General features: G+C 45.4%; 4 protein-coding genes, 1 non-coding gene and 1 pseudogene across 5 annotated transcripts; 3 read left to right on the top strand and 3 right to left on the bottom strand.

Annotated features, from left to right (window-relative positions):
- The first annotated feature begins 9549 nt into the window (after window positions 1–9549).
- LOC4325450 (cyclin-L1-1-like) lies at window positions 9550–15887 on the top strand. Its single transcript, NM_001401835.1, has 8 exons — window positions 9550–10059; window positions 12434–12515; window positions 12606–12746; window positions 12932–13098; window positions 14643–14904; window positions 14983–15358; window positions 15443–15484; window positions 15562–15887. The coding sequence occupies exons 1-8, from the start codon at window positions 9908–9910 to the stop codon at window positions 15621–15623; spliced, it is 1284 nt and encodes a 427-aa protein (NP_001388764.1). The 5' UTR covers window positions 9550–9907; the 3' UTR covers window positions 15624–15887.
- A 22527-nt stretch (window positions 15888–38414) lies between these two features.
- On the bottom strand, window positions 38415–38521 carry LOC112937669 (small nucleolar RNA R71). Its single transcript, XR_003240332.1, has one exon. It is a non-coding gene; the product is annotated as a small nucleolar RNA R71 (small nucleolar RNA).
- Window positions 38522–50379: 11858 nt separating this feature from the next.
- On the top strand, window positions 50380–52293 carry LOC4325449 (desmethyl-deoxy-podophyllotoxin synthase). Its single transcript, XM_015787209.3, has 2 exons — window positions 50380–51403; window positions 51474–52293. The coding sequence occupies exons 1-2, from the start codon at window positions 50426–50428 to the stop codon at window positions 52110–52112; spliced, it is 1617 nt and encodes a 538-aa protein (XP_015642695.2). The 5' UTR covers window positions 50380–50425; the 3' UTR covers window positions 52113–52293.
- A 6237-nt stretch (window positions 52294–58530) lies between these two features.
- Window positions 58531–60994, bottom strand: LOC107280847 (glutathione S-transferase T3-like; annotated as a pseudogene).
- Window positions 60756–65335, top strand: LOC4325448 (probable sucrose-phosphatase 1). The gene is made up of 9 exons (NM_001401834.1): window positions 60756–60871; window positions 62086–62154; window positions 62248–62547; window positions 62659–62760; window positions 62869–63063; window positions 63160–63447; window positions 63655–63841; window positions 64748–64794; window positions 64912–65335. Exons 2-9 carry the CDS (start codon window positions 62095–62097, stop codon window positions 65002–65004), a joined length of 1272 nt encoding a protein of 423 aa, NP_001388763.1. The 5' UTR covers window positions 60756–60871; window positions 62086–62094; the 3' UTR covers window positions 65005–65335.
- Window positions 65336–70742: 5407 nt separating this feature from the next.
- On the bottom strand, window positions 70743–71472 carry LOC107278589 (uncharacterized). Its single transcript, XM_015765405.3, has one exon. It carries the CDS (start codon window positions 71318–71320, stop codon window positions 70964–70966), a length of 357 nt encoding a protein of 118 aa, XP_015620891.1. The 5' UTR covers window positions 71321–71472; the 3' UTR covers window positions 70743–70963.
- Window positions 71473–71755: the final 283 nt, after the last annotated feature.

Genomic DNA, 71755 nt, shown 5'->3' with positions numbered 1-71755 from the left:
TCGCAGCGGTTGCCAATCAGATAGTGCCTCCAGATTTTCAAAGCATGAACCACTGCTGCCAATTCCAGGTCATGAGTTGGATAATTCCCTTCGTGTGGACGCAACTGCCGCGAGGCATACGCAACCACTCTGCCCTCTTGCATTAGGACACATCCAAGTCCGTGACGGGATGCATCGCAATAGACTTGGAAGTCTTTCATCTGGTCGGGCAGAATCAAAACTGGTGCGGATACTAATTTCTTCTTGAGCTCCTCAAAACTCTTATCGCACTCAGCTGTCCATTTAAACTTCTCATCTTTCTTAAGCAACTGAGTCATGGGTCGGGCGATCCTGGAGAAGTTTTCGATGAATCGGCGGTAATAACCTGCCAGTCCTAGAAAACTTCGAATCTGCGACACGGTCTTCGGTGGGATCCATTTGGTAACTGACTCTACGTTCGATGGATCAACTGCCACACCCTGAGCTGTAATGACATGGCCCAGAAATTTGACTTCCGTCAACCAGAAGTCACACTTGCTGAACTTGGCGTATAGCTGGTGCTCCTTCAACTTCTCGAGTACCAGACGGAGATGTTGCTCATGTTCTTCTTCGGACTTTGAATAGATAAGTATGTCGTCGATGAATACCACAACAAACTTGTCCAGAAATTCCATGAACACTTTGTTCATCAGATTCATGAAGAATGCGGGTGCGTTGGTAAGTCCGAAAGACATAACCGTGCACTCATATAGCCCGTACCGAGTGGTGAAGGCCGTCTTTGGAATATCCTCTTCCCGAATTCTCAACTGGTGGTAGCCTGATCGCAGGTCTATCTTAGAAAACACTTTAGCTCCTTTCAGTTGATCAAACAAATCATCGATTCGCGGCAAAGGATATTTGTTCTTGATTGTGACCTCGTTGAGTGCGCGATAATCAACGCACATCCTCTTCGTCTTATCCTTTTTCTCCACAAAAATGACCGGAGCACCCCAAGGTGAAGTACTTGGTCGAATGTACCCTTTCTGCAGCTGCTCATCAACCTGCTTCTTGACCTCTGCTAGTTCGTTGGCCGCCATTCTGTACGGTCTCTTGTAAATTGGAGCGGTTCCCGGTGCCAAGTCAATCCGGAATTCAATCTCTCTCTTGGGTGGCATGGTAGTAAGGTCTTCGGGGAACACTTCTGGATACTCGCAGACTATGGGTATATCTTCCAATTTCCTCAAATTCTTCTTCACGGTGTCCACTGGGATTTCCGCCTCAATCTGATTCAAAGAGACCCCTTGCTTTGGTGAGTCTGGTGATTTGTACACTGCTGTTTCTCCCTTCTCGTTGGTCAAGGTGACTGTGCGATTCGCACAATCGATGACTCCCTTAAACTTGGTCAGCCAATCCATCCCAAGAATGACATCTAGGTCTTTGGATTCGAGAAGAATGAGGTTGGCTAGAAATGGTGATCTTTGGATTTCTATTAGCACTGAAGGGCTAAAACTGACTGAGGTTGAGCTATTTCCCGAGGTATGAACCCTCATTGGTGTGCTAAGCTCTTCTTTCCTTAACCCATGCATCCCGACAAACTTCTTTGAAATGAACGAATGTGTTGCACCAGAATCAAAAAGTATTGTTGCAGGGATTGAGTTAACAGGAAACGTACCCAGTACGACCTCTGGTGCTGCTTGTGCCTCCTCCGCAGATGCGTGGTTGACACGAGCCTGGATAAACCTTGGCCCGGCACGCCTAGGCTTCGGGCATTTGTCAGCGAAGTGGCCAAGCTCGCCACAGTTGAAGCAGGACCCTGGTTTTGCTCCAGTCTCCCTCTTGGCTTGCGCGGACGGGCCTGACTGTGCCGGTGCCGTTGGTGGGCGTGGAGCTGCACCGCGGTTGGGCTGACCTCCATGGTGGTTCTGACTGCCACTGGCGCCCTGGGGAAAGTTGCTAGGGTTGAACGGGCGGTACTGGCGGACGATCATGGTGGTAGGTCCACCCTGCTGCCCGGGAGCGAAGCGCGGCCTCTGGTGACTTCCCTGAGGTGCCCTGAACTGAGCGGCCTTCCTCTTCCTGTCCATCTTGTTGCGTTGATCATCCTGACGGATTGCCTTGTCCACCAGCCTTTCGAAATCGGCGTAATCTCCAGATATCAACTGGTTGGTTAGCTCATCATCCAGACCTGCTAGGAATTTTTCCTGCTTCTCGGCGTCAGTGCGGACATCCTCCGGTGCATATCGCGCGAGGTGATTGAACTCATGGAGATACTCCGTCACAGTTCTGTTGCCCTAATGGAGTGCCCGGAATTCCCTCTTCTTTTGTGCCACGACCCCATCTGCCACCTGCGCCTTCCTGAAGCTACGACAGAACTCTTCCCAAGTGACTTCAGTGCCTGGCGGGCGGGTGGCCATGTGATTGTCCCACCAAGCTGACGCAGGACCTTGAAGCTGGTGTGTGGCGAAAGCAACCTTCTCCTGATCATTGCACTGCAGGAGATTCAGCTTCTTCTCTATGGCATGGAGCCAGTCATTCGCCTCCATAGGGTTGGTGGTGCTGGAGAAGGTGGGTGGCCTGACACGTAGAAACTCTAGCAACTTGGACTGAGGGGGAGGGGGACCAAACTACTGATGCTGCTGTTCGGCGTGCTGCAGCATCCGCTGGTGCATCTGCTGGTGTTGCTGCTGCATCTGCTGCATCATGGCTGCCATCATCTAAGTCTGATGTGCCATCACTTGGGCTAGCGTCGGATTCTCGGGAAGTGGTGGCGGACCATTGCCGGAATTGCTGTTGGGATGCACACCCTCAGTGCGCTCTTCGCCGTTGCTGCCCTCACCTGTTGCGCGGCTACCATTCCTGGTGTAGACCATCTGGAGGAAAAGCAGACGGGGGAAAAGAAGAAAAATAGAGGCTCAAAAACTAAGCTTTATTATATAGGAATTTAAACTGTAATTGTTCTGATCTGAATTAAAACACTTAAAAAGCAAGCAAAAATCCTTATTAAGACAGCCATATCATAGGCACATGATATCGACCGTCGACTGACCCACAAGCAAGCAACCTAAATACACAAACTAACAAACAAATGCTAGACAGACGATAAACTAATGGAAAATGAGCCTAATGCTCGGAACGGCTCCTACGGTCGGTGGAGTCGAAGGCGTCGTCCTGCTCGTCACCAGGTCCCTCTGAGCGACTCCTGGAGCCTGGCAGATAAGTCTCGCCGCTGCCCAGCTCTGAGCCACTGGATCTACTGCTGCTGAGATCGCAGCTGCCACTGGGAGTAGCAGACAACCAACCTCCGTTGCCACTGGCTGGACCCCTAGCGGCTGATGCTGGAGCGAAGGAGAGAGCAGACGCGGGAGCTGACACGTGAACGGGAGCTAGAGCTGGTACTGGAGCTGCAGGAACTACCGGAGCTGCGAGCGGAACTGGAGGTGCTGCGGGAGCTGCTGATGGAGGTGGGTTCTTGGGCGCAAGCTGGATGCGCACGGGTGCAGTCGTGGTCTTGTGGGGCGTAGTGCGGATCCGGACTCCTCCTGGCGCGGGAAGACCCTTTAACTGAGCATTATCCCTCTTCAGGCGCGCTATCTCGTCCTTCAGAGCGACGATCCTCATGAGCTTCCCATCATTCAAGGCCTTGGACGCCTTGTGCAAGTCTGAGTGCATCCTATCCAATCCCCTCATCACAGCACACATGTGACCAAAGGTAGTGTCGTTCTCGCCGGCTGTCGGACGGAAAGTACTGACATCATCACCGCTGGCTCGACGAGGGTGAAATCGGTACGCCGTGTCGTGGAAGATGTAGTTGTGGCGCTCCCGTAGTCTGGCCATCATCAGGTATGCTGCCTCCTGACAGGCGTGATCTGCTGTGCCTCCGGATGCCTCAACCACCATATTAGCTAGGCAGGTACCCACGTAGCCGTGAACCTCCAGGCGAACACGGTGAGGAAGCTCGCCACTGAGCGGTGGAACAGTCGTGTACTCTGGCGCGTTGGGGTAGCCCACCACCAGCGTCATACGTGCCAACTCTGCCACAAAGTCAATCATGCCTTCTCCGCGGTGGTTGGGTGGGTGGCCGGCCATCTAGAGAAGACAAAGGAGTAGGATCAATGCATGCTCAAATCCAAATTTAAATAAAGCAATAAAAGACTCAAATAAGAGAATCGAATAAGAGCAAAATTTTATGCATAGATCGTTTTGCATGAGAGCGAATAAATAAGACAGACTCACATAACGATAAAATATTGGGGAAATTAGATACATACTAATAATAACAGTAAGAGCATAAATACCTTGCAACCCATGTTCCTGAGCTAGGACCTAATGCATTTCACCCATTAAATCCCAACTGACTGACGAATAAATCTCAATAGTTTTACAAAAACCCTGGACTGACTTGTTTTGACAAATCTCACTTAAACGAGCGACCAAGATTTTTCCCCTTGAACCACAAGAACAGATCCCAATTTTTCCGGAACAAATCCAATTGCAAAGAACATATGCAATGAAAAGGATTCAGAGGGCTCTTAGGTTTTTCCATTTGGCTTGTCCTACGGTCAAGGTCGGCTCTGATACCAACTTGTCACGCCCAGAAATTCCCGAATAGAATTCCAAGCAGAATGTGCATTAAAATCCCCGTCCAGGACCGGCCGGGGTACACAAACGACAATGTTGACATTCAGATCCACGTCTTACAAACATCATAAAAGTCTTACATAAATGCAGCGGAAGGAAAGAAAGACAACAGGAGCTAAGCCTTGACTAGAACTGCAGCGGGAACACCACTCCACAGGCATCCTCGACGGCACGGACGAAGCCTACTCCTCAGAGAAACCTCCATCTGACACATACTCGTACTCTGGGGTTGGGAAAAATAGAGCAAAACTGAGTACTACCCACTGTACTCAGCAAGTCATACCGGAATAGGGGTATGATGTAGAGAATTATAAAAGAAGAGCTAGAGTGGTTCATTTGCATAAAGCGAGCATTTATAAACAGAAGTTGACAGATTTAAACAGTTGTAATAATTAATTAATATTAACTATCCACTGTCCAACGCTATCCCACGTTGCAACAGGCCCAACCATCCACCTAAACTATCCAAATTCAAAAGATTACACTAGGGTGAGACTAATCACGGTGAATCTGGTTGACCGCCCATAACCGCGGGCACGGCTATTCGAATAGTTTTACTCTGATCAGAGGTGTACAACTGTATCCACAAGACACAGCCCCACGACACGTTTCCGTGCGCCGACATGCCACCACAACATACCGGAAAGAGGCCGTGACAAGACCCTTCGCATAACCCCCTCTAACCAAGCACACCACACCTCAGGTTTCACCCCCACTCCTCGCAAGGCAGCGGGCAGTCCCCTCTCGTGCCTAGGTGAATCCGCAAGCCGCATAGGCCGTCGCAGGTCCCATCCAAACTCCATCACGCCCACCCTTGCCTGGATGCGTCGGCTAGAGGAAAGCTACGTTACAAGCCAAGCCGTTGCTTACGCTGGCTTGTGGTAAGTACGATAAGTTCTTCCAGGGCATCCCGCGAACCGGTCCTTAACTGCCATGGGTGCGACCAGCAAAACCATGCACCCACAGCCCACCATGTGATTTATTTTAATTAACCAACACCAAAGCGGTGGCACTAATCCAACAATACCATTAGAACCAACAGTCTAAACATTAATAAGATTTTCCCCATTGTGCACTAGTTGAACTAAGCATGGCTAAGCAATCCCTAGTCCAATCTCTAGTCATGTTATAACCCTAAGCTGACGAAGGGACATGGTACAACAATAGCATGGCTATGACAATAGGTAAACATCCCATAGTAACATTATAAAACAATGCAATATTTGAAAGAAAACAATAGAGCATTTGCAATATAGGATCAACATGTTCAAGTGACAAGCATGACTTGCCTTGCTCTGCTGCTGGAGGAACCTCGGCGACTATTTCGAAGTACACCGGAGCGTCGGAGGAACCGGAATCTAGCGACATACAAGGCAAACATTGCAAACAGGCTATAAGACTACTGAAACAGGGAACAAAACCATTTTTAATGGATTCTACACATTTTTCTTGATTTACTGAGACTTGAATGGGCTTAAACGGAGCTCGGATGAATTAGTTATGAATTTTAGAAGATTCACTATGTTTATTTCTATAAAAAAAAAACCTGAAATCATTTATTGCGCAATAAATCCCAGGGCTGACGTCAGCACGGGGGGGGGGGAAGAGGCGCGGCGCCGACATGCGGGGCCCACCGGTCAGCGGCTCGGGAGAGGGAGGAAAGGGGCGCCGGCACGCGGGGCCCACCGGTCAGCGACTCAAGGGGGAGTGCGGTTCACCGCGGACCGGGACCACGCGGGTGGTCCACCGCCGGTCCACGGGACCGACGGCCCAGATCGCCCTCGGGGTCGATCGGACGGGCGGCAGCGACCCGGCTCGGCTTGGCTCAAGGCCGGCCTACCGGTCGCGGCGATGGCGACGGCGCGCGCGCGCGAACACGTTGCCGGCGACGGCATCCGGCGGCGGAGGCGACGGCGCAAAGGCGACACGAAGGCGGCGGCACTAAGCGGCGGCTAGGAAGGAGAGGGAGGGGAATGGATGGGAGAGGAAACCTCACCGAAGGTGGTCGGCGCGGAGGAAGACGACGGCGAACGGCGACAGCAAGCCACGGGAGGACGACGGCAACCGGCGGACGGGTTTCGGGGTGCCCTAAGGAAGGAAGAGAGAGAGATTAGAGAGAGGGAGATGAACCACGGCGACCGGCATTCATGGCCGAAGGCGGCGGTAGCGGTTGAACTCACCGGAGCGCGAGGGGGTGCGAATTCTGGCGACGAAACTCGACGGGGAAGGAGCGGCCGGGGTAGAGTTTAGCCTCGCGAACCCGACGGCGGCGACGGCGCGGCGCGGCGGCGACCCTAGCGGCGGCTAGCGGCGGCCGGAGTAGCGGAAACGGCGGCGGCAGGTGGTTGCACGGCGCGGGAGCGATGGGAGGCTCGGGAGAGTTCGGCGAAATGGGGAAAAAGAGAGAGGGGGTGGCGTCGGAGCTTAAATAGGGAGAGGGGGAGTCGGACGTGGCCGGGAGAGGCGAGATTTCGCCGGCCAACGTGGAGAGTGGGGGAGGAGAGAGAGGCGGGATTCGAAAATCGAATCCCGGCCATCTCGGGCGCGGGCGCGGACGGGAGAGAGAGGGGAGTGGGCGCGGGGAACGCGGCGCACGCGCGGGCGTGGCCGACGTGGCCCGGAGGAGGCGGAGACGTGGGCGCGGCGGCGCGGCGGGAGGTTGGGGGAGGACCCGACAGGTGGGCTCCACCTGTCGGCGACCCCGGGAGAGGAGGGCGGCGGGGCGGCCTGGCTGGGCCTCGGCCTGCGGCTGGCCCAGCAGGGAGGAGGGGGAGAAAAGGAGAGAAAAGGAAGGGAAAAAGAAAAAGAAAAAGGAGAAAAGGATTTTCCCTGGAATTAAAATATTGCTTGCTCAATTTTAATTGGTTAAAATTATTTCTAGGGCTCTGAAAATTCCACTAAAAATCCTGTTAGTGAATTTCGACATGTAGAACTCAAGAAAAATTCCACATGCCAATTTCGATTATTATTTGCATTGATTTAATAGGGTTTACTTTTGCTTTGCACCGGTATTTTCTTAGGGTCTCTTATTAATTCACTTTTAGGCTTAGGAGGAGAACTTCAGGGTGTGACAGTGGCTCAACAAGCTAGTCTTTAGGGGGAGGGGGGAGGGGAGGGTGGAAGAGGGGGGAAATCGTCATGCTTAGAGGGATGACTATGAAAGGCGGTAAACATAGGCAGGTCAGCGAGACGATGGTACTGGAGCTGTAGAGATGAAGGAGGGTGGTGGGCCACTGGTAGCAGGGGCAAGGCAAGGAGAGTAGTTAGGAGGCCGGTAGTGGTGGATTCGATGGCTCCCGCTACTGGAGAGAGGAAGACAACGAGCGAGGGCATCTAATTGCTGCCGGCTTGAGAAGGAGGGCGTGGCGAATAAGGCCCACCGAGGCAAGGGGGTCGCTGGCACCATTGGCGACTTCTAGCCAAGCGCGAGGTCGAGCAGTGGACGGGCATGCTGATGGAACTAGGACTCTAGGAGCGAGGAGGGGGGAGAGGTGGGGTTAGAGTTAGAGTACTATACAAATCTCAAAGCAATCGGATGGTGCAAAATTTATAAGATTTTCTTGGAGTGTTTTTGTGTGAAATGCAAATAAATTATCCCTTTTTTAAGTAGGATAACCAATTGATTATCCATGGATTCCATGGATGATCTATACTACTATTAAAAGATAGTATTGGTGGTGGTGAGTCTGCCACCAGCACCATCACTTACATGTGGCCCATGATATTAGGATTTTGGGCAGTCGTTTATATTATGTAGACTGCAGATCTTTAATTTTCTAAGCATGATATTTTTGTTTGTTTCTTTTAGATGAAAGGTTGTGTTTCAACCAATTAAAAATATAGTTTTTTTTAACCAGGACTTAATATTGCTATTTTCAATACTGTTGCAACGCACAGGCATTTGGCTAGTATAGTAATAAATATATAAAAAGGCATTAAAATGTTGTTTTAAGAGTAATATTGGAGACAAACAAAAAAGGGTTTGTTGGAACTATGCCACCCTATATTTGCAAAATTTGAGATATACCACCCGTATCTCCGACATGTAGGACCCACATGAGTCAATGACATGTGGACCAGGGTGGCATATCACAAATTTCGCAAAATTTGTGTGGCATGGTTCAAATTGTCCCAACAAAAAATGTGTAACATAGACCAAAAGAGACTCCATGTATTATAACATCATAGGAGATGCAAAGATACTCTATACATTATAATATCGTAAGATCAAAGTACTCTATATATTATAACATCGTAAGAGATGCAAATAGACGAGCACATCACATTGACTACTCTAATATATGCATGATCATATTGACAAGAATTGGTAAGCAGAGTTGTCAAGGGATGTCATCCCGACGTCAACACGATGGCCTACTACTAGAGAGGAGGAAGAAATAGATCTAGCCTATTGCTTGTTTTCAATTTTTGATGGTTCAACTCAACGTATTAGATGTTTCACTAGTTAGGTAAAAAATGTTGCAGTGATTTTTTTTGGTATTCTTTTTGCCGAAATCATTCGGATCTACTGATGTTTCAGTGGTCCAAAACCGATGTGTCATATGTTGTACCAAAATGTTTCAAGTGTAAGTTGATTGTGTTTCATCGTTTAGATTGTTGATGTTCAAAAGTTGAGACATTTTTGTTCGAGGAATGAAACCTTTTTTTTCTAAAATGATAAAACATGCGGAACACTTTGCAACATTTTACGTCTGATCTGTAGTCGCCACCGTAAATTATAAATTAGGTTAAAAAGTGAGCTACTCCTATAAATTAGTTCAGGAATTACTCTCATATATACATAGCCCTCTAATATTGGTCGGATGGAATGTTAGATTTTCTTTTACCTCACCGCCTCACCGGTAAACGAGTCACCGGCTATCCTGGCCGGGCACCCCGGTCTAAAAGGCCCAATCCCATATGTGGAACACCGAACGTCCCTTTGGACGGACCAGATTGCTCCGACCTCACCGTCTCTCTTCTTTCTCCCCAATCCCTATAGCTCTCGCTTCGTCAAATTCTCCGGCGTTTCCAGTTCAAAAATAAAAAATAAAAAATCTCCGGCGCAAATCCTCCTCTCCGCCGCCGCCGCCTCCACCTCCACCGCTCGCCCCCTCGCCGCGCCTCCACTCCTCACACCACGCTCCTCCTGACCTCCTCCCTCGCGCTTCTCCGGCGGCGCCTCGCTCCTCTGCGCGGACCGTTGCCCCTGGCCGAGCGCGGCGCGGCGCGGGCCGCCCGCGGGGGGATCGGGCTCGGGTAGAGGCGGGCGACCTGGCGGGGGAAGTAAGGGGTCGCGCGTGGCGGGGAGATGATCTACACGGCGATAGACACGTTCTACCTGACGGACGAGCAGCTGCGGGACTCGCCGTCGAGGAAGGATGGGATCGACGAGGCCACCGAGACCGCCCTCCGCGTCTACGGCTGCGACCTCATCCAGGAGAGCGGCATCCTCCTCAAGCTGTATCCTTCTGCCCCTCCTCCCAGATCCCCCCACCTTTTCCCGCCTTGTTCTTATGCCCAAGTCAAATCGTTAGGGGTCTCTCAAGCATGCTAGGGTTTCCAGCGGTTCAGTGATTACCATCCATGTTTACTAGCGCTCGCTGAATCGCAATTGATAGGGTTATTTGGTTTGCTTAGTTTTAGTTCGAACGTTGTGCTTTGGATTAGGGTTTTGGTTTTGTCAGATTAGAGATGCTTCTCTTTTATATTATCCAGCTAAACTAATGAAAATGTCAATGTTTTCTCTTTCTTTTCGGAGTCTTATGTTTTTTTTTCAATGTAGACCAATACATCATTTATTCAGTTTGATGTTCTCAAGAAGATTAACATTATATAAGGTTACACGCATCACTGAATCTTGATAATTTTGATTCCAATGAAAAAAAATGCAAATAAATGTGTTATGTTTCTTTGTTTATGATATAGGAGAAAATGAGGATCTCTTGGGCTTACTTAAGGTGATAAGTTGTTCCAGGACGGTTGATAGTTGCCATTGCATTTTGTTTGTAGAATTTTGTCTTTTCATGCCATTCAGGTCATCTGTTTTTAACAAAGTTCACAAGCTTGAAATCTGTAAATTTTTGTTGGGCAAGGAATCAGGATGATATGGGTATTAATCAGTGTGCTACTCACATATATTAGGTTATGCACTGTTGCATGGTTTTTTCTGTTTAATGAAATATGATGGAAACAGTTGTCGGTTGCTGGGCTGAATGAAGTGGTACTTGTAGTAAATGGTGCTCGCTACACCATCTTATCTTCTGCCTTGCAGAGGTAAAATAAATTGGATGGAATTGATAGTTGATGTAAAATACATAAAATTTGTCTTCTCAAGCCATTCAGGTTATCAGATTTTCACAAAATGCACAAGTTTGAAATGTGTAAATTTTTATTGGGTCAGGACTCAGGATTATGTGGGTATGGATCAGTGTGCTACCCACATGTTTTAGGTATGCATTGCCTCATGATTTTTGCTGGTTAATGGAATATGATGGAAGCAGTAGGAGTTGGTTGCTAGGGTGAACGAAGTGGTACTTAACTTGTAGTAAATGGTGTTTGCAACGCCATCTTATCTTCTGCCTTGCAGAGGAAAAACAATTCGGATGGAAGAGAGAGTTGTTGCATATATTAGGCTACTTTATAAATTATATACTATAAGTAAAAACCTTTTTCTCATACTGACCTATTTAGGAGAGGGAACAAATCTATAAGTCAAATAGTGGATGGATCACATGCGTGTCCATGTTTTTACATCGATTACAAATTTGAATATTCTCATATCTGAGGTTGAATTTAGATATCATCATTGTTTTAACATGAAATGATCCAAAATGCCAGAACATGAAATGTGCATCCTATGGAGTATTTGGGAAGCACTGAAAGTACACTCTGTGGAGTGGCAAAAATGTTTTTCACTCTGTTTTGTTAGACATGCCACATATATCTTCATTGCATTTTCTAGTTAAAATAGAAAAGAGCATAATACAACATATCCAATGGAAAACATTAAACCATATTTGCATCTGTCAAATCTAGATGAGTGGCTTATGAATTGGGTAGCACAACAAAGAAACAACAGTTGTGGTCAAGCCACCATATTTGCATCCATTCTATTTCAGATGTCAAATAATTTAGTTAGTCAGATGTCCAACCAAACTAGGGGTATCAATCGGATACGAATTATCTGTAGACTACACAATTCTTTAGGTTAAAATATGGTTTATTATTTCCATCGGTTAAATAGTTTTTCCCTCTATTTGATTGTGTATATGTGTTCTACATTTCCAAATAATGTTATCTGAGCCGTTTGTATTCAATAAACAATATACATATTTTATTGTAGTTTGCCTAACAGTTTTTTCTTTTTATGTTTTTTCCCTGTTCACTCAATTTAATATAATTATTAGTTATGTTTTCTAAGAGGTTAAACGTCCTTAATATCATACTGCTACATAAATTACATGGATATTGAAAATCCAACTGAATTACTTATGTGTTTGTTTCATATTTTTATTCATCACAACAATCAGTTTTCCTTTTTAGTCCGTGTGAGCGTATTTGAATATCTTTTGTTATGTGCTTAAAACATGAGCATGAATGTGTAAAGACCTTACTCGATTCTTATTAGATCTGTTGACATCCCTACCCCATACCGTATTTCATGTTGCCACAATTGATGTAGCAAATCTTCAAAGATATCTAGTTGGGAGATAGTGATTTTCATAATTTTCTATGTAGCTTGAATTTAGCTAGGCCCCATTCTTGCAACTTTTATTTTCTTTTCTTTTTTAAAAGTATAATATTTGCATGTGGTGGATTCCTTGACGCACCAAAGACCACAAGCAGTGATGGCCACAGCACAAGTATTGTTTCATCGTTTTTACTGCAAGAAATCATTTGTTCGGTTTAGCGTTAAGGTAAGCAAATCTTTTGTCTCAGTTACTCTGATCAAACCAGTCTTTGATTTTATGAGTTGAACCAATGAATATCTCTGTTTATGCTTGCAGAGAGTTGCTGCAAGCTGTGTTTGGCTGGCAGGGAAGTTGGAGGAGAGTCCAAGGAGATCAAAGCATATAATCATTGTCTTCCATAGAATGGAATGTAGGAGAGAGAACGTACCAATAGAACACTTAGATGTGTTTTCAAAGGTTTATCTGTTTCTTTACTCTCTGTTTATTTTAAATATTTTTTGAACCTTTGTGCACTTCAAATCTTGATGTCTCTAGTTCTTGCTCTCTTGCTGCTAGAGCTGTAATACCTATGCTTTTTTTTAGAAAATATGTAACTTTTATAAAGAATTATGCTAATTGAAAGCTGTAACTATTTGTTGCAGAAATACTCAGACTTGAAGCATGATCTGGTAAGGACAGAACGCCATCTGCTGAAAGAGATGGGGTTTATTTGCCATGTAGAGCATCCTCATAAGTTCATATCTAACTACCTTGCAACACTTGAAGCCCCCGAACTGACGCAAGAGGCATGGAACCTTGCCAACGATAGGTACTTCATTTGAACTAAACTTACCTTATTGTAGTTAGATATTCTTATTGAATTTTATGCAGTTCAATTATATCTTACTCTTAAGTCTTAACTAGTTTTTTATAGTCCTTGGGAGGTATTTCTAGTTGTAGACTATTAAGGCTGTGTTCGGCAGCTTGTGTTCCCAACCCCTCTCCCTCGTTTTCTGCGCACACGCTTTTCAAACTACTAAATGGTGTGTTTTTTTGCAAAAAAAATTCTATAGGAAAGTTGCTTAAAAAAATCCATTTATTAAGTTAATTTTAGCTAATACTTTTTTAATTATGCGATAATAAGCTGTTACGTTTTCCATGCCGGAGGGATAGACTCCCAACTGGCACAAACGAACACAGCCTAATTGTACCTGTTATCTTATAATACCTCCCAAGGACCAAAAATAATAATATATTCTACCTTATTGGTGAAATTTTGTTTTAGTTTAGAATTATTGGTTCTCTTAAAAGATTTTTCCAGCATTGCTCTTGACTTTTCTCTTATAGTACTTTGTTTGTCTCGCAGATCCTTACCATTTCTAATTAACTATTGAAAAGCTTGACTAAGTGATACCTTTTATTTTCTGTAGTCATCTGTCTGTATCATGTCATATATGTACATGAATCCTTAATATTCTGATCAGTGTAAATTATGAATGAGTTGCCTGTAGTTTCAGAATGTACCAATTTGCTAATTGCAACAGCAAAAATCAAATAGGGGCTAAAATGCTAAATGAACTGTATTCTGGACATATAGTTCTCCCTTATGCTATCATATGTATAGAGTTGTAGATAGTGCTCTGGTACAGAATGATAACAGTTAACAAATAACAAATCTTCCCATGACAGTGATAAGATCCAGTTAACCTAGTGCAGGTTTGTAGTTTCAGCAATATGAATGCAGCATTGTTAAAGGTGCCCTTAGACCAAAACAAGCCTTCAATAATAATCGCATTAGCTTTTGGATTTTGAAAACTTAGTCACATATGCTGGCCCAAATTACAAGGAGTATGATTATGCTGTAGAACTTGTGGATGAACTTGATGGCCAATACAATATTTTTTTATAAAAAATATGAGTATGTTACCAAAATGTTGTTAGCTGATGATCAGCCTTACACTTCATTGGAAGATTATCATGTATGTTGTATGAAAATCTCATTTATATCTCTTAGCTTCAGTAAGATAAGTGGAAGAGAAGAAAAGAAAGCAAGGGAAATGTAACGTGTTAGCACTCTTGGTCTAATGCAACCAGAATTTATTGTGCCTTTACCGAGATGACTTTTATTTTTTTTTTCATGTAATAGTATATTTAGATGACCAACCTATTTGCCAAGATGATGCCTGTCAGCCATCTCATAAGGAATGCATGTGTCAAAATATTTTAAAACTTCAAGTCTGATCAGTCAGGATTTAGTGTACCATAAAATAGATTTATTATCAAGGCTTACTGCTTTTGCCTTGAGCTTTTTCAATCATACTGAGAGTTGAGTTCAATTTGCACTTCTAATTCAATGCGTATTTTGCATAACAGCTTGCGGACAACTCTATGTGTAAGATTCAAGAGTGAAGTTGTAGCATGTGGAGTTGTGTATGCTGCAGCAAGGAGGCATGGCGTGCCCCTCCCTGAAGATCCTCCCTGGTGGAATGTGTTTGATGCTGATGAGGCAGGAATTCAGGAAGTTTGCAGAGTTCTTGCTCATCTCTACAGCCTCCCCAAGTCACAATATATACAAGTGTATAAGGACAATGATTCCTTCACGCATAGGAGGACTTCTGATACAAATGCTTCAAAGGTTAAAAAGAATGATTGGACTCGCTAAGTTTAATTTAAAAAATTGTTACCGATGTCATTTTTTTGTACTCACGTGCAGGAAAGTCCTGCAACGACTGTTGCAAGCGATAAGGGTACCCCTGTACCGTCAAGTTCTAGCCAGGAAAAGGATGCACTGATTAAGGCAGGGTCAGATAAGGTGAAAGAAAAAGGTGACGATGATGGGAAGACGTTACCTTCTGAACCCAATGGTAAAGAAGGCCCTGCAGTGAATTTGAAGAGTGAGAAGTCAGAATCCAATGTTGATCGCTCTCGGGAAAGAGAAAGAGATAGATCAAGAGGGCGGGACCGTGATAGCAGGGGCCGGGACTCTGATCGTGATAGCAAGGGCAGGGACTCCGATCGGGAGAGGGAGCGTGATAGAGAAGCAGACAGGGATAGGCAGCGGAGACACCATTCTAAGGACAGAAGTTCAGGTATTGCCATTGATTTTTCTGCTTTGGCTCTTTTTATAAGCATGTTACGTTTTCCTGATGTTGCATGATGCCCCTCCAATGCAGGATACTCTGACAAAGAGAAGTCAAGGCACCGCTCATCAAGAGGTATGCTAGCACATTAGCGGCCCTCCAGTGGACCATATATAGTTTTCTTATCTGCTTCATTTTGGCTACCTTTTCAGATCGTGGTGATCACTACAGTTCGCACTCATCTCGTGACAAAGATCGGCACAGGCGGCAGTAATCTAGCAGAGCTCGAAAACATGTAAACTGATGAAGTACACGTTGCACTATCGTGGTAAAATTGCCATTGCAACTGGGCTCCGGGGTGTTTGTTATGATTGTTAAACTCTTTTTTTATTTGCAACAGAAAAAGAATTCTTCTTTTGTGGTGAGTATCAGACTTCATAGACTTAGCTTTGTATGACGCGTGGGTCTGGGCATGAATCACTTGTTATGGGAGAAACTTATTCTTGCTATGCAAATCTATATATCAGTTGATTCTATACTATGGCCACCCAGATTTTACATAGAAGTTGCCTAACCCTTCGATCCTCATCCATGTCGTGAGTTGGATTAGCATAGGGATTAACACTTGGATTAGTGCTTGGTGCCCTCAGTTCCCTGCCTCTCCTTGTGGCCCAAATTGTTGGATCACCCACTACCTCCAGGTGTCTGCCCTGCCAGCGCCTCCTTCCACTGCTCCTCCCCCTTTGTGGCCCAAATTGTTGGCCCGCTCACTACCTCTAGGCGGATACCCTGCCTTGCCACCGCTCCTCCCCCTGATGCACTGCTATGTTGTCGATATCCTTAGCTAGGCGCTCCCCCCCCCCAACCCCCACCCACCCAAATGGTCCAAATTGTCAGGCTGCTAACCGCTGTTGTGGTCATCCTGTGTCCGGTCCCGTTACCGGCCCTCAAATTCGCATGGTGTCACTGTCGCCAAGCGCAGCAGCCCTCAATCCGCCTGCACTGTTAGAGATCGCTGTCTCAACGATTGCATGAAGTAGGGCTTTATCTGTGGGAGGATCCTACTTGCGCTATCGTGTCCTTGGGGGGACTCGATATCATCATCTCTAACAACGCTAGCAGATCCTCTCCGCTAGTGCCACCTAACCCTATGAACCGCACTCATGCCACTGCCTCCGCCGCTGTCACCTGTAGCCTCCATGCCACCACCAATTGAAGGACAAGTGCCATTCTGAAGATTATACTAAAAGCAGTAAGACAAGAGCTTGGGATAGTGTCCAGGAAGACGACAGATAGGTACACTCTTGCCAATTATTGCAGATAACTCAGGCTTTTACTTTGTACAAATCAGAAGAGAAGAAAACATTTTCTTTAATGCACTGTTGGGAGATTTTGTATCATCATCCAAAGGGGAATGATAGGTTGTCCCAGAAAAAGCAGAAGGCTCATGTCGATCCTTTGGAGAGACCATCTGCATGCACAAACTCAAAACTCTAGTGAATTTCATTACAACCCCGACATTAATACCTCTGATCCTTTGGTGAGACCATCTGGGAAGAAGCTGGAAAAGGCAAAATGCGCGCGAGGTAATACTTCTTCATGCTCAAGTGAGAGTAGTCCTGTAGTTATTGCATTAAATAACATATGGTTAGAGAAAATGTAGATGAGTGCACAATCTAGGGAGAAAAGAAATGACCGGTTGGCTGAAGTTATTTCACAAGAGAAAGAAAGGTTGAAAGTAGAGAAACGAAAGTTAGATTTAGAAACCCATGAAAGAGAAGAAAGAATTATGAACATGGATCTTAGTGCTAGATGGGCCAAGAAAAGCATATTACTTGTGTTTGCAGCAGGAGATCATATCGTGTCATATGGATTGAGTTCATGATGTATGGATATATATGTACGGATAAGGTATACCCTCTACCCTTGGATGTACGCTATATGGCAATATGGTACATCTGCGCGTGTACGGACGTTCTCTGTATACGCGAAGGAAATTTATCACGAAGTCCACCAATGGAAAGGTTCCTACCCGTATAGGACTAGGTCGTCACTGTATCGTGCAGGGTCCGATGTCTCCGAGTCCTACTTGGAGACCACCTGACCTGAGATATAAAAGGGACCCCCCGGGAGGACCTAACGCATCGAATCTCATAGCCAATACAACGACCACAGCCTACGAAGCCAGAGCCTACAGGAGCCAAGTCGCCAGGTGATCTAGTCGAATCAACTCGACTACGATCTCATCGGTATCATCAAGTTCTATTATTCCCTTTGTAATTTGTGGTTCTCTCCATATAATCCCATATCAACTGGATTAGGGCTATTACCTATTAAGGGGCCTGAACCAGTATAATCTTTGTCTCTTGTTTCCTTGATGTCGTATTACGTAGATCATCGTACCAACGTACCTCAATACCCTCTATATCCGGTCTACGGGTACCCACCGTCGACAGTGGCGCGCCAGGTAGGGGGCCTTGGTGCTCAAGGTTCTACTATTATGACATCAAGCTTCGTCAACAATAGCGTCAACAATGGAGTCAAGCAAAAATCTACTGTATGATCGGCAACGATCTATACAAGAAGGCGCCAAACGGGTTACTTCACAAATGTGTCTCGTCCAACGACGGCAAACACCTCCTCCTCGACATACACGAAGGGGTCTGTGGGTCACATGCCGCCGGTCGTACATTGGTCAGAAAAGCCTTTCGACAAGGATTTTTCTAGCCAACTGCCCTCAAAGACGCTTGCGACATGGTACAACGGTGTGAAGCTTGTCAATTTCATAGCAAACACACAAAGCTTCCAGCGCAAGCACTGCAAACCATCCCTCTCACTTGGCCGTTCTCGTGCTGGGGCTCAACATACTTGGTCCATTCCCACGAGGACAGGCCGGCTACAAATTCCTGTTCGTGGCGATCGACAAATTCACCAAATGGATTGAGGCAATACCCACGGGGGAAATCAAGGCCGACAATGCCATCAAATTCATTAAAAGGATATTTTGTAGATATGGATTGCCTCACCGCATCATAACGGATAACGGCTCCCAGTTCATTAGCGCCGATTTCCAAGATTACTGCATCGGACTGGAAGTCAAGATCTGCTTCGCCTCGGTTTCTCACCCTCAGAGCAACGGACAGTTCGAGAGGACAAACGGCATAGTACTACAAGGGATCAAGACCCGTGTCTACGACAGGCTCATGTCACATGACAAGAAGTGGGTCGAAGAACTCCCCTCGGTACTCTGGGCCGTGCGCACCACACCGACAACGTCCAACAAGGAGACACCCTTCTTTCTCGTGTACAGCTGAGAAGCCATGGTCCCGACCGAGTTACGACATCAGAGTACACGAGTACAGAAGTACTCCGACGAGGATCAGGAGGAACAGCGAAACGACGATGTGAACCTACTCGAGGAACATCGAGAACGGGTTGTCGTTAGGGCAGCTAGCTACCAACAGGCCCTCCGCCGGTATCACGAGAAGCGCATCCGAGCACGCATACTTTCGATCGGCGACTACGTCCTCTGGCGAGTTCAAAGCCAAGCAGGGTGAAACAAACTCTCACCCAAATGGGAAGGACCGTACACGATCACACAAGTCTTGCGGCCAGGCGCATTCAAGATTGCAGACGGCGATGGTCGCGAGTTAGCAAATTCTTGGAACATTGACCAATTGCGTAAATTCTATGTATAAGTCAATAGTATCCATACTTGTAAGACATCTTACAACTTCAATAAAGCCTGTTTCAAGGTACAGATTTCAATCAAAGTGTCCCTTCCCGATGATTCCTTACCCAGATGACACCTAGCGTTGAAACCTATCCTCATGTTCCTTTACGCCGTCCTGACAAGGCCTCCGAGGAACCTAAGGGAACTTCGGCTGAGGACGCCCAGAGCTGATAATGCCTTGTCGAATCCTTTAGAGACGAAAGACCATGTAAGATCTGGTCATGTAAGAGTTCTCGCCGTGCGTATTAACCAAGCCGTGTAATTGGAAATGGATTTTCCAACTTTACGGCTGGGGGCTAGGATTAGTGCTTATGCAACTAAGGCAAGTCGGTCCAAGAGCCTTATCTTCCGAGAAAAATTCTCCGACGATAAGGCTGGGGGCTAGGGAGAGTGTATGACTCAAGTGACTGATCGAAGTCACGAAGTGAGAAGACACTCGTACACACCGCATCCAGAGTAAGAAAAGCTTAGTTAGATAGATTTCCTTTCTACTTCACAAGTATTTCTTACAGTCTGCAAAAAATTCCGAAATATATTACACTTTTCCTAAGATGCTTGTCACAGATATAAAAAGAGTACCAGGAAGGCCAACGCCAATCCATTGACTGGAAGACTTTCTCCGCCAGCGGCGCCATCAACTTCGCTAGGTTGTCTATCTCCGCGGGAGTCCTCCGAGAATGAGAAAACCCTTCGTGGAGGAACTCGAGGTACAACTGCGGACGATGATCTCGTATACACACCAGCACGTGCCCTCCGGCATACCGGCTCGATCGACGGCACTCCTGCTTCAGGGCCTCGTCGATACGCTTGCCGATGCCTTCGAGCTGAGCACAGGCTCCGTTTAGCCACGAGATATATCCGGCCGCTGACTCCTCGGGATCCCCGCGAGGTACTCGGAGTTCCCTGCAGACGACGGCCATGACTGTGCAACAACTCCTGAGGTACGAGTTGAACCACACCTTGCGACCTCTGAGTGCCTCCACAGCCCGGTCCTTTTTCACTTCCAACATAGTCCTCTCAAGTTCGGCGACCTCGAACTTCGTCCTCCAGTATTGGATGTGACGGTCGCGATCAGCAAGCGCACTCTCGAGGTCTGCTCGACAAGCAAACAACTAAGTTAAGCTGTTCTCCTCTTTTGAGAGCACGGCAAGTTAAGCTAATCCAGATAGAAGAGCAAAGGAGATGGAAACAAAAAGAACCAACCTAAAGGAGTCGTCGTCATGCATGTCTCCACGGGCAGATTCTGGTCTATGTCGTCTTGCGGCACATACGGCTCAAGCGCAAGTGCCGGAATGATTACAGGCAACTCAGGCTGCCCGCGTTGCTGGACATCCTCGACATCGACATCTCTACAAACAACAACAAAGTACTCGGAATCAAAATGCCAAAGAAAACTAAGGTGATAACTGCACACACCAAGGCAGTTGGAACCAACAAATTGTTTTACAATGCATGATTGATTAAGGAGTACAGGCGAACCGAAGTCCTACTCTTCAAAAAGTGGGAGAATAGACTCTCCTAGATCACTGACTTCTTCCATCACGTCCTTACGCGCGTCGTTAGCCGTCCCCTGATCCAAAATCCTTTGGAGATCGAGCTCAAGGTGCGCCAACCTTATGCACGCGAGGACATGGCACGTCCCGATGTAGATCCCGTTGGACGTCTCCTCTCTGATCTTGGTCGCATGCTTGGAGGGGATCGCCTCCATCACCGTCGCCAGTTCCGCGAGCGAAGTCGTCAGCGAGAACTCGTCGGGATTCACCGGGATGGTGGTCGTGACACCGCACTCCCCGGCGAGCTGGTGCAGACCGGTGTAGGTAACCCACAGCGAGCCACGGATCTCCGACAGGTTGTTCTCGAGCTCCGACATACGGTGCTCAAGCCCCTGCCGTTACCGTTCGTTGCCGGCCACCAGCTCCCTCATTTTCTGGAGGTCCTCGCGAACCTCCGTCAGATCACGCGTCAGCCTGTCGGCGCGTTCGTTCGCCGACGATGCCGCCGCCGCCCTCGCCTCCGCAATCTCGTGACTTATGCCGCGAGCACCAGCCTCGAGGATGCGTCCCATCTTGACTTGGAGCTCCTCCCAGGTGAGGACGACAGCAGGCGGGTCTCGAGCGGGCACAAGATCGCTGGCTGGGCCGCTGGACGTCACCTCGCGGCTCCTGGGCACAACCACGACATCGGTCGAGGCCACTGCAGGAGACGCGCTTGAGTTCCCTCTAGACCCATCTTGCGTAGCCTTCGCCCGTGCTGCCCTACAAAAGATTGCCATGGTGGTCATCATAACAGTATGCCAGAATCCGATCAAGGCAAGGGCCTCAAATTTTGTCCAGTTACTTCTCGCCGAGTGTCACCGGCCTCTGTCGTCGTGGAGGCGGGGGAGACGCATCCGAGGCCTAGGTAAACCGAGTACGATGTGAGAGCGACATCTTCCGACTACACAATCGATAACCAAAGAGGCTTACCGATGGGGTGGGCGTCTTCCGGCGGTTGCCGAGCACGGAGGAAAACTTCCTCCCTTTCCTCAGAACATTGCCACCACTGGTCGTGGCAGCAGCAGCGGCAAGGGCCCCGTCGGACGCCTCCTGGGCAATGCCCTCTTTCAACGAAGCTACCGCCTACTGGTCCACGAGCGGCCCGATGATGTCAGCCAGGAGGAGAGCCTGCACAACATGAAGTCACAATACGATCTAAGAGTTAAAAGGTAAAGGGTCATCGATTACACTCACGTTGATTGCGTCTTCGCGCTCAGCCGCCCCTTTCTCGCAAAGAGGGGTGGGGACGTTGCTCGCCGTCGTGGGGCCACTGACCATCACCTGGCCAACACGATGCTCCACGGTTGCGCTATTCAAACCTGTAGATCGAGAACCAAATTTCGATAAGTCAGGAGGAATGCGCATGAAAGGAGAGGAACCCAGAATACAAGAAAAATACCCCGAGGAGAAACCCGGGTCGCGTCCTCTGGCCCAGAGTAGTCAAAGGCTGGATGGGCTCGAGCCTGGAGCGGCTGGATCCGTCTACCAATGAAGTCGGCAGCGACTTCATACCTCGACAACCCTCGTACTCGGAGGTCATCGATGATATCGATGAAAGACTGGAGGAATGGGGTCAAGGCGGGTTTGGCGGTCCAAGACGGAATCTTGTCTGGTTGCTCCTCAGGAACAATGAAGACTGGATCCGAATCTTCTATCTGAAGATAGAACCACCTCGCCCGCCATTTGCTATGAGAAGAGGGGCACTGGAAAGGGATGTATCGCGACTTCAGGCCATCCCGAAGTCGAAAACCAGCATACCCGGATACCTTTTTAGGTTCCATCCAGTGCAACTCGTAGTAAAAACGGAAGAGGTCAAGAAACGGCTCTACCCCAATGTAGGCCTCACAGAGATGAGAAAAAATGCTAAGGAAGGCTATGGAGTTGGGGTTCAGATGGAGCAGAGAAAGGCCGTAGAAGTTCAAGACAAGAAGGAAAAACTCAGATGGCGGAGGAAGAAAACCACAGAGAATATAGTCCTCAACCGCAACCATGCGGCCCAAGACGGGTTCAGGTTCAGTACCTCCTAGTTCCCTCTCCATGGTCCCACGACTGGGGAGAGCGCCCTCCTCCTGCAACTTCTTCAAGGACGCACTGGTGGAAGTGGACTTGTCGAGGTCCATCGCCGCTGGAGATCGCCGGAGAAGAAACCGAGGCGAGCGAGTTAGGGTTTGCATGGAAGCGGAGAAGACGAAGAGCGTTTGGAGGCTAAAAAGTTTTTCGCAACAGCCGGACTCTAAAATGGATTCCCAAAACCCCCTTAAATAGGCGCACTATCGACGGTGCGAATTCCAAGGAAAGGAGAGAGATGGCCGCCGGAAATTTCTGGGTCCGTTGCACGAGGCGGTTTTTGGACTTCAATTTAAATTCACTTATAACCGTTGAACTTCGGATGGTGTTGTCGACCACTCCTTGTCTCTACGGTTCTCATACTGAGATCGACCAGTTGAGAACGACAGCAACTTCGACATCAGAAGTCGCGATCGGTTACATGAGTTCATTTAAGCAGAAGTCGGGGGCTACTGTCAGGGTTACGGATAAGGTATACCCTCTACCCTTGGATGTACACTATACGACAATATGGTACATCTGCGCGTGTACGGACGTTCTCTGTATACGCTAAGAAAATTCATCACGAAGTCCACCAATGGAAAGGTTCCTACCCGTATAGGACTGGGTCATCACTGTATCGTGCAGGGTCCGATGTCTCCGAGTCCTACTTGGAGACCACCTGACCTGCGATATAAAAGAGACCCCCCGGGAGGACCTAACACATCGAATCTCATAGCCAATACAACGACCACAGCCTACAAAGCCGGAGCCTACAGGAGCCAAGTCGTCGGGTGATCTAGTTGAATCAACTCGACTACGATCTCATCGGTATCATCGAGTTCTATTATTCCCTTTGTAATTTTTGGATCTCTCCATATAATCCCATATCAACTGGATTAGGGCTATTACCTATTAAGGGGCCTGAACCAGTATAATCTTTGTCTCTTGTTTCCTTGATGTTGTATTACGTAGATCATCGTACCAGCGTACGCCAATACCCTCTATATCTGGTCTACGGGTACCCACCGTTGACAATATACTATTTTTACTATTTCTTAATAGGTTGTGAACTTTTATGTTGTATGCCGTGTAGGCTTTGATGAATTATGTACTGTTGCTTGTAAAAACTTTATGGGTTGTGAACTTTTATGGTGTATGCTGTGTAGGCTTTGATGAATTATGTACTGTTGCTTGTAAGAACTTTATGGGTTCTGAACTTTTATGTTGTATGCCATGTAGGCTTTGATGTATTATGTACTGGTTATTGTTAGAACTTAATGGTTTGTGACCTTTATGTTATATGCAAGAATGCTATGATTAATTGTGAGCACATACAGGTTGCATACATAATTAGGATTGCATACATAATTGAGGTTGCATACATTATTGATGTATTGCTTACATAAATGAGGTTGCATATATAATTGGAGTTGCCTACTACATAACTGGGAGGTTGCATACTACACTAGTTCCTACAATGAAATTGCCATAGATGCTCAACTAGATCTTCTTGAAGCTGAGAGTGAGTCTGTCTATTTCTAACGTTATGATGGTTCTGAATAAAGTCCCACAGCTCAGCTATAGGGGTATGCAAAGGTGTGACTCGCTCTCCCTCATCATCATAGTTGTAGTCAAAACCTTCTTTATCCCTCTCATCTTCTACTATCATATTGTGCAAAATAATACATGCTGTCATGATTTCACTTAATGTGTCTGCATACCAAAATCTAGCTGGCCCACACACAATTGCAAAATGAGCGTGCAAATCTCCAAATGCACGCTCAACATCTTTGCGAGCTCCTTCCTGTTGTTGGGCAAAGTGTTTCTTCTTATTCCCTTGCGGTTCTAATATTGTCTTCACAAAAGTGGCCCATGAGGGATAAATACGATCTGCAAGGCAATAACCCATTGTGTAGTTGTGGCCATTGATGTCACGACCGGAAATAACCCAACGGGCGTTCCTTACGTGCGTGCATTATTCCTTGTCCCAGGAGGCAAGGTACACCAAAAGTTGATACAATTCAGAGTTTAACAAGTGGAAGCGTAATTAATTAATTTATTACATGGGCGGCGAAGACCCAGCACACAAGAAGACAAACGAAAAACAGCGGAAAACTAGGGCGACGACCACAGGCGGTTGACGGCAGGCACGAGCTAGACACCAAAGCCTTCATCTTCCAGGAACTCCTCTTCTGAGTTTGGGAAAAATTGAGCAAGACTGAGTACAACCACCGTACTCAACAAGTCACCCACAAGTGCAGAATAAATGCAAGGGAGTACAAGGGGGTTATAATATATAGGGTTAGGGTTTGCAGTAAATAGCATTAATAGACACTTAGTTGCTCAAAGCTATTTTGTAAACACGATTCTAGAGCTATATAATATTATTAATCAATGCCGTGAACCCACACGAGCCTGCCTTAACCCAAGGCCTACGATGATTCAGACCAAACTGGCAACCCGACCCTGGGTCCCAGCTCGTCCCAAGCCAACCCAGGCCAACCATTCCACATTTTAGTTGTTAAGCAGGTTTTAAGAATTAAAACACTAACTTGGGTACATTGCTCGGCTTGCCCATAACCGAGGGCGCGGCTATTCGAATAGGTTATACTCTGATCAGAGGTGTACATCTTTACCCACAAGACACATCTTCCTCACGTGTAACCACGTGCCACATACCACCACGGTATACGGACGGAAGACGTGACATAGTTTCCAACATATCCTAGCCATAGACAAGAGTACCGACCCAACCCCACCTACGGCCGGAACCCCTGGGACAGGTAGGCAAGACTGAGCCCCTAGCAGCAGGACACTGGCCCTGTGCCATGACATCTCGACTACCGGGCCACAGCTCGTGTAGCCTTCATTTGTCCTAGAGATGTCCATCGACCCCCGACTTCGTCCATCTCCATCCGTGTACTTTTGTTTATAACCAGACTGAGCCACAAACTAAGCCTTACCCACTAGACATGTGGAAGTACGGTAGTGCTTTGCAACAGAGGCCCGAAGACCTGTCCTTATATGGCCGAGGTGCTACTATCAAAACCATGCACCCCGAGCCCAGCCTAAAACCATTTTGAGGGTTTTGAATAGAGGGGAGGTGTGAATCCAATTCCACAATGATCCAACAATTCCATAGTGTCCAGGTGATATGAATATCCCAAAGTCTAGAGTTGTAAAACCACCTAATGTTACCTAATTAAGCGGCGAAGCATCTACCTAAAATCATACTAGTGGTACCTTGAGTAGAGTGTCCACTAGTTGGGGTTTTGTTTATTCTAGGGTAAACAAGGAAATAATAACAATAACAATAATAAGGTCATAACAAAGGTAAATAGGCATGGCTAGATAAAACAGTGATAACGCGGGAATTTAAATAAAGCGATAATGCAATAATTTAAATCAAAATAATTTTATAAACTGGGATTCAATATGTTCAAGGATGATGTGACTTACCTTGCTCGCTTTCCCAAACGTCGGCTTCAACCTCCACGAAGAGCGGATCTTCCGAAGCTGCAGCGTCTACACGACCAACGGAAAAGAAAAGGCTTTTACTCTAATAAACTCCATATAACCAGCAAGAACAAAGCACAAAAATGGGTTCTTGACTTCTTAAGGAAAAATTAGAGACTTGAACGGTCCAATTCCGAGTTCAAATGGCCAAGTTATGGCCTTTTGAAGTTTATATGCTCTTTAAATGAATATTTGCGAATTTCTTCATTTAAAATTTAATTTAAAAAGGGTTTATTGCGTCAGCCGAGGGGAGGGGGCGCGCGGACCGGGTCCACGGGAGTGGGGCCCACGCGGCAGCCTCACGGTCCACGGTGGACCGGGTGCACCCGGGCTCACACCGGCCGGCGCCGTGGGTCCCACACGTCAGCCGCACCCGAGGACGCGGGCGGCTGACGGCCGGGCCCCACGCGGCGGCCACTCGGCGCGGCCGGCGGGAGGCGGCGCCCGCGCCCCTATGGTCGCCGGCGGCGGCCATAGGCACGGCGGAGCGGCGGTCGAGAGAGGGGAAGGGAAGGGGGAAAAGAGGCGGCGGTCCACGGCTCACCCTAGGTTGACGGCGGCGACGGAGGAGGCGGCCGGAGCGGAGGGAGGCGGCCGCGCGGCTCGGGTCGACGGGGTCGACAGCGTTCCGGCAGTCGGCGACCGAAACGGAGAGGTGGACGAGGTTGGCGAGGATGCGGCGAACCCGAAGGAGGCGGCGCCGAGGTGGGAGGTGGTCCGGGGCGACGACGGCGGCGGACCGGAGCTCGGCGGCGACGGTGGAGAGAGAGAGCGACGTCGCGAGCTCGAATCCGGCGAGGAGGAAGGGCGGCGAGAGGCGGAAACGGACGGAGGAGGTGCGGGGAGGGTTTAAATAGGGTTGGAAGGGGGAGAGAGCGGCCGGCGGGGAAGGAATAGGTGCGGGAGGTCCGGCCACCATCAATGGCGCCGGCGAGATTTGCGGGGGCAAATCCGCCTGTTTGAACGCGAGAGAGAGGGGAAAAAATGGGGGGAAAGGGAGAGGGGATCACGGGGAGTGATTTCCCCCACTTTATTGCACGCGGGGACGGCGGGAGGCGGCGGGATTCGCGGCGGCGGCGGCGCTAAGGCGCGGGGGAGGCGGCGGGAGCAGCGGGAGGAAGGGGATGACGGGTGGGCCCCACCCGTCAGCAAGGGTGGCGGGCGGGCCCGCCCGTCAGCGGCGCGCGCGCGGGGAGAGGCCGAGTGGGCCGTGGGGAGAGGAGAGAGAGGGGGAGGTAGATGGGCCGGGCCGGCCCAAGGGAGGGAAGGGGGACTTTTAGGGTTTTTCTTTTTATAAAATAATTTTAACTTTGTTTATTTCTTAATAATTTTTATTTGTGCTCTGAAAATTCCACTAAAATTTATTTACGCATTTTAGGCTTTTAGGAAATTTACAAAAATCCTCTAAGCCTTATTTGACTTTTAACTTTGCACATTTTAATTGTTGGAGGCTTTCACACGGATTTTAATTATTCTAGGCATAATCTAGAGGATGTATTTTAGAGTCATTTTGGGACGTGACAATTGATTTCATATTTCTCTTGTGGAGCCTATCCTTCAGCTAGCCTTGCAAAGAGAGGGGAACGATGAAGAACATTAATATCATTGTGAGATCATGGCAAACCGAAGAATGCATGCGGAATCCAAAGATCTTTTGAAGCAACAACTTCCAAAACTATAGTTCGTTTGCTTAATTTTCCTTTATACATGCCTTTCCATGCTGAAGGGCAATTTTTCCACTCCCAATGCATGCAATCTATGGATCCAAGCATTCCAGGAAAACTTCTCTGCTCTCCAAGTGCAAGTAATCTAGAAGTGTCAGCACTAGTTGGATAACGCAAGTACTCGTCTCCGAAAATCTCAACAATAGCTCTCACAAACCTTTTCAGACTCTCTATAGTGGTACTATTTGCAATTTGCAGATATTCATCTTGAGTGTCGGCTACGACTCCATTGGTTATCATTCTAAGTGTAGCGGTAATCTTTTGCAATGGTGATAGACCCAAAGCACTAGCATCATTTCCTTTTTTGGGCTACCACATCATTAACTATATGCGCAAGAAAAGAGGACGACTCATTCCAAACCTACGCAACAAAATGTGAATTAATATAAGTGGAGAACAAAACAATATCAACCAAAATATGTAAATTAATTGCAAGCCTTCTCCAGAATAAGACTAGGTCATATGTAGGATGCTCCAATAAGTAGTTGTGGTGCAACCTATCATGGCCGGCTCGACGATTACGACGAATAACCTGACGATCAGGAACAAAATCACCTCGCCATGGAGCATTCGACTGCTCATATTCATCTTGCGCGACTATTGTTGCAGCAACGATGATTTCATCACTGGATGAAGATGATTCATCCAATAGAACATGTCTCAAAATGAAGATCATTGAGTGATGGAAGAACAACGCACAATAATGTGGATGGAGCAAAAAGATATGAGTACCTACTTTACATTATGTTCATGTTATACTGAATAGACGGCTAGCTTATCTGGGAGATGCTTTGGTGTGGGTATAATGTTTGCTTATGCAATTACTCTATGTGTGGAGATTATGGGTACCCCATACCTACATGGCATAGTTATCCGACTGGCTATAGGGGATAACTTATATCTATGGAATATGTAACAGATCATGACTTGGGTATTACGTTTCCCTGTATATTATGGAACGGCCTAAAGTCCTGGTTTGATAAGATTGTAAAGTAGATTTAGGAAACCGATACCGTATTGGTTAAGGTTTCTATCTTGTAACCCTGCCCCCCAACCTATATAAGGAGGGCAGGGAGCCCCTCTAGGGGCATGATGAGACAACCTGATCGTCAGATCAATACATACTCGGCGGATTCAAATCCCCAAACAGGAGTAGGGTATTACCTCTCATTGAGAGGGCCTGAACCTGTCTAAATCCTTTGTCTCCACATCCATCCACTTTTAGGTCTCGTGCGCTACCCCGTTTTATTATTGCCGAATTCATGTTTCGACAGTTGGCGCGCCAGGTAGGGGGTGCGTCGAATTACCTGTCGAAAAGTGCGATGGAATCAACTTCAGAAGAAACCCCGAGATCAATCTCATCAATTTCGATGGCTCAAATCTTCAATCGGGTCTACCGTTGCAATTTAATCTCTATTAGATTAATTTTTAATCATTGTTTGATTTCCTGATATTTTGACGAATTTCATATACTGGATGAGATCGAAACACGGCCATCATCGTCGCCTACTTGGGTGCCCTTGCCGTGTCCGAGTGCTCCTCTCTTCCTTTCCTTGCAGATGGACGTGTTGCAGGAGTGGCACAGGCCGCCAGGATTCGATTCCTGTTTGCATGTATGATGGTTGATGGGCTCCGCCGGCTACCTCCGATGATGGCATCATGCCGAAAGAACATCGAGTTAGCTGTTAGTTGCCGGGGCTTATACATGTTGCATGGCACGTCGCCGGCTATCACTCATGATCCAGCCTCACTGCTCGACTTGAGTTTTTCGTTTCAATTTGTTATCAATATATATTAGATTGATTTCTAATCTCAGATTAATTTCTTACTATTTTTTGTTGTTGTTCGCATATAACTACGCGGCACTATTGAGGCGATTGATGCTGGTCATGGACTCGAGGCGTCTCAGCTTTCCGGTCGATCGGCCGCGAGTCCACTCCGCCGGCTTGTCCTCGCCACCGCCATTGCTGATTGCAACAACGACTTCACCACCGGCCTGCCTCCGTCGCCGCCGACTGGTGTTCCCGTCTGCATGGCTGGCCTATTATGCCGCCGCTGTTGGGCGTCTACGACTTCACCGCCGGCTTGCCTCCGTCGCCGCTGAGTGGTGCCTCCGCCTACACGGCTGGCCTATTAAGCCGCCGCTGTTGGGCGTCCACGACTTCACCACCGGCTTGCATCCGTCGCCGCCGAGTGGTGCCTCCGCCTACACGGCTGGCCTATTATGCCGCCGCTGTTGGGCGTCTACGACTTCACCGCCGGTCTGCCTCCGTCGCCGCCGATTGGTGCCTCCGCCTACACGGCTGGCCTATTATGCCGCCGCTGTTGGGCGTCTACGACTTCACCGCCGGCCTGCCTCCGTCGCCGCCGACTGGTGCCTCCGCCTACACGGCTGGCCTATTATGCCGCCGCTGTTGGGCGTCTACGACTTCACCGCCGGCCTGCCTCCGTCGCCGCCGAGTGGTGCCTCCGCCTACACGGCTGGCCTATTATGCCGCCGCTGTTGGGCGTCTACGACTTCACCGCCGGCCTGCCTCCGTCGCCGCCGAGTGGTGCCTCCGCCTACACGGCTGGCCTATTATGCCGCCGCTGTTGGGCGTCTACGACTTCACCGCCGGCCTGCCTCCGTCGCCGCCGACTGGTGCCTCCGCCTACACGGCTGGCCTATTATGCCGCCGCTGTTGGGCGTCTACGACTTCACCGCCGGCTTGCCTCCGTCGCCGCCGAGTGGTGCCTCCGCCTACACGGCTGGCCTATTATGCCGCCGCTGTTGGGCGTCTACGACTTCACCGCCGGCCTGCCTCCGTCGCCGCCGAGTGGTGCCTCCGCCTACACGGCTGGCCTATTATGCCGCCGCTGTTGGGCGTCTACGACTTCACCGCCGGCCTGCCTCCGTCGCCGCCGAGTGGTGCCTCCGCCTACACGGCTGGCCTATTATGCCGCCGTTGTTGGATGTCTACGTCCTCACCGTTGGCTCACCTTCGTTGCCGTCGACTGGTGTTTCCGCTTACACGGCTGGCCTATTATGCCGCCATTAGTGGGCATCTTCGCTTTCACCGTCGACCGCCTTCGTCGCCGCCGACTGGTGTCTTCATTGTTATTGATGGACGACTTTGTTCCCACATTGGCCACTTCTGCCATCACCAAGGGGAATATTACAAAGCTAAGTCATCATTTATTTTATTCTTTATATGATATTTTTCCTTTTCCTCTGCCTCACTACACCAATTGGTCTTCCATTGAGTAGTGAGTCGGGGGCTACAGATGTTATATCATATTTTTCATAATATTTATCTTGATTGCTTGCGACATAATCTGAGTACAAAAGTACCTATCGAGTTATGGAGTTCTATCTTCCTATGCTTTCCGTTTGGTTTGCCAATGGATGGTTGCCTTTGGGCCGATTCCTAGCACCCGGGGGCTCGTTGGATGGACCGAGTAACGCAAGGTGCTAAGTATTATTCGGAATAAATCAAAAGCATAGAGATGAGATAAATTTATTTTCTGCTCTTAATAATTGCAAAAGTACCCGAGTAGTAAATTCTGATCCGTGAAACTTTGTTCCATTAATGACGAACTCATGTCACTCATATGCATGTTTGGGAAGTGCCTAGGCCGACTCCCGGTGCTTGATGGTTATGACTAGTCGGACAGAGTGTTTAAACGTACAGAGTCATCTGCTCGGGGAAATCAAAATTGACAAGAGGAGAAATACATATTTATAAATATTTTAAAATACTTGATTTTTTCTCGAGTATTATATTTATATCAGATACTACTCATCCTATATGTTTGTTCTGCAGGATCCAGATCCAGATATGCATAAAAGGGATTCATGGCTTTAAGCTTATCTCTTACGCTCCAGGAATGGATCAGTCAGAACATCACCGACCGGCTTGCCTTCGCCGCCGCCGACTGGTGTTTCCGCCTGCACGGCTGGCCTTTATGCCGCCGTTGTTGGGCGTCTACGTCTTCACCGACCGGCTTGCCTTCGCCGCTGCCGACTGGTGTTTCCGCCTGCACGGCTGGCCTTTATGCCGCCATTGTTGGGCGTCTACGTCTTCACCGACCGGCTTGCCTTCGCCGCCGCCGACTGGTGTTTCCGCCTGCACGGCTGGCCTTTATGCCGCCGTTGTTGGGCGACTACGTCTTCACCGACCGGCTTGCCTTCGCCGCCGCCGACTGGTGTTTCCGCCTGCACGGCTGGCCTTTATGCCGCCGTTGTTGGGCGTCTACGTCTTCACCGACCGGCCGCCTCGTCCGCCGCCGACTGGTGCTTCCGCCTGCACGGCTGGCCTATTATGCCGCCGTTGTTGGGCGTCTACGTCTTCACCGACCGGCTTGCCTTCGCCGCCGCCGACTGGTGTTTCCGCCTGCACGGCTGGCCTTTATGCTGCCGTTGTTGGGCGTCTACGTCTTCACCGACCGGCTTGCCTTCGCCGCTGCCGACTGGTGTTTCCGCCTGCACGGCTGGCCTTTATGCCGCACTTGTTGGGCGTCTACGTCTTCACCGACCGGCTTGCCTTCGCCGCCGCCGACTGGTGTTTCCGCCTGCACGGCTGGCCTTTATGCCGCCGTTGTTGGGCGTCTACGTCTTCACCGACCGGCCGCCTCGTCCGCCGCCGACTGGTGCTTCCGCCTGCACGTCTGGCCTATTATGCCGCCGTTGTTGGGCGTCTACGTCGTCACCGACCGGCCACCTCGACCGCCGCCGACTGGTGTTTCCGCCTGCACGGCTGGCCTATTATGCTGCCGTTGTTGGGCGTCTACGTCTTCACCGACCGGCTTGCCTTCGCCGCTGCCGACTGGTGTTTCCGCCTGCACGGCTGGCCTTTATGCCGCCGTTGTTGGGCGTCTACGTCTTCACCGACCGGCTTGCCTTCGCCGCCGCCGACTGGTGTTTCCGCCTGCACGGCTGGCCTTTATGCCGCCGTTGTTGGGCGTCTACGTCTTCACCGACCGGCCGCCTCGTCCGCCGCTGACTGGTGCTTCCGCCTGCACGGCTGGCCTATTATGCCGCCGTTGTTGGGCGTCTACGTCTTCACCGACCGGCTTGCCTTCGCCGCCGCCGACTGGTGTTTCCGCCTGCACGGCTGGCCTTTATGCCGCCGTTGTTGGGCGTCTACGTCTTCACCGACCGGCTTGCCTTCGCCGCTGCCGACTGGTGTTTCCGCCTGCACGGCTGGCCTTTATGCCGCAATTGTTGGGCGTCTACGTCTTCACCGACCGGCTTGCCTTCGCCGCCGCCGACTGGTGTTTCCGCCTGCACGGCTGGCCTTTATGCCGCCGTTGTTGGGCGTCTACGTCTTCACCGACCGGCCGCCTCGTCCGCCGCCGACTGGTGCTTCCGCCTGCACGTCTGGCCTATTATGCCGCCGTTGTTGGGCGTCTACGTCGTCACCGACCGGCCACCTCGACCGCCGCCGACTGGTGTTTCCGCCTGCACGGCTGGCCTATTATTCTGCCGTTGTTGGGCGTCTACGTCTTCACCGACCGGCTTGCCTTCGCCGCCGCCGACTGGTGTTTCCGCCTGCACGGCTGGCCTTTATGCCGCCGTTGTTGGGCGTCTACGTCTTCACCGACCGGCTTGCCTTCGCCGCCGCCGACTGGTGTTTCCGCCTGCATGGCTGGCCTTTATGCCGCCGTTGTTGGGCGTCTACGTCTTCACCGACCGGCCGCCTCGACCGCCGCTGACTGGTGTCACCGCCTGCACGGCTGGCCTGTTATAACGCCAACTGATGCTATCTTCTTCACGGCTGGCTACATCGCTGTCACTACTAATAGGCATCAGTATCTTCAACACAAGCTGCCTACGTTTGCCATGGCTGCCGACTGGTTTCTTCACTTCCATGGCTGCATGATTCTGCCAGTGTTGATTGGCCTATTATGCAGCTGTTGTTGGGCATCTACATCTTCATCGCCGGTCGTCTCGTCTGCTGCTGACTAGTGCCCTTACCTCTACGTCTGGTTTATACAGCTACCACTACTGATGGACATCATCATCTTCCGTCGCCGACTGATTATGCTGCCGCCGATTGGTGCTTTTATCTTCACAACTACGCGTCTTCACTACCGGTTTGCTTCTGTTGCCGCCGACTTGTGTTCACTTCATTACGGCAATACAACTTTGTCATCATGGTGGAGCGACTTCATCTTTATTATCTTCGGCACCGGCAAACTCTATTGCTGCTACTTCGCAAGTTTTACTACTTCACCAACCACGACGTCTTTGTGAACCTCGACATCTCGGCATGCAATGCCATGATATTTTACTACAACAAGTGACTCTCCAATATTCAAGATTTCTACTTGGACACCTTCAACACATATCTTCAATCAAGCAATGACTACTCGACGACAAGAAGCTATAATTCTCGACTCTATGTTCAGTTGTTTCTCAACTAACCAAAGAGTCGGGGGCTACACAAATATAAGGCTCAAAATTTGACAAATTTTATGTCAAGCTGAAGAAATCAATTAATCAGCCAATGAGTCAACTCCAGGAGTCATTATCTTCATCTTTGCTTCGGAACAGACATTCTACTTCAACAACTTCAAATATTTCGGTTTAGACGAGTTGGGCAACAACATCAACTCTCCTCCAATTATTTGTCTTCACGGTTGGCCTACTACGCAACTGCCGATAGAGGATCTCATCGTTATCATCGGCTGCTACATCGCTATTGACTGGATCACCGACATCGTCATCTTCATCAACATCTTGTTAAGCCTCTTCAACATAGCCTACTCTGCTGCCGTTGATGGGAAACTTCGTCATCATAGTCGGCTATCTCTGTTGCCGCTAATCATCATTACCGTCGGATGCGTTTGTCGCCGCCGATTATTTTCTTCATCTTCATGATTGGTGGATTTCGCCATCACCGTTGATGCGCGTCTACGTCTTCATCGTCGGTTTGCTTTTGTCACCACCGACTGTTCTTTTGTTGTTGTTGTTGGGCGCCTACATCTTCACTGCTAGCTGACCTGACTGTTGCCGACTGGTTTCTCCGCCTCCATGGTTATGCAACTTCATTACCTTTGATTGGTGTCACTGTTTTTACTACCACTGACATCTTCCGTTACTTCTGATGAGCAATTTCGTCTTCATGTTGGTCATTTCATCTCCATGCCGACTGCGTCAGCTATTGCCAATAGACAATTTTGACTATGACAGAAGGACAAGCTATATGCTCAGGGGCTCATCAACTCAAGCGTGAGGATTATATCTCCAATTTGGACTTGTTCCGGATACATTCCACATGGATTCATAGTCATGAGTCTATTTTCTATGCTCAAAGACTGGACCAATTATTATTCCCCGTAAGGGCTATCAACCGAATACTTGCGCCAGTCGGGATTCAATTATTATATATATTTTGGAGTATCTCATAAGGGATAATCACTCAGATCAGAAGCTATTCATATGAGCTACACCTGGTCTATATCACCCGGAAGATTTATTACTCGAGAGCATGTTACATGCGTCATCCTTTAAAGGGTGTCGAAGGCATATTTTTTGGTCTAGGCCTAATATGTCTGCAGCCCATATTTTCAGGTGTGGCCTGTCACGTTCTTTTAGGGACTTAGGCACTTTTCGCTTAGGCCAAAGTGCGCGTGATCAAGTGCCCAATACCTTAAAATCCTTTTATACCGCAGTTACTCAACTTTTTAGGAGTTGGTACAATGCATCTTAAAAGGTGTCAAACAGTAAAGCTTTATATAGCTGGCCCGCTGACTTTTTTATATATAAGTCAAGGTGCTGTTTGGGTTTTTAAGCAATTGATTAGATACAATATCATTGCTTTTCGCCACGTAAGTGTGCATTTTTATTGACCAATATTATGGCTTAGGCTGATTATATATTGTGGTCATTTTTCAGGCGGTTGGTAAATCCTTTATGAGTTTATTTACTTGGATTTTATACCACATATGCCATATATTTCCGGGTGTGGTGAAACCATGTGTCTTTTAGGGACTTAAGCACATCTGTTAAAGCAGTGTGCGCATGGCGTATGCCCAATACTTTGGAAATTTCTTTATTCACAATATATAAGCTTCTTTATAGCTGTTTTGCTATGTGAATTTTCAATGATGTAACCAACTTTAGGTTACACTCATCATATTTTACAAAGCAGTCGGTATATCACTCGGATCATGTTATTCAGGGATTCACACCGCATATGCTACATATTAATATCAGGTCGCTTGGTTGACTATAATTATTAAAACCACTCGGTTGGTTGGATTATTTATTCCTTGACTATATGCTTGGTTTGTTCAATTAACCACATAGTCGGGGGCTACACCTATTAGGTGCATCTAGTCGATGCACCTGACTTTATTTTTCAGCCCTCCACAGTCTTCGTATTTGGTAAAAGTACTTCGGAGACCATGGCGAAGATGATTGAAGCACTCAGCTTTGGAGTAATCTAGTTCGAGAGAAGATTATCTTTTCGACTGTGAAGGTCTCAGGGGCTACTGTGGAGATTATGGGTACCCCATACCTACATGGCATAGTTATCCGACTGGCTATAGGGGATAACTTATATCTATGGAATATGTAACAGATCATGACTTGGGTATTACGTTTCCCTGTATATTATGGAACGGCCTAAAGTCCTGGTTTGATAAGATTGTAAAGTAGATTTAGGAAACCGATACCGTATTGGTTAAGGTTTCTATCTTGTAACCCTGCCCCCCAACCTATATAAGGAGGGCAGGGAGCCCCTCTAGGGGCATGATGAGACAACCTGATCGTCAGATCAATACATACTCGGCGGATTCAAATCCCCAAACAGGAGTAGGGTATTACCTCTCATTGAGAGGGCCTGAACCTGTCTAAATCCTTTGTCTCCACATCCATCCACTTTTAGGTCTCGTGCGCTACCCCGTTTTATTATTGCCGAATTCATGTTTCGACACTATGTCATGACGATGATATTAGAGTAGTATCTGGTAGTTTAGGCGTGGTGTCTAGATTACGGGATATCATTATTTGGAGTTATATATTGCGGATGAGAGGTGGGCCGCTGATGGTGACAGCTCAGTACGGGTATTCCTCCACGCCGGTATATAATCCTAAGTTAATTTCCTAGGGAGGGTATTCCTCCATATTTAGCCCCGGTTGTATGGTCATGACGGGCTGTCGTAAGGAACTCGGCAGTCAGGGGTGGCTTCTCGAAGTACCAGGAGGACATCGGATAGAGGGTATTAGCTAGTATATCGGTTAACTAGAATGTATGTATACTATGTATATTAGAAGTATAGGAATAGATTTTCTTCCTCTTTTCTATCTACTTAGCTTAGATGATATATTATGAGAATGAGTAGTGAATGATTGTGTGTCACTCTACCCTTGGATTATCTTAACCCCTGCTTAGAATATGATCATCACAAGTAATGTATAAATTATTAGTCAATGTTCCCTCTACATGATCTTCTCACGAGATAAAATAAATACGATACCCTTGGAATACTCTCGGGTGAAATGCTACAATGGTATATCTATGCGCTTGCGGATGAACTCTGTAACCATAATATATCAGAAGTATTTCTGCGCCATTGCTGGGTATTATATTTCTAGTAATGTTATTAAGAAATACCAATAAGCATTTCTGGCGCCATTGCCGGGGATTATATTTCTAGTAATGTCGTTAAGAAATATCAACAAGCATTTCTGGCGCCGTTGCCGGGGAAGATTCATAATAGAGATTACTTGAACTTATACTTTATATTTACCTCTGTATAATCATTTTCCTTTGCAGGCTAACCTTGGTTGTTTTCACTTTTTGTTGTGCAAACAGGGTAGTGCATGACTGGTTTCAACTTGCCGGAAAACTTCAAAGAAAATCCAGAAGCTTTCTTCCGGAGTGTCAGGCCACGAGTCGCTGCTCCGCAGAAAACTCTACCGACAGAGAAATCAGCCGTACCAGCGCCACCGACCTTCAAGACTATGGCAAACAAGACTCTCCGCGAATTCACTGCTCCCTCTGCTGACAATGTGGCCATTGGGCCGCAGATCAACATGGGAGACGTGGATTTCGACTTGAAGTCCAGCCTCATCATGATGGCGCAGGCTAGCCCGTTCTGTGGCAAGCCTAATGAGGATGCCAATGCTCATCTGCAATAGTTCCTGGAGATCTGTAGCAAACAAGACTCTCCGCGAATTCGCTGCTCCCTCTGCTGACAATGTGGCCATTGGGCCGCAGATCAACATGGGAGACGTGGATTTCGACTTGAAGTCCAGCCTCATCATGATGGCGCAGGCTAGCCCATTCTGTGGCAAGCCTAATGAGGATGCCAATGCTCATCTGCAATAGTTCCTGGAGATCTGTAGCACGTACACCATCAAGGGCGTCAGTCCAGACGCCGTTAGGCTAAGGCTGTTTCCGTTCTCCCTTCTCGGGAGAGCGAAGCAGTGGTTTTATGCCAACCGTGCTGCTGTCAACACCTGGGACAAATACTCTACGGCATTCCTCTCGAAATTCTTCCCGATGGGCAAAACCAATGCCCTTCGTAGAAGGATTTTAAGTTTCCAGCAGACAAGAGATGAGTCTATTCCTGAAGTATGGGAACGACTGCAGGAGTACATGGCCGCATGTCCTCATCATGGGATGGACGACTGGCTGATCCTGCAGAACTTTTACAATGGACTCACCCCGATGTCCCGCGATCACCTTGACGCGGCAGCTGGAGGAGCTTTCTTCTCTAAAACAGTTCAAGGAACCATTGATTTAATAGAGAAGATGGTCTCCAATATGGGTTGGAGCGAGGAACGACTCCAGACCCATCAGCGAGGCATGCACGCCGTCAAGGAGACGGAGTTACTTGCTGCCAAGCTGGACCTCCTCATGAAACGTTTGGACGACCACGAGAAACGGCCACAAGGCACCGTCAAGGCGTTGGACTCACACGTTATGTGTGAGGTCTGCGGCGGCACGGGTCATTCTGGGAATGATTGCCTAGAAACCCGTGAGGAGGCGATGTAGATGGGCAACAACAACGGGTACCGTCCACAAGGAGGTCAGGGGTGGAACCAACCACGCCCATATTATCAAGGAGGTAACAACAACAGTAATTTTTCTAGCCAGGCCTCCTTGAAGGATCTCGTTTTTGCGCAATCTAAAACCACTGATGCGTTAAGCAAAAAGCTTGCGGCCAATGATAAGATCCTAGATAACATTAATGTCAAATTAGATGGCTTTGCTTCTGCTTTTTAAAATCAGCTGAGCTTTAACAAAATGATAGAAACCTAGCTAGCTCAGTTGGCATCCTTAGTCCCTGCAAATGAAACTGGGAGGATTCCGGGGCAACCCGACTCCTCCATTGAAAATGTCAAGGCGATCACGATGAGGGGAGGTAAGTCTACTCGTGATCCGCCGTATCCTAACCCTGCAGGAACTAGTGGGATATCAAAAGAAGCGCCATCTAATGACTCGGCTGACAAGGAAGTTCAACCAGAAAAGTCAGTGCCGCAGGAGTATTGTGACACACGGTTGCTGCCGTTCCCTCAACGGAGTAGGAAACCGTCGGTGGACGAGCAATTCGCTCGTTTTGTTAAAGTAATCTAGAAGATCCACATCAACGTGCCGTTGTTGGACGCTATGCAAGTGCCAACATACGCCCGTTATCTCAAGGATATACTCAACAACAAGAGACCGCTCCTAACAACGGAGGTGGTCAAGCTGATAGAACAATGCAGCAACTTGATACTCCACAAGCTCCTAGAAAAGAAGAAAGATCCGGGGTGTCCTACGATCATATGCTCGATCGGGGCACAACAATTCGACCAGGCCTTGTGCGACCTTGGAGCTAGTGTCAGCGTCATGCCGAAAGACGTCTTCGACAAGCTCAACTTCACGGTGTTGGCACCAACACCGATGCGCCTTCAACTGGCTGACTCGTCAGTCCGTTACCCAGTAGGGATAGCGGAGGATGTGCCAGTCAAGATACGGGATTTCTTCATCACGGTTGACTTCGTGGTACTGGACATGGACACGGGAAAAGAAACGCCGGTCATCCTGGGGCGTCCGTTCCTTAGTACCGCAGTAGCCAACATTGACGTGGGAACAGGGAGTATCCGTTTTCATATTAACGGGAAGGAGGAAAAGTTTGAGTTTCAACCGAGGACAGAACAATGCTCCGTGGTCAGAATCAAGTACGGGCCAAACCCGTAGAATATTCAAGTGGTCGAAGTGGAGCCACCCAAAATGGACAGCCTGGTGAAATTCATGCAGAATTTCCTAGAGAAGGAAATAACGATGCCCAAGCACCGTTATTGGAAGACGCCGGTAAAACCACCCATACCGGCCAAGAAGTTAGAGCAGCCGGCTCAGAAGAAGCCGTCTTCCGCACCAAAGCCGAAGAAGGTGTGGAAGGAAAAGCCAAAGACGCCCGCTCCATCACCCCCGAAGATGGGTGGAACTAAATCAGAAGGAGGTATGGTCTTGCACGTCGGACTTTAAATGACGCGAGCTTCGCCAACAGGTAAATTGGTATGTATCCGCAAATTTTCTTTCAACAATTTGAATTTTTGCATCAACATATGTTTGAACTTCAAAATTGCATTTATGAATTTTGAGGAAATTCTTCAAATGAATCTTTCAAAGCAAACCAAAATAAAATTTTCAATGTAAATTTGCTGTGCCACGACCACACTGACCGTTGGAATCCAACGGCCAAAAGTGGGGCCGGTTGGGCCCACCAGGGGTTCGGCCGAACCAGTGACTGGCCAGGCCAACGGTCGGCTGCCTCTCTTTTTGAGGCAATGGTTAGTGGGCCCCACAGGTCAGTTTTGATCGTTGTGGGTGCACTTCTTAAGCCAACCGGCCGGGAGAGGGAACTCCACCCTGTTTAAACACATTTTCATTCCCTCTCCAAAGTTTGCTCTCAAGTTCAATCAAGCTTTGATGGTTTCCCTCAAATTCAAATACTTAGTTGCATATATACAAGTTGCTTGGGTGAAACTAACCGGCGGGTGAAATTCTTGTCATTCCTAATTAACCCCCGCCGAGTTAGTCCGTTCTTGTTCCATTGTGCAGAATGAGGAGGCGACTGTCTCGTCTGTTCAAGGGGTCCGGCTCTTCATCAAGTCATCATGACGAGTCTAGTACTCGTTCATCAGCAGATGTCTCGATGGAAGATGCCGAAGCTCTGAGGCGACTCCTAAACGACACCGACCTCGAACTTGTCAGTGATCGGGAGAGACAAACCTACTACATGCTGAGCGACCAGGAGTATGCTCACACGCGAGAGTACTCACCGGAGCTGCTAAAAAAGATAGGTATGGATGTTGAGTTTCACTCTATTTGGAAAGCTGTTGATTGGTAGAGATTTGCTGTGGTAGATGAGCCTGGTTCTCGTCTGCTTACTTTGCAATTTCTGTACACTTTGAAAGAAATAGAAGATGGTATTTCCTCTCGCTTTTTCCGTGAGGAGTTCACACTTACATGGAAAGGCTTAAGTACACTTCTTGGTTTTCACGATTCCTGTAAAATCGATATCCAGAAAGGAATTTCTGGGTTCGAGAAAAATAGGTTTTAGGAAGATATTTCTGGTGGTCCAATTTGCAAGAAACCTAGGACGAATGATATCCATAATCCTACACTTAGGCTCATGCACAAATGGATTGCTATGACTTTGTTTCCTTGAGGTGATCTTAGACCCATTAGGGGAGATGAATTGATTATCATTGTCGGTGACATGGGGCCGGGGGTATCGTGACTAGAGGCTTGGGTAGCCGCGATCACTCACGTGGCCCGACCCCCTCGGGGGGGTCGGGCCCGACGGTGACGTGGCCACCTCTCCCTCTGTCTCCCCGAGGGGTCGGGCCGCTCCCATTTCGGCCCCGAGGGCTGGGGCACCCCGACCCCCTGTGGTGATTGGCGCCACGTGTGTGGGTTAGGTGAGCACAGCGGCACTCACCTAACCGCATTTATAGCGGGTTAGACGAGCGCATCACGCCGCATTCAATGCGGCGCAGCGCATGCTTATCCGGTCTGTGACCAGTCGCGGTATGTGACCGGTCACAGACCGGTCAGATCGCGGGTTATGTGGCAACAGGCGGCCTGTCGCACGCCTCACCCCGTCCCGTCGGAATGATGAGAGCTTCCTGGTTCTCGTCTCTAGCCGGAGCTGGCATGCTGACTCCTGGAGTTGGTATGTCAGTCCCGGTCAGATCCATTCCAGGCTTCAGTGCAAGCATGGCAAGAAAATCGCTGGCCATTGAATGAAGGATGAAACGGGCGTCCACCGGGAGAGCTGACGAGCGGAGCAGGAGGCGTGTGTACTGCTTGTCAGAGGTCATTTCCGGCTGTAGATTAGCCCTCATTGTAAAAAGCATGTTTCTTTTCTTAGGCAGAGAGAGGCCCATGTGGTGATCCCTAACCAGATAAAAAAAGGAGGCTCAGGCCTAAGGAGAGAAAAAAGGGGGGGAGGTGAGAGGCTGGCGACTTGATCGGAGAGCCTGAACTCTCTCTCGCTCTCGAGCTCTCTGGCTCTGGAGCTCTCGGTTTTCCTTCACACACAGATCCACCAGAACACAGGAGTAGGGTATTACGCTTCTCAGCGGCCCGAACCTGTCTACGTGGCCCGTGTCTTGTGCGCTTTTTCTCGCTGACATTCCTCATATCGAGGGCGAAGAACCTCACTTAGCGCCCCCGGCCGAACCGGCAAAGGGGGGCCTGCGCGGTCTCCCGGTGAGGAGCCCCACGCTCCGTCAATCATGTTTGCCACGGTTAGAAAAATTAAAATTACTCCTGTGAAATGTATGATAAGGCAATGGTTAGAAAGTATAAAGTTCTCTGCTCCTGTTGAGTGCACTTCTTTGATTACTTGGATAGCAAAAGGGCTAGGGGTCGTTAGCAACCAAATTGCTTTTATCTCAGCCGCTCGTCCGTGTATTGATGAGGCTTATCTAGCGCAAGGCAATATTCTGAAACATGGAGTAGATGGATCTTTGATTTACTTTTTACCCAGTTGTACAAATGAAATCCCGTTGCCAACCGTATAGATGTATGAGGCAGGTTGGGCACCAACCGAGGATGCACCCGGATGGACCTAAGCTCCACGCCATAGCATCGGAGTCTCAACTTGGGCAAGTGCCAGTGAGGACCGGTGGCATGCGCCTCATGACATCCAATGGGGGGACAATCAACCTCCCAGATCATGTGGTGTGCCTCCATCTCTAAGTGAATGGTGCTCAAGTTCCTCTCGTTGGGACTTGGGTGAAATCACTAGGAGAATGGACACCCTTGATGTGCAGACAGGGGAGATCCAGTACAACCTCACGGAACACATAGCTCAAACGTAAGAATGGCAACAATCTGCTGATGCTCAGTTCACCAACATCAACATGATGCAGCAACAGCACGATGACCTACAAGCGTACTTTCGCTTTCAGGGGTTCAATCCTTATCAAGGACCCTGAGCGAAAGCCAAGCTTGGGGGGATATACCTCTCCCTCCACTAAGGTAACTTGTATCACATTGTATATTTCCCTTTCCAATTGCATATTTGCTTTCCACTTGCATCTTATAAAACTTGAAAACAATATAAAAATTTGCAAAATAGAAAATACCAAAAAGATAGGATAGGTTTAAGTCATGCTAGGTAAGACAAGCTAGTTCTCTTCGTTGAAATGATGAATAGTTGCTCTGTTCTATATCTCTGATATATGGGTTCTTGGTAAATGCTCTCTCAAAGGTTAAATATTAGTAGCCAACAATTATCCGGGAACCTGAGGTAAATGAGCTGCAGTTGCTGATCTAAGTCTAAGTTGTTGCGAGATATGAGATAGTAAATATGAGTTGCTATGATCCTGATACTAGTTTGACTTTCATTCAGGATGTTTTGTTTTTCAAAATGATAAATTGAGAGTTCCTCATTTGATATAAATTCCTACCAGAGCCAAAAATGTGCTATCATGATTAAACCATATACATTTTGGTTGCTTGTCATTCCATTGAACTTTGTCAAACTCTTGTGAGTTGTGTAGATAATTCTCATGCTCTATGATCAAGATCATACACCCACATATATGCACATGCTAAACTCCTACACTGGGAGCTAAGCAATATTCCATTCCATTTCCATATTACCACCAAAATAAATTCTCCATACTTTCATATGTTTTCTTCTCCTAAAAAAATCCTTTTGAAAAAGAAAAAAAAAAGAGAGAGGGAAAGGCATGGTTATGAAAAAAATAAATAATAAAAATAAAGTTATGCTCCATTAAGCATGAGCATGACACTGAAAAAAAAATGTAGCCATGCCCTCTCCTAATCAATAAAAGAATGATTTTTTGGGAGAAGAAAGTAAGCACAAAGGAGAAGCTTTTTCTTTATTTTCCTTTATATACCATTTCCATCATATACCACACACACATATTGCATGATCTTGATCTTGAGTATGTTTAGTCATTTGCTTTAGTCTAAGTTTTTATTTAGTAATAAAGGCGAATGCAAGTATGCCATGTTTGATCCCTACCGAGCTCCACATATCAAGCCTTAGAGTAGGAATCAAAAAGGCAAAGTGGTGAGGAATTCATTTTGATACACTTAGAGAGACTGAGTGAATCATTTGAGGAACTAGGCTTTCTTATGCAAAATCATTTGAAAACTTCCGGAATAAGAGTTGAATAATGATTGGGTGATTGGTGCTCTAATTGTTGTTCTGTCTTTCAACTGCCCAAGGCAAGGAGAAGCAGTGTCTCGTGGGAATCAGGGGTAAGGGTAAGCCACCGTACCAAAGATTATTTAATCTGAGAGAGAGTACATATACCTTGCACCTATATCTTTGAGATATGCAGCATAGTAGCAACTCCTGATCAACAACCAAGTCTTTGTTTCCTTTCGTCCTTCACTTGGGACGAGCAAAGGTTCAAGCTTGGGGGGTTTTGTTGACGGTTGTTATCGATCAGTTTTGACCGTCAATATTGCCAAAATATAGAACTAGTAATGCTTGCAACGCATATATCTGTTAGAATAATAATATTCCACTAGTATTAGGTATACTAACCTTTTGCAGACAATGGCAATAAAGTGGAGGAGAATCGACATCAACTCAGACGATAAATCAATCAGACGTTGTCGATAACCAGACTTATGTATGAATGGGCCACAAACTCAGAATTGACACGATGAATTGGGCCAAAATTTACAAGTCTACATAGTGAAGCAATAGAGGAGGCCGCCAGCCGAAGATGGGCCGGGAAGACCCAGCCCATGGTTCGGCCGAACCCATCCTAGCACCGTTGGATGCAAGGTTTGGCGTGGACGTCCAGGATTGCATCCCAATGACGGTTGGAGGGCACTTCGGACAATTCCCCTTCCACAACCGTCATAACTACCTCTATATAAGGACTTCACCTTCTCACTTCACTCACACACTTCAAGTAATAGCTCTCTCATTCCCCTCAAGTTTAGTTTAGTAGCTCTCTCATTCTCATCAAGTTTAGTTTAGTAGTATCTAGCTGGTGGAATAGGAATAGAGTAGAAATCAGGAGTCCGGAGCCTTCGGAAGAGTTCAGGTATGGCTCTAGTAGCTTTTCTCTTCTCTTTTGTAAGCTTTGTAATTTTATTAGAATACTCTTTTATATAAATTTATGGTATTGAAATACTTTCCGAGTATATGAGTACCTACTTTACATTATGTTCATGTTATACTGAATATACGGTTAGCTTATCTGGGAGATGCTTTGGTGCGGGTATAATGTTTGCTTATGCAATTACTCTATGTCATGACGATGATATTAGAGTAGTATCTGGTAGTTTAGGCGTGGTGTCTAAATTACGGGATATCATTATTTGGGGTTATATATTGCGGATGAGAGGTGGGCCGCTGATGGTGACAGCTCAGTACGGGTATTCCTCCGCGCCGGTATATAATCTTAAGTTAATTCCCTAGGGAGGGTATTCCTTCGTATTTAGCCCCAGTTGTATGGTCATGACGAGCTGTCGTAAGGAACTCGGTAGTCAGGGGTGGCTTCTCGAAGTACAAAGAGGGCATCGGATAGATGGTATTAGCTAGTATATCGGTTAACTAGAATGTATGTATACTATGTATATTAGAAGTATAAAAATAGATTTTCTTCCTCTTTTCTTTCCACTTAGCTTAGATGATATATTATGAGAATGAGTAGTGAATGCTTGTGTATCACTCTACCCTTGGATTATCTTAACCCCTGCTTAGAATATGATCATCACAAGTAATATATAAATTATTAGTCAATGTTCTCTCTACATGATCTTCCCACGGGATAAAATAAATACGATACCATTAGAATACTCTCGGGTGAAATGTGTTTCTGCGGATGAACTCTGTAACCATAATATATCAGAAGTATTTCTGCGCCATTGCTGGGAATTATATTTCTAGTAATGTCGTTAAGAAATACCAACAACAAACACAAAGAAGAGTACAATGAACACACCAACAACCTTTACATAATAGGTAGACCATAACCTCAAATGCCCATCAAACAATCAACTAGGCTAACAGCTAACCAATCAGTAGCAAAGATACCTTTGTGGCCACTCAAAACAAACATTATACAAAACAAAACATTAAAGCATGTCAACCACCATAAAAACTTTAAGCAAACATAATAACATGATAATGCAATCATTAGACTTGTACACTCGTTCTCAAAGCATCAAGCAAACATTCCATCGAAATATGGTTTCATCTATCCCTCACAGCCTTCTTGGAACACTCAAGTCCAACCCCCTATTATGATATTGTGATTGGCTGAAAATATCATCACTAAAAAGAGCACTCAAACAAATATCCAGCCTAGCAAGTAGTTAAGATGCATGGCATGGTGGCTAGTCCATCTATCACTCAAATATTTTTCTCAAAATGGATAGTTGTGACCCTAACAATTGAGACAGAACAATAGAAGGCACTAGCACTCAACACACATACATTGTTTTATTACACTTACTATGTAGGAAAAGAAAACAGGCCCAACAGACAAGAGCAACAACAAAAACCTCTTAGCATCGTCATCACATATGAATACAAAATCTTAATGATATACAAATAAAAACATAGTGAAAGGCAACACAAGATCACACACATACATACAACGCCTTAATGATGACAAACAACCATGGTGAAAAATTAACACAAGTGTACTTGTACAAAGCATATGGAAAGGTAACTCTATTTACGCAGATGAGCAACGATATAAACCACATCAGGGTACCAATACAACAAGATAAGGAACATCTACAACAGGCATTAAGAAATATGGGAATCATAATCATTTGCAATACAAAAATAATAGTTGGATGCAAGTCGCAAACCCACAGCCATCCTATATGTGCATGTGTGTCAAGTTAATCATTGTTTTCCCTAGAATCTAAAGCCTACACTCTGATACCAACTGTAACACCCCAGAAATTCCCAAAAGCCTGGGATGCCACTAAAGAACCATACGACCATGTGAAAATGATGAAATTTTTACATTAGATTCTTTTTGTTATAAAAAAATTATTGTGGAAGCTTCGACATATAGATACAAGGATCTAAGATGGCAACAATCTGACACATATGAACAAACTAAGAATGGTAGATAAACCATGGTGAATATCTATAGTATTTAATAAATCCACTATAACAACAAACTCTAATTTTACCCCCTAATCACAACATTTATAAACTATGTGATATCATAATGTGCAGCGGTGTAGCTACTCCCATCCATTCGTGCAAACATATCCGACCGAGTACCTGAAAAGGCTATAAGGTGGTGAGAATAAATCTCGGCAAGCAAACGGCTTTGACAAGCTATTTAAACCATAGATTCATTGTATAGTTAATTAAATATCGAGTTATGATTCACATGAAAACAATTTGAACATCCAAGCACTAAAACATCATAACCTTATCAATAAAATCCACATCCTCACAAATCCTAGAGAAGAAAACACTTCTCAAAGATGTCTTCGACTGTATGATTTCCATAGCATCCTGCAATATGTGTGTATGCAATGCAATGATATGAACTACTGCCTTCACACCCAACAAGGTGTGAAGCTGCATCATATTACAACAATATACGATGATGTACCGGTACGGTCGCAACAATAGGTTCGTAGCATAAATCCAAATCCAATGCAAATGTGACGCGAATGTAGGTTGAATTCTAGAGTAATAATACGACAACTGCATTCCTACATAGGAGACCAATATACATAATTATCTCCAATAGCATAAAGCATAACCATAAGAATGTAAATCAATAAGTATGACTCGGATAGGTAAATCCTTTGTATAACATATAAAAGTATCTTGGTTGATGATATATAATTTCAAAGTAGAGGTAGAATAAAATAACAAGTCAAAGCGGTAGCAAACCACCGCTACGTTTACTTGCCTCTAACAACGAAGAGACAATACCAAGCATCACCACCTATTCACAAGTCAACCTCAGCGTATTCACTAAAACACGCATATAAAGTAACGACAAAAGTTGCACCTACTGCCTCATCCCACCAAAACACAATAACAAGGAATGCCACTTGAACTATAAACAATATTACTACTTCAAACCTTTATATCTCAAAATATAAAAAGGCTATGACTGCAAAAAAAATACATTTTAGAAATCTACAAAACAAGACCTAGTTCTTTTATGTAGAAAGCACTTTTTTGTTCTGCCATTTAAATGGTCTAATTCACACTTGAATGCAGGCTTCAGAATCTGTACAGAATTTCAGAGGATACATAGAAAACAACTATATCCGGAGTTCTACCCATCCGATCAAAGTGTACTTTACCAACATGGAAAGCTCACAGAAAACTCTAAGGGGCCTGATTGATTCCACTGTTTAACCTCTCCAAAAACAGTTCAATCTACAACTATCTAGATTTTGACAAAAAAAAGCAATAGTCATACTCAAAAATTCATATCGCTTATTCCACTTGAGATAAAATCATTCCCTTTGGTCAGAAGATAGATCACGATGTTATCTACAACGTTTCTGTGGACACTTTGTTCAGAATATATCATTTTGACCATGTAATTGATGGAAAACAGAGGCACTATAAATCTGCCCAGCCTAGCTAGAACTACCAATTCGATTCACAATGTCCAAACTCTTCTCTAACCGTCTTTAACCACGAATTAAACCACTAAATTCACCCCAGAACTGATGCACAAGGGGATAAACCTCACCTAGGGTTTTCCTTTTATATCCCACGGGAAACAGCGGGGAAACTCCGATCTAACCCCTCCTTCTACTCTTCTCCTCCTCCACGTTCCATTTTTCCACTTTGCTTCTTGATCCAAGCTATGAAGGTGGAGATCTAGGGAGAGCAAGGTCTGCTAGAGAGGAGAGGAAGCAAAACTAAGTATAGGAGGTGGAGGAGTCACAACCGGCGTCATGGGGGAAGGGAGGGGGGGATGGTTCGGTTCCTCTCCCCTAGGGTTTTAGGTGGGGGTAAGGGATTTGGCTAGGCTCTTGGGCCTTGACCCAAGCTAACTTGCCCACTTACAAAGGAACTTTATTCAACTAATTGTGGCTATCTTAATAAACCAAAAACATTATCTTTTATTTTTTTAGGGGTATTAGAACTATAGAGCGAGACTGCAGATATATACTTTTTATGTTAAACCATAGTCCTCTTAAATGGTTTAATTTTGATGAATATGATTATTTGAAATGATCATAAATCGATTGGTAAAATCTATCCAGTGCGTGTGCACTGCATGTTCTTATCTAGTGACCCTTTTGTGAGCCGTCTGAATCAGTTGATGATGGTTGAGATATATATTCATGGGTGTTGTACTAACCAAGAGACAAAAAGGGGACCACTTGCTAGAATATGAGGACCATATGCTATCTACCAGTTGTCATAGCAATTCACTTGTATTTTTTAGATCTGTTTGAACCACCCTACTCTACTTAAAGAGAAAATTCCCTGTGTACCCCTGAAAGTTCACCTAATCCCTTCTATACCCCCTGAGATTTGCTCATTCTCTCCCATGCCCCTAAATTTCAGTTTGGATCACTTCTATACCCCTTCCGTCAATTGACCGTTAGTTGACCGTTAAATTCACATCATAAAGTCTATTTTACCCTCTAGTATCAAGAAAATATAAATTTATAAAGTATATTGATGGAGTGTATAAATTTATTGTATGCGACTATTATATTTATGAGTTTATTTCGTGAGGTATTATTTGCGACGGAGCGGCGGCGGCAGGCGTCAGAGGGGCGGCGGAGCGGCACGGCGGTGTGGTCGTGGCGGCGGTGCAGGGCGTTTTTAGCTGGTGCGGGAGCGGGCATGAGAAGGGGAGGCGCGAGTGCGGTCGTGAGAGGGGGAGGCGCGGGTGTGGTGTCTATACGTATGTTTACGTTGGCTTCACCATCACCACTACGAATTTTTTAAGTAGTAAAGAGTAAAGATAGTGAGGAAAAAAATAATCTATACTATATAGTATGCATGTTAGCTTAGTCAATACTCAATAGTTAGCGATGCTATTAAACTTGCTCTAACCCGATGAGTGTTAATGAGTAATGACCGGCACAACACGCTAGCACGTGCGGACGAATTGCGACGGGAAATCACCATGGCCGAGCTTCCTCTCTATCTACTTCTCCTTGCTCTGCTGGTCGCCGTCCCCTTCCTCTGCCTGACCCGTTGGTCGCTCCGGCATGGCGGCGGCGGCGGCGGCCGGCTGCCTCCGTCGCCGTGGGCGCTCCCTGTCATCGGCCACCTCCACCACGTCGCGGGCGCGCTCCCGCACCGCGCGATGCGCGACCTCGCCCGCCGCCACGGCCCGCTCATGCTGCTCCGCCTCTGCGAGCTCCGCGTCGTCGTCGCCTGCACCGCGGAGGCCGCGCGCGAGGTGACCAAGACCCACGACCTCGCCTTCGCGACGCGGCCCATCACCCCGACGGGGAAGGTCCTCATGGCGGACAGCGTCGGCGTCGTGTTCGCGCCCTACGGCGACGGGTGGAGGACGCTCCGCAGGATCTGCACCCTCGAGCTCCTAAGCGCGCGACGCGTCCGGTCCTTCCGCGCCGTGCGCGAGGAGGAGGTCGGCCGGCTGCTCCGCGCCGTGGCGGCGGCGGCGGCGGTGGCGGCGTTGACGACCCCGGGGGCGACGGCAGCGGTGAACCTGAGCGAGCGGATTTCGGCGTACGTGGCGGACTCCGCGGTGCGCGCCGTCATCGGGAGCAGGTTCAAGAACCGCGCCGCGTTCCTGCGGATGCTGGAGCGGAGGATGAAGCTCCTGCCGGCGCAGTGCTTGCCGGACCTCTTCCCGTCGTCGCGCGCGGCGATGCTCGTCAGCCGGATGCCCCGCCGGATGAAGCGGGAGCGACAGGAGATGATGGATTTCATCGACGACATCTTCCAGGAGCATCACGAGAGCAGAGCCGCCGCCGGCGCCGAGGAGGACCTGCTCGATGTCCTCCTGCGGATCCAGAGCCAAGACAAGACGAATCCCGCCCTCACCAACGACAACATCAAGACCGTGATCATCGTAAGCCGAGCTCAGCTCGATCAGCTACCTCCCCACTTAAAAAGTTCAATTTCCTCTTCTTTTTGTGCAGGACATGTTCGTGGCGAGCAGCGAGACGGCGGCGACGTCGCTGCAGTGGACCATGTCGGAGCTGATGAGGAACCCTAGGGTGATGCGCAAGGCGCAGGACGAGGTCCGACGAGCCCTCGCCATTGCCGGGCAGGACGGCGTCACCGAGGAGAGCCTGCGCGATCTCCCCTACCTGCACCTCGTCATCAAGGAGTCGCTCCGGCTGCACCCGCCGGTGACGATGCTGCTGCCGAGGGAGTGCCGGGAGACGTGCCGGGTGATGGGCTTCGACGTGCCGGAGGGTGTGATGGTGCTCGTCAACGCGTGGGCGATCGGCAGGGACCCGGCGCACTGGGACTCGCCGGAGGAGTTCGCGCCGGAGAGGTTCGAGGGCGTCGGCGCCGCCGACTTCAAGGGGACGGACTTCGAGTACATACCGTTCGGCGCCGGGCGGCGTATGTGCCCCGGGATGGCGTTCGGGCTGGCCAACATGGAGCTCGCGCTCGCCGCCCTCCTGTACCACTTCGACTGGGAGCTGCCCGGCGGGATGCTTCCCGGCGAGCTGGACATGACGGAGGCGTTGGGGCTCACCACGCGGCGGTGCTCCGACCTCCTGCTTGTCCCTGCCTTGCGTGTGCCGCTCCGAGACCATGAGCGATAGATTGCTACAGTATCATTTGGAAATGGATAAGACATACAGAAAAAAAAAGAAGGATCAACTGGATGTCATCATGTCATCAGTATATATACAGACTCATACTCTCATTTGGTGATGTTTCAAGTGTTATCTGTAACTTTTAAATTACTGGGTTTTGTCATCATGTAACATATTTAACCTAGCATTGAATTTGTGGAGGGGAATGAGTAACTCACCAGCGGTGGCGACAACGACTTTCAGATTGTAGCATCAGCGTGTTAAAACTCCGACAGAGAACTTGGAATTCCACTACAAGAAACTTGTTAATCCATGACGAATTCTTGGTGACGGATTCATAAACCGTCACTGACAGAGGCAATCCGTGACGATAATTTGTTTTCCGTCGTGGACGTGCACTAGTGGATATTCTTGGCCCGTTAACTCGTGACGGTTTTATCCAGATCGTCACAGTGTGTGATTTTAAAATCGTCACAGTGTGACGATAATCAAAAGGCATTTCAAAACTTGTTTTGCTTGAAAAGGATTTGAATTTGAGGTTCAAATGAATTTAAAAAAATGAAAAGCTACACTCTCTCTTGGACCATTTCTGGCTCACTCTCTCCTCTTGGGCTCGGGCCAGCCTCCCTCTCGCGCTCTGCCCCTTCAGCTGGGCCAGCGGCCCATTTTCCACATGGGCAGCCAAGACAGGCTAGCCGCAGGCCACCCTGCGCCTTGTAAAAAAACAAGAAACAAAAAAATGTAGCCCTCTAGGGGACTCGAACCTACGACAACACGCACAGTATTCATGAGGAAACCCCACTGAGCCACTGAAGCGTTTTGCCAAACGACGTGCACTGTATTATATATATTAAACTGTAGCAGGTAATGGACCTGCCACCTACTCGTGGTGTTCATCATAAAATTCACGAGAATAGCTGCAGATTTTTACTTTTAATGCGTGTATAAAAATTTAAATTAGTTTATCTCCCTCATACTAACTTCAACTTTAATTATTCTTTTTTATAAAATTTTCTAAACTCATGATCTATCCATTTATTGTGCTATTACAACTATTATTTTTGTCATACTTTCATGTGACTTTGTTTTATCAATTGAAGATTTAAATTTCAAAAAGTGGCAACTTCAAACAACATTTTGAAGCAGTAAATGATTGCAAAACAAATCAAACCCAAAAGACAAATTTTTTTTGAACTAAATTATTTTGTTACTAATTTGTTACTTGTATATGTTGCATATGGTAAAACTGAAAATATTTGCATATATATAGTGTGCGAACAAAAAATATTTGGAGCTTGTAGGAATTTAACCTAACACCTATAGTTATCCAGCAACATTCATAGCTACTTCTTTTAGTTGATTATGTATGCACTCACTTATACTTTTCACTACAAGAAATATATTAAAAGTTAAAGCAATTTAATCAAGTGAATTAATCAGGAAACTAAATTTTTCCTTTAAAAATCATGGCCGGAAATATTTTTGTAAAATTCTAAGCGGTCTAAATTATTCTCTAAAATTTTCCGTGAATTTTCGGAGCTCAATAACTAGTTTTAATACCACAAAATTCATTTAACCTATTAAAATAAATGGAAAATAAATTAAAATATCTCTCTGTCCTTGGGCCTTTTTTGGCCCAAGTGTTACTCTCTCCCTCCCTCAGCCCGCAGCCTTTCTCTCCCTCCTGGGCCGGCTTCCCATTCCCCTCCTTCTTCTTCGGGCTGCCAGCCTAGCCCATTTGCTCCCCCCTCGCCGAGAAGTCCATTTTAGCTCCCTCTTCTCAATTAATTTCAAAATATAAAAAATCCGAGTCAAATTTTATCATACTAAATAAACTTATGTGAAAAAGTTATCAAAAACAAAGTTGTATAACTTAATTAGATCTATCAATTTTATTTTGGTTATTTCTCCATCTGACTTTGATTGACCTATATAAAATTTGAATTTTAAATATAAGAAAAATCAAATAATTTTTCTGGTAGTAAATAATTTGAAATGAAAAAAAAATGTCAACAACAAAGTTGTATGACTTATCAAGATCTACAACTTTTGTTTTGGTCATTTTGCTATATGACTTCATTTCAATAATTTGAATTTGAATTTCAAATTATGACAACTTCAAACAGCAGTTTCAAATACTAAATGATTTCAACTGAAAAAGTCATCAATAACAAAGTTATATAAATCATCAATATCTATAACTTTTATTTTGGTCATTTCTTCATCCGACAAAGTAATAGTAACATTATTTATAAAATTTACATATCTCTCTCATAGTTTATAAACTGTATAAGAGATATGTACATTTTGTGAATAATGTTACAATTCGCTTTAACGGATGAAGAAATGACCCAAATAAAAGTTATAGATCTTGATGAGTTATACCACTTTGTTATTGATGACTTTTTTAGTTGAAATCATTTAGTATTTGAAAATGTTGTTTGAAATTGTCATAATTTGAAATTCAAATTCATATTGTTCAAACCAAGTCATATAGAAAAATGACCAAAACAAAAGTTGTAAATATTGATGAGTTGTACAACTTTATTGTTGATGACTTTTTCAGTTGAAATCATTTATTATTTGAAAATATTGTTTGAAGTTGTCATAATTTGAAATTCAAATTCAAATTTTTGATACAAAGTCATATAGCAAAATGACCAAAACAAAAGTTGTAGATCTCATTAAGTTATATAACTTTGTTTTTGACATCTTTTTCACATAAATTTATTTAGTATGATAAAATTCGATTTGAAGTTTTAATATTTTGAAATTAATTGAGAGGAGGGAGGAAAAACAGACGCTGGGCCGGCGGCCCGAAGGAGCAGCGGGCGCCAAACTTTCAGTGTGGCGGGATGTTGATCAAAATTTCAACGTGAAATGACCATTTTGTCCAGATATTTTAGTGGTAACTTCGGATGCACCATGGGTATTTTAGTAAAATCGCATTGGTTCCTCAACCCTAGCCGATCCAAATCAGATAAGCCGCCACCACACGCGAGGCGCTACTGCAGATGAGACCGCCGGCCTCTGTCTCCGCCGCTGCTGGGCGCCGGCCTCCGTCTTCGCCGCCGCCGGGCGCCGCTCACCGCGCCGGCTTCCTCCCCCTTCGCCGCTTGCCATGCCGGCATCCGTCTCCACCGCTGCCAGGCGCGGGAGCGGTGGATCCGCTGCCGCCGGCGCCTCTCGGGCCCAGAGGGGGCGTGCAGCGCAGCATCCGGGGCAGCCACCGGTGACGTGAATCGAGGTGGAAGAAGCACCGGCGAGGGAGAGCTCCGACGAGTCCTCCTCCTCCTCCTTCTCCGGCAGCAGGTCAGGGCGCAGATCCCCTCCCAGCAGCGCGCCTGCTTCCTACATCTCGCGAGCTCCGTCCATCGAGAGGCTGCTCGAGGAGGACGCCGCACTGCTGCACGCGTGAGCATAGGGAGCACGGTAGGCGATCATGGTGGGCGAGGACGGTTTGACACGGATGAAAAAGAAGAGGAGAGGCGCCAGTCTTTCTTTCTTTGTTTCTTGCATTAGTTTTCTTGGCGAGTTTTGACGCATGTGCCTCACCCATGTGCAGGAGGGCGGAGGCGGGATCTGCTACTGTGAGAGGGACTGGTGATTGGTGAAGCGCCCCAACTTCGACTGCGAGCGACCGCATCCCAACTGTAACCAATCTCTCTCTATCCGCTGATGCTAGTTGCTTATCAAAGTTCCTGAATCTGATGAATGCAGAAACCTCTAATTTAGTTAAGCAAGTCAATTCATGCTGTAACAATATGATCTCTGACAAAAAACTGAATTCCTTGTTTCTGCAAATGCAAGTGCAGTCATAAATAAGAAAGAATATTCGTGAAAGTTTCATAGAAACTAGATAAAAAAAAGAAAGTGTTTTAGATAAAAAAAAAGAATGTGTTTATTTTCAGAAATCCACAGTTGCTATATTTTCAGATATCTTCAAAACTGAATAATGTTTTAATCCATTTGCCAACAAAAAGAAAAAGAGGTGCAGAAAACAGCTTACTTGGGGGATACCATGGATCATGCTTGATTTGATCAGCTCAACGGTGATTTGATGCTATCTAGATTCATCCTTTTTTTTTTAAGTTCAACACTGTACACATTTGCTGGACATAATGCATATATGTTGTTTTCAGCGTGACAAATACAATGAAGAAGAACCTAATGCATTTGATTTGTTCAAGGAGTTCCACTACAGCAAGAAAAAAAATGCTACACCACTGCTGTATAGTAGGCTATTGTAAGATAAGTTTCAAACTTTGCTCTTTGTAATGCTTATTTTTAATTCTCTCATCAACAACAATGTTTGCTCCTTGCTTGCTAGACTCAAATGGAAAACAAGCTGTCTACAAGTTCGATGAAGAGGACTCAATCTGAGATGGAAGCGGAAACTTAATCTTTTGATCAGTCAAGTTCGATCAAGTTAATTCATGCATGATGCTATATCTTTTGCTACTACATGCATTTTGCTGCTATTGCTAACTTGTGTCAAGTCAATTTTTGACTAAGCTAAGCTATACATGCTTGCATTTTGCTGCCGCAGCATTCATTAAGCTCCTAGACTTGTATGCATTGCTTGGAATCTCTATTTGTTGTTGGCTTGAGCCATGGTAAACTGCAAGGTTGTATGCACTTTGAATGTTGTAATCTGATGTTGGATGAAAAATCATGTGATATGATATTGAATGGAAAAATGATATTTCTATTTGATTTGCTGCTGCAACTATTAGTTGCATGGGCTGTGTATATGGGCTTTAGTTGTGAAATTAAGCTGTATATATGGGCTGTAAGCGATGTAGTAGTGGGCTGAAAAGGGCACCAAAAAATGGTGACAAAATTGGGCTGCAAAGCTGCTGAAATGGGTTGTAAAGCTATTGAAAATGGGCTGCCAAAATGGCTGAAAAGGAGCTGCGAAAATGGATGGAATTGGGCTAAAAATTGGCCCATCTTTGATTTTGGCCTGTTAATAAATAGGTTGAGGTAGTGTCTACGTCATCATCCACGTAAGCAACCATGTAAGCATCCATGATGATGTGGCATTCAATCCGTGACGGTTATTTTTCGTCATAGGAAATGAACTTGGGCTGGGCTAACTAGGCCTCGGGCTCTATCGTGATGGTTTAAAACCGTCACCGATTCCATTAATCCGTGATGGTTTTTGGTAAACCGTCACAGAGGTTAATCCATGACGCTCAATCCGTGACCATCTCTGAAACCATCACAGGTGCTACATAGTGACGGTTTTTTGATGATCCGTGACGGAAATTTTTCATCATGCATTAACAGATTCCTTGTAGTGTTCAATGTTCCAGGGTGAGCTAGGACAGGAGGGTTAGGGGAGAGAGGGAGGGGAAGTTTCCTAGACTTTGAAGCATAGGCGTGTAGAGACGGCGGTGGCACTGCCGAAGCCATGGTTTTGGAGGAGTATGGTGGGCAGGCTTCGACATCTAGGGAGTTAGACCCGAAGTGGTTAGGAGGCGTGAGCGATGGTGACGTCTTTGATGACAGAGAGATACATGAGACAAGGAAGACATTGGTGCAGAATGCCTTGGAGAGATATATGAGACAAGGAAGTTGTCGGTGCAGGATGCCTTGCTACTGTGCGGCTTGTGGAGGAGGAGAGATTGGGGGGGGGGGAAGGTGAAGAAGGTAAGTCCGGCTAGCCTTGCTAGCACCGAAATTGGCAGGCGTCAGCACTTGGTTAGGAGGTGCTTTTAATGGGTGGAGGTGGGACAGAGGAGGTGGTATAGAAGATAGGAGAATGTTACTATGGTGCACATATCTGACCATCCAAAATAACTGAAATTTTATATGTATTTTCAGGTGTTTCCTGTTTTCAAATATTACAAAATTGTTAGTAAAATATGATTGGTAACTATAGATTTTGAAAAATCCGTAGTATAAACATCCAATAATCACATCATATTTCAATAAGGGAGTATATGTATGGCTGTCGACATATTTTTCACATAGTCATGGTAAGAAGAGAACTCTGTGTTCGGCTGCTAGGGTTGGCAACTAATCACTGTTGCACGGAAAACAGAGTGGTCCATTAGCGCGTGATTAGTTAAGTATTAGTTATTTTTTTTGAAAAATGGATCAATGTGATTTTTTAAGCAACTTTTGTTTAGAATTTTTTTGCAAAAAACACACTATTTAGCCGTTTGAAAAGCGTGCGCACGGAAAAAGAGGAGAGTGAGTTGGGAACTCTGGCTACCGAACTCAGCATAGGAAGTACTTAGATATTGTAGTTTCATTCCATATATAGAGTATTACACCATACTTATATTAATATATTCCATAGCACAATACGAATAGATTCACAATAGAACCATCAACACAATCCATAATTTTAATATATGACAAAAACATTGAAATTATAAAATAAGCATAGTTGCAAACATTGCTTGCTGCTCATTTATTCCTCAACAAGTTCTCTAGCTAATTGGTCCAACACATCTTCATGTCTCTTCAGTTTTGCTTCATTGAAGGTTGATGTATCCTTCTCCATCAATTTTTAAATACATTTGGTATTTTTCTACCCTTGCCTCCTCTCTTTTAGCACTTGCGTTCTCTTTTATTTTTGCTTCTGCTCCAATCAGTGTTGCTTCTGCGGCCTTTAGCAATGTTGCTGCTTTAGTTGTAATAGCTTCATGAAAGAGAACCATATTTTGACTTGGCTTGTCCCCCAAAGTTGATGGAGCACCTTTTCCTTTTTTCCTCTGTTTTGCTGCCTTTTGCCTCTCAAGGCACTTCTCTTTGCGCTCTGTTTTCTCCTCTATTTCTTGGTTCGATGATGAAGTATATGCTCCTGATTCAGAAATCTTGTTCCTCTTATTATGGCTACTCTCTTCAAGGACTCTACACCATTTAGGTTGTTCTTTAAGATCTTTCCACATATAATCCAAGGTGAAAGTATTTTGGTTGTTCTAACTTTTGTGCCATTCACGGGCTTTCTCTATTATCATATGATCAGAATACCCATTAGTGAAAGTACTTCTAGCTTTACAATAAAATCCACAGAACTTAGTGACATCTCTCTTGACATTATCCCAATGTGTTCTGCATTGCTTGGGGTTCCTTTTGTGCCCATTGCTAGGCAATACTGGTGTTGAACTCTCAAGCTATAGCCTTCCAATACTAATATTATTTTTTGTCATTGCCTTTGATGGGATCAACTGAGTTGTTCAACCAAGAGCTCATTAGTTGTATATTGTCATCTTCAGTCCAATTGATGCGTGTCCCTCTTCTTCCTTCTTCACTGCTTTCACTTGCCTCTTCAATCTCAACTACTTGTTTCTCCTTATATCTTGTATGGTATGGAAAAGCTCATCCATGTGAAGAAGTGTTGGCTGCAGCCCCAATTGAAGTACTATAGTGCATACCAAATTGTGATCTATTGGCTGCAAATCCAAATGCTTGGATAGATGACTACACTAGATTTTCTTGAAGTTGAAAACCTTTAAAGCTTCCTAGAGTAGTTTGCGCATAATAATCTTGTTGGTGAGCACCTTAAAAGATTGAAGGGTGTCCATATAGTTGGTAGTTGCTTAGAGGACCAAAAGGATGGAAATTTTGGAGAAAACTAGGTCTCAAGTTTTAGGGATAACTTGTGGGAAATTGGGTAGAATGGGGAGTTTTGGACATCACTATTTGTTGCTTACTTGTTTGGCTTAACAAAAGGCTCCACTTAGTATCTAGGGAACTGAATGGATCAATATGTTGTTCATCTCACTTGTGCCTCCTTTCGTAGGTAGCACAAGAATGTTGTAAGAAGCCAATGGCTAGGAAAGCAAATGAGCAACTCAAATGAAAGAGCACCAACGGCTAGTAGAAGTAGTTACTATCTGTAGTAACTGACATGTATATTTTATTGGTGTGAACAGAAAAACATTACAAGTATTATATTTTGTAGCTTTGTGGCCACACCTTAAGCTTAAAGTCTAGTTTTATTGCATGACTTGTGGTCTGACTCCACAATGTTAAATGTGTTGTACTATAGCAGCATTTATTGCTTATGGTTACTTTTTAGTGTACATTGTGCTATTGTGGATGTCCTAAGACAGTATGTAATTCAAAGGCAATAAAATTATTAAACGAGATAAAAAAAATGATGTAGCTTGATTTATAAAAAATACAGATTTAAATTTCATTCATAATAAATAAAGATAAAAAGTTATATACATATTTAACAAAATTTACCTGTATAGCTAGAGAAATTATATTGCAACTATGTAATTACAATGTAATTAGTCTAATTCAGTAACATATTTTAAGAGCACACGTTACGCTTACAAAAAATCCTCGAAAATAGTAAAAGTGAAGTGATTTCTTGCATACACTGTTTAATGCAATTTCAAATTTAAATTTAAGTTTAGATTGTTTGTGTGTTTTTTTTTAAAAAAATCGAACTGTTTGGATCAGTAAAAAAAAACAAATTGTTCGGTTAAGTGCCAAAATTATGGAATCGTTTGAGGTACTGAACCGAACAAGCACCTCCGCCGAATCATTCGCGGCATATCGCATCGGCATCGGATTGCAATTCGCACCAAACCGACCGCCACCGCCGCACCACCACCGAAATTCTCAATTTTCTCTCGCGACGAAAAGGGAATAAAAGCGCTTCGCCTCGCCCACTGCCACGCCCCCCATCTCTTCTCCCGACTCCTGAGAGAAGAAGAACCGCTGCTTCTCCACCCGTCGCGGAGCCCCGTGTCCATCCTCCGGCGCGGCGGCCGCCCCCCAGCGATCCGCCTCAGGTGAGAGCACCGCCCGCACCCCCTACTGCTCTCCCCTCCCCTGGAGATCGGCGTCCCACTCACTCCCATCCCCCACCTCATCGGTGGATTGGATTGGATACCAGTAGGGGGGCGATCGCTCATCGCTGCTTGTGTGCATTTCTTCTGGTAGGATTGGGGGATTTACTGCGTGACCGTGGTGTGATATTATGTTCGTGTTCAGTGCATTGCTTCTTCTTCCAGGAAGAGATATCAACTCTCTTTTATTAATCGACACGCGTCCTGTGTGTTCTTCTTTTTATCGCATCGTAACATCGTTAATGATGCAGGGTGGTTATCCGCGTTGTTAGAAGATACTATATGGATTGTAAAATCTATAGAGGATTGTTTCATTTTCTTCTTATTGTTGCTAACATTAAGAAGATGCTAGGATAGGATCATAGGATGGTGTAGGTCGACACTGACCACTGCATTGCTATTCGCGCAACGCCAATCTTTTAGTACTTCACTTCCTGCTTCACTCCTCTGTCAAAAGTCGATGCTTGGAATTAAATTCTTCTGGAAATTGGGAGCTTCTTCAAAGAATCGTGTTGTCCTGAATTTCTTTGTCCCGTTTGGCATTTTCCTTTTTTTTTATATTGAATGACTCAAGCCCATCTAGTGTAAGTGTGTAACTGCGTGCTCTAACATTTTCAACTGAACCAGGGGATAGTTTTCAAGTTTATCACCTTGCCTTTGCTGGTTTAGCTGTACCAAAAGATAAAAGGAACAATTTCCAATGAATTACATATACATTTTGTTTAACACCAAGTGAGCTTTATATAATATTTATCAATAGACTTGAAGACTTATATATATATTTGTTATACCCTATGCCTTATTCGAAACGAATCCAGTATGCTTTTTTGAGTAATGGCCTGGACTGCAAGTTGATTTACTGTTTATGACTATTACTATTCACAGTTAAAACTGCAAATTTATAGAGGTGTTAGGAAATGGAAGAAAGAAAATAAAAACAAACAGCTGTTTCCATGTCTCCTAGGAACTCTCAGTTGCTACCTAAAAAGCCAGGTGTTTCACTTGCTTGGTAAAATGCCACCGCACAATTTGGTACCACTGCTTAGGACCTGGCACAGTTTGGCACCGTTGCTTGGAACATAAACAGAAGGTCTCTTTTTAGTGTTCTGCTCAAGAGCTTTAAGACCTCTCAAGCTCACAACCATTATCATATGCAGGTTGCTAAAATGGATAAGCTCAGTGGTTCTGCACGTCTTATTATCGTTTCAGATCTTGACCACACGATGGTTTGTGTTTTTCAACTCATATCTTAGACTTGTTCAGAGATAATTGCAGCCTGTTATATGTCGTTTTAATCCTTCTTCAATTCAAACTTGCAGGTTGATCATCACGATGAGGAGAACTTATCCTTGCTTAGATTTGGCGCCCTGTGGGAGTCCGTTTACTGTCAGGATTCTCTACTAGTATTTTCAACTGGAAGATCCCCTACTCTTTATAAGGAATTGAGGAAAGAGAAGCCTATGCTAACTCCAGACATCACTATCATGTCTGTGGGGACTGAGATAACATATGGTGAGGCAATGGTTCCTGATGATGGTTGGGAGGAATATCTGAACAATAAGTGGGACAGGAATGTAGTTGTGGAGGAGACAGCTAAGTTTTCTGAGCTGAAGCTTCAGGCACGTTCAATATTTCACATCTGATTCTGTTAATCTACAATTATTTCGAAAATCTGATGGCTAAAATAACTAGTAACATTGTTCTATTGCCGTACATTTGCATGGATACAGCCAGAGACAGAACAGCGTCCACATAAGGTCAGCTTTTTTGTTGATAAAAAGAGTGCTCAGGAAGTGATAAAGTCTCTCTCCGGTAATATGGAGAAATGCGGGGTGAGGCAACATTCGACTTGATGTTAGCTTGTTTCAATTTTGGATAACTTAAGAACTATTTATGGTTTCTTTTCGTATTATGTTAACTGCTATATTTCTTGTAAACAGCTTGATGTTAAAATAATCTACAGTGGTGGCCAAGACCTTGACATATTACCTCAGGGCGCTGGGAAGGGTCAAGCACTTGCATATTTGCTTAAGAAGTTAAGCTCCTGTGGAAAACCACCAAACAATACTCTTGTTTGTGGGGACTCTGGTAATGATGCAGAATTATTTAGCATCCCTGGTGTACATGGTGTCATGGTCAGTATACAATAAATTTCATGAAGTGTCTAACAAAGTTCATGCCAGATTGAATATAAGTTTACTGTAACTGCAATCTTTTTTTAAATTTTTCAGGTTAGCAATGCCCAAGAGGAATTGCTTCAGTGGTATGCAGAAAATGCGAAGGGTAACCCTAAAATTATTCATGCAACTGAGAGGTGCGCCGCTGGTATTATCGAAGCTATTGGACACTTCAAACTAGGACCTAGTGTTTCTCCAAGAGATGTGGGGTTTCCTTATGTTAAGGAGGACCATATCAAACCTACAGATGCTGTTGTAAAGTTTTACGTTCTCTATGAGAAGTGGCGCAGGGCTGAGGTTCCAAAATCAGATTCAGTTGTACAGTACTTCAAAAATATCACTGTAAGTACATCACTGCCCAGTGTGATGTTTCTTCAAAATAATTTGTAACCTTTGTCAAAATCAGTTTTATCTTTTACCTCAAAAGAAATTATCAGAACCTTCTAATTTTGGAAAAGAAGTTATATTTCCAATTAATAAAGTGAACTGGGTCTGACGTATTATATTGTTGAGTTAACTGATTTTTTATTTGTTTTTGGTTTGTCTTAGCATGCAAATGGTGTTATCATTCAACCTTCTGGGCTTGAATGTTCTCTCCATGCCTCTGTTGATGCATTGAGTTCATGTTATGGTGAGAAACAAGGGAAAAAATACCGAACATGGGTGGACAGACTATTTGTCTCACAGTCTGGTTCAGACAGTTGGCTGGTCAGATTTGACTTGTGGGAGGCAGAAGGTTAGTCCTTAGAATTGTGTAGAATGAGTGAATTAGCTCTTATATGATATTTTTTACACTTCATTCAAATTTCTTTAATGTTTTACTTACACAATTTAGCTTGTTCAATCATATTTTTTCACTTGTAGGTTTCTCTAGACATGTCACTTCAATCTATTAATTTTGTTGTGTGTTGTAGTATATCCTCGTACACACCAGAAATTATATGAAGGTTTTAGGCAATAGTTTATGAAAAGATTGACAACATATTCAACTCTGCATCTGTACGTACAAATGTCATAATACATTACACATATGCAGTCTAGTGCAATTCATTTGTAAATAAAAGTAAGAAAACATACTCCTCAATAAAAAATAATTTATTTTATATACGATTTAAATTGGACCAAAGCCAAGAAGAGAACCAGCTGTCTCGGCTAGGGACAAAGAAGACCCTGCAAGTACACCCAATGAATATAAATGATTAAAATATGTCCAAAGTTGTAGAAGACCGGCATCAATGATAATACATTCTTTGGAGTCTACATTTTTCAAAGTACGAAACTTTGGAGTGGCAAACACACATGAAACTCTAATATTTGATTGAAATTGAATATGATTCTCTGTACTAAAAAACACTAAAAATTTTCAGTATGGTATTTATGGATTTCCATGTTTACCTGGATGCATGATTGAACATCTACTCTCTTTTGATGCTTGTGGTTCAGATGTCTATGCTGCAAACTGATATATGATTTATATTAGCTTGTATTGTTCTCTGTACTGTCTAGACAACAGAGCACAACTACTGTCTAACAGAGAGCAGAGCACAACACATAACCTTGATGACAGGCTATAATTTTTGTTATTTTATTCTTTTTGTACAAATGATTCTCACCTGAAAGTTTTAACACATTCCTACTTTAGGTGATGCGCGGTTGTGCTGTTTGACAAGTCTTGCGCTGAATGTAAAGGTACATCATCTCTACTCAGTCTTGCACTGAATCCCGTTGCAATTTTGCATCGTTAGCATGTCTGCATGATCTAAAAACGCAGGTTTAACTTCACTTTTTTTTTTTCAATAATATCAGCCTGAAACCCCTGCTGGCTTCCTGATAACACATGTACACAAAACATGGCTCAAAGGATACTCTTCAGCGGATGAGCAGTCCTCCAAGCTTTAAACCCTTTTTCACCCCTGTGCACACGGAATGAATTTACTTGATGATAAATGAAGGACCTGCTCGTCTGAGAATCTCATTTTCTTATTTAATGTAATATAAATGATCTGTCTCGTGACTCGTGCGATGATAAAGTGAACGATCTCAGAAGGCAACTTCAACAAATGTTGGATATGATTTTACAGAGAGTTCAGAATTAGATTTCATGACACAAGTACCGCTAAGCTGGCATTATTTGTGGGCACTTGCCAACAAGTTTTGCATCACTATGTGCCTAGCGGTCAAATACCTTGCAAAAATTATGACATTATGCATGTTTTTCTTTATTTCTGAATGATATTAGGTAACATCATTGGTTCGCCACGGATAAAAAACATTTGGTTCTTTCTTTTCCCCTACCAAAATAAGCCTCTTGCCATTTAAAAAATATATGGCTTATTCTGAGTTGGCACAAGTATTAAGGCAATTAAAATCAAGAAAAATATGAGTTAAAGTATTTATGCTACTGATGCTTAAATACATCGAAGTAGGGACATCAGCTAGTGATAAGTTTTAGTAGAGAGGGAGACTGGTGATAAGTTTAAATTCAAGCTAATTATATATTTTAAAATTCACATTGTCGGTGATATGTGTCTGGGGGTATCAAGACCAGAGGGAGGAGGCTGCCGGTACCAACGTGGCACTCCCCCGAGGAGGGTCGGGCCCGTGGTAGGGCGGCGACCGCCTCGCCCCCTCCATGCTTGGGGGTCGGGCTGCCCCGACCCCCTTCGCATGACGCCGCTTGTGCGCGGTTAGGTGGGCGCCCCCAAAGCCCACCTAACCGCATTTAAGGAGGCGTGAGTGGGCGCACCACGCCACCTTAAATGCAACGTGTGGTACGCCTGACCGGTCGAATGACCGATGGGATCGGGATAGTGCGTCTACGCACTGGTTGCATGTCATGCGGCCTCTGTCACGTCGTGATGATGAGAGGCTTAGCCGGAGTCAGTACATCTCACCTAGTCAAAGCAGGGTTTCCGTTTCCCCGTGCAAGTAAAGACCCAGAAGTCTTCACTCATTAATGATGAATGACACGGATGCCCCCCGTGTCAGGCAGTTGGATTTGACGGGCCCCATGTCGTAGCGCCCGTGCGAGTGGCTTCCAAGTTAAGCAACAAGACATGCATTTAATGTGAATGCCCTCGCTCTCCCCTAGGCAGTTTTCTAGGCCCATGTGGCAGCCCCTTGAGATATAAAAGGAGGTCCAGGCCTGGTGAGGGGAGAGATCGATTCTTGGGCGAACTCACACTCGAGTCTGAGCGACTTAAGTGATTTGTAACTTACACTCAATCAGCCAGACACATAAGTAGGGTATTACGCTTGCAGCGGCCCGAACTTGTATAAACCACTTTTGTCTCATCGTTCCTGAGGGGCCCAACCCCCTCTATGTCACACCTTCCATCGAGTCTTTGATTTTCACCCACTGCCCCCGGCCGAACTAACAAGGGGGGGCCTCACTGTCCCTCGCTTGAGGAGTGCACCCTCCGACACACATGCACCTTGTAGATTATATTTGAAATATGAGTATAAATCTATAGGAGTATTTATATGCTTGTGTGTTTGTTGATGTAAAAACACGAGGCCTGGGAGATCTGCTTAACTCCAGTGCAGGTCCAAAACTTGCCTTTGGGTGTGTGAGCGTGCCAGTTGATTTGATCCTGCAATCAACAAGAAATAAAGACAAAGAAACCACGGTTAAATCCATAAAAGATAGCCGATCGGCTGGATGCTGATGACAAATCATTTATCTTTGAGCCGATGTCATATATGCATCGATCGGCAGTCATGAATAAATAAGAAAGAACTAAATCTACTCAATCGGCTGTAGATATTAACAATATATAATCCTTATGTCGATATATACTTAAATCAAGTGATTGGGACATATCGGTCACCATGCCGAGACAGTATAAATCACTTAGATCGAAATATATACCAACAACAAGACTATCTATGTTCATAGCATAGCCAGTCAGATAGATCTAGCATGTATCGGCTAATACTCCGATACCACTCTATATTAAGATATTAATGCAAGTAGAATATATCAAACAGAAAGCCTAATATACTTTTAGCGCAACAGGATCTTAACATAAAGGGCAGATTTAACATGTCAATAAAGCATATAAGATAAATATAGTTAAATAAGATAAGATCGGCTGAAACCCCAATACAACCCTAATTGGCAACCAAAGACAGGCTAGAGATTGAAATTCTAATCACGACTTATAAGATCAAACTCAACTGATGCAGCTATAAGTATGAAAAGAAAGGCAGTATCTAGACAATCAAATCGTTGGATGTTTTATAGAGTGGTAGATATCCTATATAATCTAGATCAACATCAGTATTTAACCTAATCGGCTGCCTTCTATTAGCAGATGTTGGCCGATTGTAGGTTATATGACGATATTGCTAGAGATTACGTAAGATATATGATAACTCGACGAATTACATAAACAAGATTAGAGTGTCATAAAGATAGAAGCACTAATCCCGAGAACGCAAGCCGCCATAACAAGTTTTACCTCTTGTTGAAGATCAAAACTGATGCAGCTCAACCCAAAAGTAAGAACTCGTCGAAACAAAACGAAAGTAAAATGGGTGGCGATGCGCCGAGATTGTATTGAACGTGTGTTCGTTTGATTACATGGGGCTCGGGTCTATTTATACCCGAGAATTACAAAATACGTCCATATCGGACACGACTCTTATCTCTAACAAACTCTAAGATACCATAAGTCTTTGCGGTAGACTTTTGCCCAAACATATCTCTAAGGAAATTATATAAAATATCCTAATTAATAGATACAATTGACTTCTCAGGACTCTATCCATGCGTGGCAATCATCATGAAGCACGTCAACCTAAACCGACAACATATGCTGTGTCATATTGTCGGATTCGGCTTAATCGGCTAACCCCGTCCAACTCGAACTCTGTCGATCCTAGTCGTAGCCGATTTGGACTTTAGCCGATCTTCACTCTGTTTCCGGGACAATCTCTATCTCGATTTCCATCTCGATTCCTCCTTCACATCCGATATTTGGACTACCAAATTTGGTCGTTAACAGTGTTGCAACGGTGTATTCATAATAAACTAAACTTTTTATGGGTTCATGTGACCGAGAAAAGTAGGCCTCAGCCTCAAATGAGGGAAATATCCAAGTATGGTCATCAACTCTCATAACTCAACTAAAACATTCGTGCATAGTTTTTTATGTATTGTTTTGATCATTTGTTTCTATAGATTTATTACAATAAGATTTTTTCGAGAAAATATTACAGTAAGACATAGTGCTAAATTTATAATATTATGCATATAATTTTTCATGCACAATTTTTTATTTCATATTATAAGTCACTTTGAATTTTTCATGCACAATTTTTTTAAAAATCTATAAGTTGCTAAATCATTCTTTAATCTTAAAAAAGTTTGACTACGAAAAGCTCAAAGCAACTTATAATATGCACTTTTTTGATGAACGTAGTAGAGTACTATGTATTTACTGTATACGTAAGAAATTAAGATATATAGACATTGTTATAGATATGATGCATTGGAGTGCTCTTTTTTTCGAGGGAACGGGTGGGAGTTTATGCGATTCCACTGTAGAAGAAGAGAGTTGATCTAATTTATAAAAAAAATCGGACCCAAAAGCCTTACAATGGCTCAGTTAATTTGTGAAAAATCAGCAAAAACCCTGGTATTAACAAACTGAACCTAAACAAAGCATAACCATCCAACAAGGGAAAAGCTCCTAAAATGAAGCCTTCAAGGACACGCCGACAGAACGGCAACATCGCCCGACCCTAACGAATTTATGGTTTTCATCCGGAGAAATCTCTTGATGTGGAGTTGAACAAGGGCTCCAATAATAACGCCTTCAAGAAAGTGAACGGCGCCCGAGAGCGTCGCCGTTGCTAGCATCGGCAAACCTGAGTAAGGCTTTCACCTCGAAGTCCCATCCAAACATAGCGTCCCCAACGGAAGCCACCAAATACCACCAACACACTGGAGGTGCCTCTCCTATGCACACAACCACCTGCACACCGTTGACGACCTACTCTACAACCGGCCTCGCTAGTACGTGCGGAAGCCACCAGAGAGGTGCCGGATCTAGACCTACGTGGTCAGATCAGGCCGTCCCTCGCACAGCCTTCGCCGCCGGTCTGGGACGAGAGGCCGCCAGCACCGGGTAGGGAGGAGGGCTAGGCCGCCGGTCACCTTAGATCTGGAGAAAGGGAGGAAGGGAAAAAATAGAGAGAAGGAAGAAGGGGAAAGGAAGAAGCAGGGAGGAAAGGGAGGGAGCGTCGCTGCTACCGGCCATCGCCGCAGGTGGCAGCGTTGCCGGTGGCGTGAGGCCGGCGACCGTGCGCTGGGGAGGTTGGGGAGGCGGGCTTTGCCTCCCGGATCACTGAGAGAGGTGACACAGGAGTCCGGCGTGACGCATAGGCATTGGAGTGCTTTTAATGGGCAACTTTTGTTCTTTAGTAAAGCGGCTCGTTGTATAATGTTTATCTAGATCATGATCATATTTCATTATCTGCAAGGCCTACTTGCGTTGGAAAGTTGCATGGGAAAAAAAAAAAGGCAGAAATCGTGATCAATGGAACTTTTGTTGATGATGGTCCTTCAGTCCTTGCATGTGGATTTTGTGGTACCAATCTGCCAGCAGCACAACTTTTCCTTAGGTTTATAAACGGCTTATATATAGTAATATCGTCGATTTTAACTTAGGATCATAAGAATGTCGTGAAATGTACAGGTGACGATCGACCATCCTTTAAAGTGTGGTGGCATATATATTAACAAATCCAAGTAAGGTCCATTAAACAACACAACAATTCTCAGTGATTTTGCAAAATATATACAATAACCTACCAATTTTATAAAAAGAAAGGAAAAAAAAGTGCAATGCGAACATAGCTTTAATTGTAGATTTGTAATAATCTGGATGAAAAGTTAAAAATTATACATCTGAAAATGTTGTTTTAAAAGTATAAACATATTTAGGATTCACAAATAGATGTCACTAGGTAATTCCCCGCGCTTTACTGCAGGAATTAGCAATTCTCAATATATTTTTTCTCGACAACCAGAGTAAAAAAGGGAACACAAATAATGAAATATAAGAGTTTATTAGTACTTATCATGAAACAATCAAATGATACCCGTGCTTTTATATGAAACATATTGATAATTATATGTTAAAAATTATAAAAATAATAGATAGATTTGTTAAAATGTTATGCAAATATTTACAACATCATATATAATTTATTTAATTGTGGGCTATAACTTTATAGAAAGTATAGATTTCAGATGTATAAACTTAAACCTTGAAATCTTAAAGCACTTTGATTAGTAAAGATGATAATTGTAGATTGGTCCTGAAAAATACTTCTATATAATTATATTTTTAATGATCTCTATGACCAGGCATGTGAATAAAAATGTAATGATAAGACATCATACACATTGGAGACAATGTCAATGGAAACGGCAAACAAAAAAAAAGATCTGGTATATATGTGATTAGGGGGATCATCAATATCAATCAATTTTTTAAACTGCACGATTGCATCCAAAGGTCACAGGTTAATTTTTTTACGATCATCAAAAGTAAAGAATCCCCACCAGTATAAAAAAATATTATCTTCAAAAGCATTAAAATAAATCTAAAAGAGATCGTGAAAAGAATATGAAACACTGATGCTATACTAGAGTTGGAATTAACTTCACAACATATATATGAACTCTTTTGGATCCTTTCTTTTGTGAAAGCAAACCCTCATCGGTACAACTGAGAAATAATTAAGTGTGTAGTAAAAAAAGATGAAATGAAGAACAGAAGAGCAATTAAATGGAGCCTTCCATTCCTTCGATCGATCAATCGATCGATGAGGCATGTTAGCTTTGCTAGAAGCCGTGAGCAATGCACGCCTCCCAGAAGAGCCTGTCACTCTCGGCGTCGCTGCCGCCGGCGGCGGCGACATCATCCTCCGTCGCCGGCGCGGCGCACTTGCCGTCGTCCGCAGCCACCACCAGCTGGTAGCCCGCGCAGTACTCCCGCATCCAGCGCTCCCACGACAAAGCCTCCACGGAGCCAGCCGCCGCCGCCCCGCCGCCTCCATCCTGATCACCCCCGCAGCACGACTCGGCGTCGCCATCGTCCGCAGGGCAGCTGCCGCGGTCCACCGCCGCCGCGTCCGACTCCGAGTCGCCCGTCGCCTCCATCAACGACGACGCCATGCTCGGCGGCTGCTCGGAGTTCATACCGACGGGGCGACACAGGAGGCCGAGAGGGAGATCGTTGTGTCGTGGCGTGGCGTGGTGAGGAGAGGCGTTTTGTAGCGGGCGGGGAGGTAAAAACGTGAAGAATGTGGGCAAAGGTCGCAAGGAAATGAGCGAGCGACGGGTCAAAGATTACTGATGCGAAGCCGAAGCAGCAGCGGCAGCAAGAAAAAAATGGGTTTTAACCGTGCGGTGGCGTGGTAGGCTGCTATCTAGTTCATACTTCATACACGTCGCGACTTGGTTGCGCTTGCGCGCCCTCCTCTCTACTTTATGATATACTCCCTCTATTTTGTAATGGATGAAGCCATTGATTTTTGAACAGATGTTTATCATACAATTCAAAAATTTTATGTAAATGTATAAGATATAAATCATTCTTAAATTACTTTAAGTTATAAAACAATTCACAACAAA

The sequence above is a fragment of the Oryza sativa genome, chromosome 1 (assembly GCF_034140825.1).
Source record: "Oryza sativa Japonica Group chromosome 1, ASM3414082v1".
Lineage (NCBI taxonomy): Eukaryota > Viridiplantae > Streptophyta > Magnoliopsida > Poales > Poaceae > Oryza > Oryza sativa.
This window is presented reverse-complemented; position numbering and strand designations above follow the sequence as displayed.

Excerpts from the sequence above, each read along its gene's own strand:
- LOC4325450 (NM_001401835.1), top strand. The coding sequence starts at position 9,908 with ATGATCTACACGGCGATAGACACGTTCTACCTGACGGACGAGCAGCTG. Across the intron at positions 12,747-12,931 it reads ACTTAGATGTGTTTTCAAAG|AAATACTCAGACTTGAAGCA; the intron begins GTTTATCTGTTT and ends TATTTGTTGCAG. Across the intron at positions 13,099-14,642 it reads TGGAACCTTGCCAACGATAG|CTTGCGGACAACTCTATGTG; the intron begins GTACTTCATTTG and ends TTTGCATAACAG.
- LOC4325449 (XM_015787209.3), top strand. The coding sequence starts at position 50,426 with ATGAGTAATGACCGGCACAACACGCTAGCACGTGCGGACGAATTGCGA. Across the intron at positions 51,404-51,473 it reads ACATCAAGACCGTGATCATC|GACATGTTCGTGGCGAGCAG; the intron begins GTAAGCCGAGCT and ends CTTTTTGTGCAG.
- LOC4325448 (NM_001401834.1), top strand. The coding sequence starts at position 62,095 with ATGGATAAGCTCAGTGGTTCTGCACGTCTTATTATCGTTTCAGATCTT. Across the intron at positions 63,064-63,159 it reads CTGGTGTACATGGTGTCATG|GTTAGCAATGCCCAAGAGGA; the intron begins GTCAGTATACAA and ends TAAATTTTTCAG. Across the intron at positions 63,842-64,747 it reads TGACTTGTGGGAGGCAGAAG|GTGATGCGCGGTTGTGCTGT; the intron begins GTTAGTCCTTAG and ends TTCCTACTTTAG.
- LOC107278589 (XM_015765405.3), bottom strand. The coding sequence starts at position 71,320 with ATGAACTCCGAGCAGCCGCCGAGCATGGCGTCGTCGTTGATGGAGGCG.